Source organism: Pristiophorus japonicus, chromosome 11 (assembly GCF_044704955.1).
Source record: "Pristiophorus japonicus isolate sPriJap1 chromosome 11, sPriJap1.hap1, whole genome shotgun sequence".
Lineage (NCBI taxonomy): Eukaryota > Metazoa > Chordata > Chondrichthyes > Pristiophoridae > Pristiophorus > Pristiophorus japonicus.
Window position 1 is genome coordinate 212,105,390 of NC_091987.1, and position 72,089 is coordinate 212,177,478.

Here is a 72,089-nt window from a genome sequence, read left to right on the forward strand (position 1 = left end):
CCATTCAATAAGATCATGGCTGATCTGATCATGGACTCAGCTCCACTTACTCGCCCTCTCCCCATAACCCCTTCTCGTTTAGTGTGGTGGAATTATATTAAAAAAATAAGGCTTAGTGGTCTTTTTTTCTGTTGCTAAAATTTGTTATGGTTGATGAATTATTTTTTAAATTATAAAAGGTGACGATCGTGAATTACAATTTATTCATTTTTTTTTTTTTAAAGTTGGGACACCTGGTTTCGGGGCCGAAGCCCATGGTCCGGGACACCGACAAGGTTGGGAAACCTATGAGGGAAGACTTGGTAAATCGAGAAGTAATGTTAGCCAAGATTAGGGGGAAGAAATTGGGTGTATTTGCGCCTCTCGTCAGCCCTCCCGGGAGGCGCTAACAAGGCACAAGTGACTTTGCGACAGGGCGTGGTGCCGCTAACGCTATGGCATTGCACCCCGATCTCCTGTGGCCGGCAATCGTGACATCATCGCCATGTGCACTGCCCCAGACCCTAAACTAGGTTTCATCCCCTCAAGCTGCGCCGGGCGATGACAGTGACAGCTTCAGGATCGCGCAGCTGGCAACCGGCCACTACCGGGGCAAAAATGTCAAGGGGAGGTGGCCGGCTGCCGGCTGAAAAAAACCTTGTTTCGCTTTATCCGCAAGGTCGGTGCTGCAATGGCTCAGCCTGGCACTCTGCTCGAGTGTCGAGCTGATCGCACGACACCCACCCCCCACCCCCCACCCCCCCACCTCCGCTTCCCGGTGGGTCCAGGTAGGTGGGTTCCTCGTATGCAGAGCGGGCCCTTCCATTTAATTCAAGGGAAGAGCCCCTCGTACGTGGTCGTGCTGCTGAGCCGTGCCCCTCGCTCCCGCCCCAGGAAGGAAGTGCAGTGCTGGATTTGGCCCTCCTGATTTAGCGCTCCACTTCCTTTCGGGGGAGGTAACCCCAACTTATCGCGAGGGGCAACACTCCCGCGCCTGCCGCAAAGTCTCACCCCTCGCAAGTGTTACCTCTAGGCCTAGAACTTGAAATGTTGTGGCTAATTGGACGGCGGGTGGTGGGGTGGGGAATAACGAGCAAGGGAAAGCAGCCCACATTTTGGAGGTATTGGGAAAGAATGAGCTTGAAAAAAGCCATAGTACTAAACCCTGATTTCAGCACAGAGTGATACGGTGAGGAGGACTGTGTTGGATGCTGATTTTGCAGTTTAGGAGGAATAAGTGAGTAAAGTTTGGAAGAGCATTGTACATAACAGTACTGCTGAAATGGAATCAGAGTGGATTAAATGCATCTTTTATGCCTCCAATTAATCCGAGATGCCAGAACATCAGTAAAGTAACCAGTGTCTTTAAATAATTCCCAAGAGGTGGTACATTATCATCGTGTGCACAATCCCTGAGCCATGGCTGGTAACGTTACATCCTCACTTTATGTACTTCATGCAGGAGGTCAGAATTTCCAATCCATGCAGCTCTCGGAGTTCAGTCTTATGCCTGAGTACAGCAAGAGAAATGTTAGACGCTGGCCCGCAGGAGAGAAACCCATTCATCATTTTCAATGGTAGCTGTATTTCTTCAGAATTTAATATTTAAGAAAAAAAAATCAGAGATCTTTGAGGTTTTTCGCTCTTTAAGATGGTGCGCAATTCAAGCGATGCAGATCCAAATAGCTCTGCTAGTTTCAGTGCTCTCTGGCCAGGGGAAGTGGAGATATGCACACATATGGATAGGGTAGGAGGAGGCTCGTGTGATGCAAAAACACCGCACAGCCCAAATGCCGGTTTCTGTGCTGTAAACTCAATGTAATGTTTGCAATGATAGAATTATAGAATGGTCACAGCACAGGAGGCCGCCATTTGACCCATCGAGCCCATGCCGGCTCTCTGTAAAGAGCACTGCCCCACTTTTTCCCCGTAGGCAAGTAATTTTTTTTCCTTTCGGTATTTATCCAATTCCCTTTTGAAAGCCACAACTGAATCTGCCTCCACCACCCTTTCAGGCCGTGAATTCCAGATCCTAACCACTCGCTGCATTAAAAAGTTTTTCCTCATATCACCTTTGCTTCTTCTGCTAATCCTCTGCTAATTATTGGGTACGGTAGCACAGTGGTTATGTTCAACAAAAACAAATAATGCTGGAAATACTCAGCAGGTCAGGCAGCATCGGTGGAGAGAGAAAGTGTCAACGTTTCAGGTCGATGACCCTTCGTCGTGATGTTCCACTCACTGCTGTCAAAAGGCTAGTTAAATGTTCATGTTCAAGATCTCTGCTAACATTGAATGTGAAAATTAAATGATTTCCCTGGCAACTTTTTAAAGTCGCAACCCACCAGTTTCACTTATACAGGCTGAACCTCCCTTATCCAGAACTCCCTTATCCGGAACCACCCCTCGTCCAGAACCATTCCCGTCTACCAGGTGGCGCATGCGCAGAACTCCGCCATGAATAAATTGAAGTCCTTCCTCGCTGCCAACTCCCGCAATCGCTGGCCTGACACCGCGATCCACCGCTCCCCCGTCCTCCTCCAACCCCCCCCCCACCCATAATCTCTCTGCCGCACTCCCAGCCCCAAGCCAGCCAGCCCCGATATCCCCTTGCTCAGTATCTGTACCATCCAATTTAACGTGACCTCCCCTCGTCCGGAAAAACCCTTTATCCAGAACAGGCCAGGTCCCGAGAGTTCCAGATGAGGGAGCTTCAACCTGTACTGCAGGATGTGTGAAACTACAGACGTGATGTTGAGAGCTGACATTGGGCCTTACCTGGGTTCGGCCAAGCAGAGTTTACCCAGAGCAATCGCTGCGTTCTGTTGGAGGCCGCTTTCCTTGGCGTCACCACCAGCATGCTTCAACAACGTTCTGACGATGTCGGACTTGAGCAGAGACGTGGCAGCTCCGGGGATCTCGAAGCAGTGCGAGAGGCAAAGGGCGGTGTTCCCCACCACCAGCTCATCATCCGAGGACAGCAGCATCCTCAGGCCACTGAACTCTGGGAATGGGACAAAGGAAAGAGAGACACGCAATTAAAAAAGGTGGGCGGGGTTTCTTTAAAAAAAGTACCAACAAATTGGTAAGGAAAAATAAAAAGCAGTTTCCCCATCAGCACCAGTCCTGGGTTAATTTATCTAAAACGGGCGCAGCAGATGGGGAGATTTAAAGTCAGCTGTGGAAGCCAGGACAGGGAGAGCTGCCGAAATATCACAGCTCTGGAGCAGCAGAGCAACAGTTTTCAGAACTGCACTGTTTGAAGTGCGGAACAACAGAGAGAACATGGAAAACAGTCAACACGAAGGTCAGAATTACGGGGCTGGACTTTTGGCTCGTTGCCGCCTCTGTTTTCACCCAAAAAACGGTAATGGCGGTGGTAAGCATTTTCACTAAAACAGATTATCTGGCCATTATCATACTGCTGTTTGTGAGAGCTTGCTGTGCACAAAGTGGCTGCTGTGTTTCCCACATTACAACAGTGACTACACTTCAAAAGTACTTCTTTTCTGTAAAGCACTTTGAGACATCCGGTGGTCGTGAAAGGCGCTATATAAATGCAAATCTTTCTTTCGTTCTTTCTATTTCCACCCACTCAGCCCCAGATGCCTTGTTCAAGCTCAGTGACAAAATCATTTAAAAGATTTTAAAAAAGACAGACTTGGATTTATATAGCTCCTTTCATGACCACCCGACGTCTCAAAGCGCTTTACAGCCAATGAAGTACTTCTTGATGTGTCGGCACTGTTGTAATGTGGGAAACGTGGCAGCCAATTTGCGCACAGCAAGCTCCCACAAACAGCAATGTGATAATGACCAGATAATCTGTTTTTTTGTTCTGTTGATTGAGGGATAAATATTGGCCAGTACACCGGGAATAACTCCCCTGCTCCTCTTCGAAATAGTACCATGGGATTTTTTATGTCCACCTGAGAGAGAAGTCAGGGCCTCGGTTTAACGTCTCATCCGAAAGATGGCACCTCCGACAGTGCAGCACTCCCTCAGCACTGCCCTGTAGTGTCAGCCTAGATTTATGTGCTCGAGTAACTGGACTGGGACTTGAACCTACAACCTTGTGACTCAGAGGAGACTGTGCTACCCACTGAGACACAGCTGACATACAAAGATTGCTCACACGGGAAGCTAATCATCACCTACTTTTATCACATTTGACAATCTCCCCTCGAGCCAGCTCGCTGCTTCCACTGCAGATTGCCAAGGTCTTCGCAGCATATCGTGTCGTTGTCTTCCCACCCGCCTGAATCACAAACAAGTCAAACTGTGGATGTGCACTCAGTGAGAGTCAAGCAAGCAGATGAACAAACATTTGAATAAATGTCTTTCTTTTTCTCCGCCCCAATTCCCCCTTCCCCATCGCTGTTCAAGAAAGATTGACATTAAAGATGTCCGTTCTCCCTGAGCTATGATCCCACGGGCACTAGCAGCTCTTTGGTATCTTGCCCAAGTGATTAATATTTAAGTGTGAGCCTGGTTAGTGTCAGCTGGCTATTGAACTGCAGAGGCATCACCGCCAAATATTTCACTTGATTCACTTGGGAGTTTGGCGTTATGCTGCCTGATTGGAGGCTCGTTGCTGTTCTCACCCGATGTCCACACACAATACATCCCCAGCTGGGGGTCACTGGACAGTAATAGAGGGGCAGAGACCACGGCGTTAACTCAGCAGAAAGATCGACACTGATACCTGATTCATTTACTTCTCTTTTAAAGTATTATTGACTTCCTTTTTCATTTAAACTCATCTCCCATTGCCAGGAAAAAACCATGCCCAGCTGAAGAAAAATAAGTAATTGAGACGGAGTAGGAGCTAAAGTCTTTTGTATAGAATCAAGCAATGAAACAGAACAGAAAGAGGCCAGCGCCTCTTTGGTAGAGTTATCCAATTAATCCCACTTTCCCCATATCCCTGTTAATGCTTTCCCATCAAGTATTCTCCAATTCTCTTTTCTCTTTCGGATGAGACGTTAAACCGAGGCCCCGTAAAAGATCCCACGGCACTATTTCGAAGAAGAGCAGGGCAGTTATCCCCGGTGTCCTGGCCAATATTTATCCCTCAACCAACATAACAAAAAAACAGATTATATGGTTATTATCACATTGCTGTTTTGTGGGAGTTGCTTGCGCGCAAGTTGGCTGCTGTATTTCCCACATTACAATAGTAACGACATTGTACATTCATTGGCTATAAAGTGCTAGGGGACGTCTGGTGGTTGTGAAAGGCGCTATTTAAATGCAAGTCTTTTCTTTTTGTTTTGAAAGTTACAAATGAATCTGCTTCCACCACCCTTTCAGGCAGCGCATTCCAGATCACAACAAATTGCTGCGTTAAAAAATGTTTCCTCTTGCGCCTCTGGATCTGTGCTGTCTGGTTACCAACACTTCTGCTGCTGGAAACAGTTTCTGCTTACTTACTCCATCAAAACCGTATGGCGTGTATATTTAAAAAGCTGATTTGTACCATGTACTAAAGTTTCTATGTGTATTAGTGTTTCGCACCTTTATAAATCGGAGCATTTTCTTCACCACTCCGGCTTTCACTACCATTTCCACTGCCTCGTCAGACTGAGGGAGCACGTGACTCAAAAACCCTGTAGCTCTCTGAAAAATAACAGAAATTACCAACTCACAAAGCAGCAAGAAGTGTGAAGCAGATGATTCATTAGCGAAACATTGGGCCAATCACTTAAAACACCCATACTGACCCTCTCGTTGTGAATTCTTGTTAGCGTGGCCACTCCCAATTAGTGAATGAAGCACTGCAGTAATTAGACCAGGGGTGGGGACAGTACTTACTGTGAGAATGCCACCATCTGTACTGCCAAGCAGGGAGATGCACCTTTCTGTAATAGCTGGAGCTTTGAGCTGAAACACACAGATAGAAAATAAGGAAGGGAAAGCTAGACACCACGAATGGGTGATTTATTTACAACATTGACCCAATTTCCAAAAGTGTTTATACAGATCCCTTTACTCCTTCCATCCCTTCGAGTACTGCACTCACATTCCAAATATAAGTGAGTGCTTTAAATAGAATCACAGAGTGATTACAGCACAGAAAGAGGCCCATCGAGTCCATGCCGGCTCTCTGCAAGAGCACTTCAGCTAGTCCCATTTCCCTGCCCTTTCTCCGTAAACCTGCAATTTATTTTCCTTCAGGCATTTATCTAATTCCCTTTTGAAAGCCACGATTTAATCTGCCTCCACCACCCTTTCAGGCAGCGCAGTCCAGATCCTAACGACTTGCTGTTTCCCTCATGTCATTTTTGGATCATCTGCCAAGCACCTTAAATCTATGACCTCTGGCTCTCGACCTTTCCACCAATGGGATCAGTTTCTCTCAATCTACTCTGTCCAGACCCCTCATGATTTTGAACACCTCGCTCAAATCTCCTCTCAACCTTCTCTGCTCCAAGGAGAAACAACCACAGCTTCTCCAGCCTATCCGCGTAACTGAACTCCCTCATCCCTGGAACCATTCTTGTAAATCTTTTCCGCACCCTCTCTAAGGCCTTCACACCCTTCCCCCGCGGTGCCCAGAATTGGACACAATACTCCAGTTGTGGCCGGAACAGTGTTTTATAAAGGTTTATCGTAACTTCCTTGCTTTTGTACTCTATGCCGGATGCTTTTTTAACCACTTTCTCAATCTGCCCTGCTACCTTCAGCAATTTGTGCACATATACCCCCAGGTCTCCCTGTTCATGTACCCCCTTTAGGATTGTACGCTTTAGTTTATATTGCCTTTCCTTGTTCTTCCTACCCAATCACTTTGTGATTTTACACAATTTTAAAATTTAAATTCAAGGATGCACTGAAGAGGACTCAATGGTGATATATTAAAGGGTTTTTCATTCAGTGCTAATTATGCCAAAAGTAGAGCCTGCTGCCAAAATAATCACTCTGTAATAAGTGGTGTATAGCTGGCAGCATTGCTGCAGGACAGTCTTGCCTAATAGTTTTAAAGAAGTAATCACCCCCTCTGCTCCAAATAAACCAGGGCGGGTTCAGCATCCACTTCCCAGTTTATGCTGGTTTGGCTCGGCTCAGCGGGCCAAAGTGTCTCAACAACAACAACTTGTATTTATATAACGCCTTTAACATAGTAAAACATCCCAAGGCCCTTCACAGGAGTGTTATAAGACAAAACAAATACATTTGACATCGAGCCGCATAAGTTGAAATTAGGTTAGCTGACCAAAAGCTTGGTCAAAGAGATACGTCTTAAGGAGCGTCTTAAAGCAGGAAAGAGAGCTAGCGAGGCGGGGAGGTTTAGGCAGGGAGTTTCAGAGCTTGGGGCCAAGGGGACAGAAGACACGGCCACCAATAGTTGAGCAATTATAATCAGGGATGCTCAAGAGGGCAGAATTAGAAGAGTGCAGATATCTCGGGGGGGGGTTTGTGAGGCTGGAGGAGATTACAGAGATCGGGAGGGTCGAGGCCATGGAGGGATTCGTAAACAAGGATGATCATTTTGAAATTGAGGTGCTGCTTAACCGGGAGCCAATGTAGGTCAGCGGGCACAGGAGTGATGGCTGAGTGGGAATTGGTGTGAGTTAGGACAGGGGCTGCCGAGTTTTGGATGGCCTCAAGTTTATGTAGGGTAGAATGTGGCAGGCCAGCCAAGAGTGTGTGGGAGTATTCAAGACTCGAGGTAATAAAGGTATTGATGAGGGTTTCAGCAGCAGATGAGCTGAGGCTGAGGCAGGGGCGGAGACAGACGACGTTACGGAGGTGGAAATAGGTGGTTTCACTTATGCCGCGGATATGTGGCTGGAAGCTCATTTCAGGGTCAAATATGACACCTAGGTTGCGAACAGTCTGGTTCATCCTCAGACAGATGCTAGGGAGAGGGGTGGAGTCGGTGGCTAGAGAAAGCAGTTTGTGGTAGGGACCAAAAACAATGGCTTCGGTCTTCCCAATATTTAACTGGAGAAAATTTCTCAAGGACAGGGAGTTTCTCATTCCTGATTGCTGTCCAATGAGTCTTGCGGCATCTGTGAACATCTGCTGAAGACTGGATCAGGATCGATCAAGATGCCCTATGTGGGTGATTAGCCTGCCAAGACTAACTATCCAGACACACACATGAATCAAGTAGAAAGCCGAACACTCGGATTAAAAACGGTTCTTAATTCATTTCTTGTAAACCTGGGGGTGGGGAGGTGATTACATTATTTTCTTTTACGCAGCGAGTTATGATGATCGGGAACGCGTTGCCTGAAAAGGCGGTGGAAGCAGATTCAATAGTAACTTTCAAAAGGGAATTGGATATATACACGAAGGGGAAAATGTACAGGGCTATGGGGAAAGAGCAGGGGAGTGGGACTAATTGGATAGCTCTTTCCAAGAGCTGGCACAGGCACGATGGGCCGAATGACTTCCTTCTGTGCTGTATCATTCTATGATTCTTGGAATTATACTTAAGCATAAGGCAGTGCCTTCAGAGAAAAAGCGGTCAAACGTTTTAAAGACAGTAACTAAAGATGATCTCTTGCTGTCCTTGTTCATAATTTCGTACCTGGATGGCGCGGCATCGTTCTATGGATAGGTTGACCATCAGGCCGAGGAGAGTGTACAGGATGTCCCTGTACTCCGCCTCGATGGCAGATGACATACCCTCGTCCTGTGCGAATGGAGAGACATTGTGATTAAAAGTTGGGTGAACATTGAGACGCAACAGCCTCTAGTCTATACCTAAAACACAAGCTTAGATGTAATACCATCGCCATGTGAAACCTCAGATGACGTTGTGTAGTCGGTTAAATTAAAAAGAAATATTAAGATAGTTTGGACTGAGTAAAGACCACTTTGACCATCCGGCCTACTCCTTCCACTATCTCCATCGTGGATTTTCAACCCATCCACCCAATCCATGATTTCTGAACTTTCTTCCAAATCTTATAGGAATCAAACAGATTTTATTAGTATTTCTTCAACCCTCAATCCCTTTTCTGTAACCCACCGCTGCTGTGGCTCATCATCATCATCATAGGCGGTCCCTCATATCGAAACATAGAAACTTAGAAAATAGGTGCAGGAGTAGGCCATTTGGCCCTTCGAGTCTGCACCACCATTCAATATGATCAGTACCCCTTTCCTGCTTTCTCTCCATACCCCTTGATCCCTTTAGCCGTAAGAGCCTCATCTAACTCCCTTTTGAATATATCTAACGAACTGGCCTCAACAACTCTCTGCGGTAGAGAATTCCACAGGTTCACAATTCTCTGAGTGAAGAAGTTTCTCCTCATCTCGATCCTAAATGGTTTACCCCTTTTCCTTACACTGTGACCCCTGGTTATGGACTTCCCCAACATCGGGAACATTCTTCCTGCATCTAACCTGTCCAGTCCCGTCAGAATTTTATATGTTTCTATGAGATCCCCTCTCATTCTTCTAAATTCCAGTGAAAATAAGCCTAGTCAATGATGACTTGCTTCCACGCCAAAAAGGGATGAGTTCACAGGTGTTTCAATGAAAGATCTAATATTCCAGATCCTGAACTACATCCTGAAGAATGGAAGATGCCTGTGAGTGGATTTTTTTAACGTGTGGTGGCTGTTGCACACCAGCCACCACACGGGCTTGACAGAGCTAGGTCTTGGTCCAGTGGCAAGGATTAACCAAGACGACTGGAAACTAGCTCTGCTGCACGGACCTAGTGCACACACATATCGCAGTGTGGGCTGGCCCGTGCTGCCCCTCGGCCCCCGCCTCTTCTGGGCCCCCGCCTCTTCTGGGCCCCGAACTCTTGCCTCTCCTGGGCCCCAATAACATCCCTCTACGAACTCATGCCGCTCCTTCGCCCCGACCTCGCCGCTCCAGCTGCACCGGCCATCAGCAACCTAGATTTGGGTGACGTCAAATCCAGTCGCCCTCCCGCAGCCACATTGTCCACATGCCCGACACAAGGCTCCCAAAGCAAGTGCTCTACTCGGAACTCCTACACGGCAGGCGATCCCCAGGTGGACAGAGGAAACATTTCAAGGACACCCTCAAAGCCTCCCTGATAATGTGCAACATCCCCACCGACACCTGGGGGTCCCTGGCCAAAGACCGTACTAAGTGGAGGAAGAGCACCCCACAGCTGTGGCACAGCTAAAAGTTAGCAGCAGGAGAACGGGACATGGGCTGAAACGGATGAAAATGTAAAAGTGATGCCAGGAAATCCCTCTTGAGGAAGAGAGTGATCAACACCGACGTCTAGACGAAGTGATGGAAGCATGATCCCCTGGAATCATCAACGAGGCTTTTGGATGATGCAATTAGAGGGGAAAATGTCTTGTGGGTGGGTGAGCTAAGATGACCAATGTCCCCTTTAAGCTGCGCAGCCACGCAGCGCAGACAGTTTTTAAAGAGACGAACCGAGCGTGCACAATATTTTGAATGGGCCGCATAGCCCATTAAAGGGGCTGCGCGGCCCCCCGAAAAATCACAACGAACACTGAAGGTGACCCTCTTCATTCATATTGATCTTGTGTGCTTGTGCTCCAATAAGCTATCCCACCTCAACCCACAACCCGTTTGTGCTCCAACAGGATAATTTCACCGTTTCTTTGCTCAAATTAAACATTTATAGCCCAAACACAAAGGAAAGAAATTGCATTGATATAGCCTCGTTGATACATCCTCAGAACTGCCCAAAATGCTTCACAGCCAATAAAGTACTTTTTGAAGAGTAGTTACGGTTGTAAAATTTTCAAAAGCAGCAGCCAATTTGCAAAAAAAAGTCGCACACACAGCAACCGAGATAAATGACAAGATATTCTGTTTTATCGTGGTGTTGGTTGAAGGACAAATGTCGGCCAGGACAACAGGGAGGAGACTGGGCCTCGGTTTAATGTCTCATCTGAAAGACGGTACCTCCGACAGTGCAACACTCGCTCGCTTCTCAACTGTGTCAAACTCGATTATGGCCTAGAAATTGAGGCACGCATCATGTGCCTAATGAGGCTGGCATCAGAACCATGGCAAATTGGTCCGTCGGCCTCATTGGGATAGTACCCCAGAGCTGCAAGCGGCAGTGGTGGCTTCAGAGGCAAGGTGGGTGGGTGGTGAAAGCAGCACGATCAGGTGCTGGGATACTGGTCGAGGTCCTCGGAGGATTCCAGGGAGAGAGAAAATTGAGCAGGTGGCAGGCAGATCCACATGAAGGTGGGTTTAAAAAAACTTGAACAGCCTCCAGTTAAAGTCCCATTAAAGACCGCTGGTTCGATTGCTCCGTACCCAGAAAACTGACTGAAAGATTGTAAAATTAATCTGTGACAGACCGCAATATGCAGCGTGTTAGGCTAATTGCTTATGTAAATCGGGGGGGGGGGGGGGGCCTCACACCAATTTCAGGCGGATACCCTGGACAACTGCAGGGTGCCCTAACCAACATGGTTCCGGTGCAGAATGAGCATGCCATATTGGGCCCTGCAATGCCCGTTTTTCGGCCGAATAAAGCGGGCACTGCGTAATCAAACCATCTGACTTAGAGACAAGAGAACACCACTGAGCCAAGGCTGACACTTGTCACCCAAGTGCCAGCCGTGGCTCAGTGAGTAGCACACTCGCCTCTGACTCATGAAGGTTGTGGGTTCAAGTCCCACTCCGAGAACTTGAGAACATAAATCTAGGCTGACACTCCCCAGTACAGTACTGAGGGAGTGCTGCACTGTCAGAGGTGCCGTCTTTCGGATGAGATGGTAAACCGAGACCCCATCTGACCTCTAAGGGCATAAATGCAAGTCTTTCTGTCTCTCAGATGGACGTAAAAGATCCCATGCCACTATTTTGAAGAGCAGCAGGAGAGTTATCCCCGGTGTCCTGGCCAATATTTATCCCTCAATTAACATAACAAAAACAGATTATCTGGTCATTATCACATTGCTATGTGTGGGAGCTTGCTGTGCGCAAGTTGGGTGGTGCGTTTCCCACATTACATCAGTGACTACACTCCAAAAGTACTTCATTTTAGTAAAGCGCTTTGAAACGTCCGGTGGTCGTGAAAGTCGCTATATAAATGCAAGTTTTTCTTTCTAATTCCTATAAACTATGCAGCAATCTGTCTTACAATTGATATTATTCCAACAAGGTTAATAATGAAAGCCAGTTACAAATAAAGTCCATATGAATAGGTCACATTTCTGACTGTTTTCCATATGATGAAAAATACACAAACGTAAGTTATAAATCTTAACTGTCGATACCTAATAATAAAAGTTGTCATAAAAGAGGTACTCACTAAATAGGAATCAGCATCATTAGTTAATATCTTAAATAGGCAGGAAATTGCGAACAAGATAAAAGTAAAAGCGCCATTATGGAAACTCAAGTTTTTCCACAATCTTAGGAAACTTACGATAGCAATTAGGCACGATTCCCAGAATTCTTCTCTTCCTGCTATTTGCCCATAAATTGTTTTATCAGATGCCAAGCTCCCTATGACTGAAATGCACTGTGGAAAGATCTGCTTATTCAACAACTTCAAGTTTTTCTGTAACAAAAATAAAACGTGCATTAGAACCAGTAAAGTGAATAGTTGGAGCATGTTTGATTATACGTGTTATTGTCATGAAAACAGTTACGCTTTTAAATGCTTAGAAAAAAATTGCCTGAAACACCTTTTTTTTCAATATGTAATTTAGCACCAAATGTCAGGCATGGCTCAGTGGGTAGCACCCTCGTCTCTGAGTCAGAAAGTTGTGAGTACAAAAAATCTAGGCTGACACTCCAGTGCAGTACTGAGGGAGCGCTGCACTGTCGGAGGTGCCGTCTTTTAGATGAGATGTTAAACAGAGGCCCCGTCTGCCCCTCTCAGGTGGACGTAAAAGATATTTTGAAGAAGAGGAGGGGAGTTATCCCCGGTGTCCTGGCCAATATTTATCTCACAATCAACATGACAAAAAAAAAAGATTATCTGGTCATTATCATATTGCTGTTTGTGGGAGCTTGCTTGTGTGCAAATTGGCTACCGCGTTTCCCACATTACAACAGTGACTACACTCCAAAAGTACCTCATTGGCTGTAAAGCACTTTGAGACTTCCGGTGGTCGTGAAAGGCGCTATATAAATCAGTCTTTTCTTTCAAATCTCGATGTATAAAGGTGATGTTAAAATACACAAATACACACAAAGTTAAGTGATTGGTGAATATGTGGGAAGCCTCAGTACTAATTCCTTACCAGGAGGATTTCAAATGATGGCAACACACGGAATGCAAATTCATTTTGACAATGCTTTTTAAACCTAGTGGGAGAAAAAAAGCGAAGGTGTTATTGCCGTGGAAACACTTATGCTTTTAAATGCTTAGAAAATAAATTTCATATATATATATGCCTGAAACACCTGTCGTTTCAATATAGGATTCTAGGTCCAGCTATAGGCTTTTGATGGTCCCAATTTATCAGCCAAAGCACAGTGTTTAAGAATCATGATTGACATCACTTCGAAAGAAGCATCAGATTGATTTTTACATTCAATTCAATCAAGAGCCTTTTAGCTGTCTACCATTGAGACACTCAGATTAAGCCTGGCCTGGCCTGGCCAATACTCGTCCCACCTCCCCTTGACTTGTGGACCCCAGTAGAGTTAGGTTTCACCTGTCTCGGTGCCTCCTTTCGCAGATTGCTCGGCTGTGCGGGGCTTAGCGAGCTGTGTGTCTGCACTGTGCTATTCTTTCCTGGCTCTCCAGCAAAATGAGGAAAGGGAATGCTACTGAGAACTAAGGTTATCCAAATGTCCATGCAGCAAGTGAAAGGACCTTAAAACAATGGAACGATTGTTCTTGTAGCTTATTCCCTTCTACCTGTGAGGAAATGGCTAGCCTGGACTTGATCACTGCCAACAGTGGCGAGACTGAAATACGGTCCCAGTACTGAACTTTTACAGCTCGAGCCCAACTCATTTGTGGATGTCAACAACTCAATACTAATTATAATTTGAATCTGCTTTGGTTTCAACAAACCAGTAAAGGTGCTGCAGTTTAAATAATATAAACAATGCTAACAAATTCAAGTAATGCAAAATAAACTCTATGTTTGGCCAATTAAAAACAAAAGGAAGGAAATGAATGAATACCACAAACACTCTCAATACTATTTCCCAATTCCTTTGCTACTTATCTTTCTCATGATAGTCACACCTCGACTGGCCAGACCAATCAAAATCATTCACTAATATCTACAAGGTACTTGTAAGTTATTCTTGAGGACTTTCTTTGAATCATACTCAATCGGAAAACAAGAACTAACAATCGAGAGATCTTCACTGTATATTATGAAATCTTTTCGTGGCATTGCTCTTGGTGAGTCTGGTATATAGAACCTTGGTTAGACCACATTTGGAGTACGGTGCACAGTCCTGGTCTCCCTATTATAAAAAGGATACAGAGGTACTGGAGAAGGTACAGAAAAGAGTTACAAGGGTGATGCCAGAACTGAGAGGTTATACCCATCAGGAAAGATTGAACAGGCTTGGGGTTCGTTTCTCGAGAAAAAAGGAGGCTGAAGGGTGTCCTGATAGAGGTCTTTAAGATTATGGAAGGGTTTGATAGGGAGACAGAGGAGGGAGCAGCAACGTCGGAGCAGGAGGCCTATAAAAGGCACAGCAGTCGGGGAGGCCAACTGGTCAGCTGCAGCAGGGAGAGAAGGCAAAAAAGTAGAAAGAAATCGAAGGGTGACGTCACAGCCAAGGGGGTAAGTGATTGGTAAGTAGTTTTTCTTTTTCTTTTCCTTTATCAGCAGATAACCTTTATCATTATTGTTGCCAAATTAAGTTAGTCTAGGGGTTAAGTCATGTCAGGAGAGCTCGGAAACGTGTCATACTCCTCCTGTGCTAGGTGGGAACTCAGAGACGCTTCCAGTGTCCCTGACGACTACATGTGCGGGAAGTGTATCCTGCTGCAGCTCCTGACAGACCGCATTGCGGCACTGGAGCTGCGCATGGATTCACTCTGGAGCATCCGCGATGCTGAGGATGCCGTGAATAGCACGTTTAGTGAGTTGGTCATACCGCAGGTAAAGGTTACACAGACAGATAGGGCATGGGTGACCAGCAGGAAGAGCAGTTAAAGGAAGGTAGTGCAGGGATCCCCTGCGGTCATCCCCCTCCAAAACAGATACACCGCTGTGGGTACTGTTGGGGGGGGGGGGGGGGGGGGGAATGACTCATCAGTGGAGAGCAGCAGCATCCAAGTTCATGGCACTGTGGGTGGCTCTGCTGCACAGGAGGGCAGGAAAAAGAGTGGGAGAGCTATAGTGGTAGGGGATTCTATTGCAAGGGGAATATAGATAGATGTTTCTGCGACCGCAATCGAGACTCCAGGATGGTATGTTGCATCCCTGGTGCAAGGGTCAAGGATGTCTCGGAGCGGCTGCAGGATATTTTGGAGGGGGAGGGTGAACAGCCAGTTGTCGTGGTGCATATAGGTACCAACGATATAAGTAAAAAACGGGATGAGGTCCTACAAGCTGAATTTAGGGAGCTAGGAGCTAAATTAAAAAGTAGGACCGCCAAAGTAGTAATCTCAGGATAGTCAGAGTAGCAATTGCAGGATAGCTAAGATGAATACGTGGCTTGAGGAGTGGTGCAGAAGGGAGGGATTCAAATTCCTGGGTATCGGAACTGGTTCTGGGGGAGGTGGGACCAGTACAAACTGGACGGTCTGCACCTGGGCAGGACCGCAACCAATGTCCGAGGGGGAATGTTTGCTAGTACTGTTGGGGAGGCGTTATACTAATATGGCAGGGGGATGGGAACCTATGCAGGGAAACAGAGGGAAGTAGAATGGGGGCAGAGGCAAAAGATAGAAAGAAGATAAGTAGAAGTGGACGGCAGAGAAACCCAAGGCAAAAAACAAAAAGGGCCACATTACAGCAATATTCTAAAGGGGCAAAGTGTGTTAAAAAGACAAGCCTGAAGGCTCTGTGCCTCAATGCAAGGAGTATTCGTAATAAGGTGGACGAATTAACTTCGCAGGCAGCAATTAACGAATATGATATAATTGGCATCTCGGAGACATGGCTCCAGGGTGACCAAGGCTGGGAGCTCAACATCCAGGGGTATTCAACATTCAGGAAGGATAGACAGAAAGGAAAAGGAGGTGGGGTAGCATTGCTGGTTAAAGAGGAAATGAACACAATAGGAAGGAAGGACATTATAGCTTGGATGATGTGGAATCTGTATGGGTAGACCTGCGGAATACCAAAGGGCAGAAAACGCTAGTAGGAGTTGTGTACAGACCACCAAACAGTAGTAGTGAGGTTGGGGACGGCATCGAACAAGAAATTAGGGATGCGTGCAATAAAGGTACAGCAGTTATCATGGGCAACTTTAATTTACATATAGATTGGGCTAACCAAACTGGCAGCAATACGGTGGAGGAGGATTTCCTGGACTGTATTAGGGATGGTTTTCCAGACCAGTACGTCAAGGAACCAAGTAGAGGGCTGGCCATCCTAGACTGAGAAAGGACTAATTAGTTGTGCGAGGCCCCTTGGGGAAGAGTGACCATAATATGGTAGAATTCTTTATTAAGATAGAGAGTGACACAATTAATTCAGAGACTAGGGCCCTGAACTTGAGGAAAGGTAACTTTGATGGTATGAGATGTGAATTGGCTAGAATAGACTAGCGAATGATACTTAAAGGGTTGACGGTGGATAGCCAATGGCAAACATTTAAAAATCACATGGATGAACTTCAGCAATTGTATATCCCTGTCTGGAATAAAAATAAAACGGGGAAGGTGGCTCAACCGTGGCTAACAAGGGAAATTAAGGATAGTGTTAAATCCAAGGAAGAGGCATATAAATTGGCCAGAAAAAGCAGCAAACCTGAGGAATGGAAGAAATCTAGAATCCAGCAGAGGAGGAAAAAGTGTTTAATTAGGAGGGGGAAAATAAGAGTATGAGAGGAAGCTTGATGTGAACATAAAAACTGATTGCAAAACTTCTATAGATATGTGAAGAGAAAAAGATTAGTGAAGACAAACGTAGGTCCCTTGCAGTCAGATTCAGGTGAATTGATAATGGGGAACAAAGAAATGGCAGACCAGTTGAACAAATATTTTGGTTCTGTCTTCACGAAGGAAGACACAAATAACCTGCTGGAAATACTAGGGAACTGAGGGTCTAGTGAGAAGGAGGAACTGAAGGAAATCCTTATTAGGCGGGAAATTGTGTTAGCGAAATTGATGGGATTGAAGGCCGATAAATCCCCAGGGCCTGATAGTCTGCATCCCAGAGTACTTAAGGAAGTGGCCCTAGAAATAGTGGATACATTGGTGATCATTTTCCAACAGACTATCGACTCTGAATCAGTTCCTATGGACTGGAGGGTAGTTAATGTAACACCACTTTTTAAAAAAGGAGGGAGAGAGAAAACGGGGAATTATAGACCGGTTAGCCTGACATCAGTAATGGGGAAAATGTTGGAATCAATTATTAAAGATGAAATAGCAGCGCATTTGGAAAGCAGTGACAGGATCGGTCCAAATCAGCATGGATTTATGAAAGGGAAATCATGCTTGACAAATCTTTTAGAATTTTTTGAGGATGTAACTAGTAGAGTGGACAAGGGAGAACCAGTGGATGTGGTGTATTGGAACTTTCAAAAGGCTTTCAACAAGGTCCCACACAAGAGATTGGTGTGCAAAACTAAAGCACATGGTATTGGGGGTAATGTACCGACGTGGATGGCGAACTGGTTGGCAGACAGGAAGCAGAGAGTCGGGATTAACGGGTCCTTTTCATAATGGCAGGCAGTGACTAGTGGGCTGCCGCAGGGCTCAGTGCTGGGTCCCCAGCTATTTACAATATATATCAATGATTTAGATGAAGGAATTGAGTGTAATATCTCCAAGTTTGCAGATGACACTAAGCCGGGTGGCGGTGTGAGCTATGAGGAGGATGCTAAAAGGCTGCAGGGTGACTAGGACAAGTTAGGGCGAGTGGGCAAATGCATGGCAGATGCAGTATAATGTGGATAAATGTGAGGTTATCCACTTTGGTGGCAAAAACACAAAGGCAGAATATTATCTGAATGGCGGCAGATTAGGAAACGGGGAGGTGCAACGAGACCTGGGTGTCATGGTACATCAGTCATTGAAAGCTGGCATGTCGGTACAGCAGGCGGTGAAGAAGGCAAGTGGGATGTTGGCCCTCATAGCTAGGGGATGTGAGTATAGGAACAAGGAGGTCTTACTGCAGTTGTACAGGGCCTTGGTGAGGCCTCACCTGGAATATTGTGTTCAGTTTTGGTCTCCTAATCTGAGGAAGGACGTTCTTGCTATTGAGGGAGTGCAGCAAAGATTCACCAGACTGATTCCTGGGATGGCAGGACTGACATATGAGGAGAGACTGGATTGACTGGGCCTGTATTCACTGGAGTTCAGAAGGTTGAGAGGGGATCTCATAGAAACATGCAAAATTCTAACGGGACTGGACAGGTTAGATACAGGAAGAATGTTCCCAATGTTGGAGAAATCCAGAACCAGGGGACACAGTCTTAGGATAAGGGGTAAGCCATTTAGGACTGAGATGAGTAGAAACTTCTTCACTCAGAGAGTTGTTAACCTGTGGAATTCTCTATCGCAGAGAGTTGTTGATGCCAGTTCATTGGACATATTCAAGAGGGAGTTAGATGTGGCCCTTACGGCTAAAGGGATCAAGGGGTATGGAGAGAAAGCAGGAAAGGGATACTGAGGTGAATGATCAGCCATGATCTTATTGAATGGTGGTGCAGGCTCGAAGGGCCGAATGGCGTACTCCTGCATCTATTTTCTATGTTTCTATGTTGAGGAGATGTTTCTACTTGTGGAGGAGACCAGAACCAGGTCCCATAAATATAAGATAGTCACTAATAAATCCAATAAAGAATTCAAGAGAAACCACAAGGAATAGTTGAGGTGAATAGCACAGATGCATTTAAGGGGAAGCTAGATAAGCACACGAGGGAGAAAGCAATAGAAGGATATACTGATGAAGAGGGGTGGGAGGAGGCTCGTGTGGAGCATGAACTCCAGCATGGACCTGTGGGGCCGAATGGCCTGTTTCTGTGCTGTGAATACAATGTAATTCTATGTAAATTGTGGACCTTCCATGGCATTGCTCATGGCGAGTCTGGGATATGCTGTTTAAAGTGGACCTCAAGTAGACACACCAACCAGCAGCAATGGGCGATCTGCTGATGGGCACTGCGAAGTGGCAGGGACTGGTTGAAGGACCAATGATCTCTGCTGCTTCTGACTGGCCAAAAGGACTCAATGGCAGTACATTGTAAATGCAAACGCAAGGGCTTTTAATAATATAGATAGGGCAATAAACAGAACAAGATGGATGTAATGTTTTTGAAGGGGAATAAAAGAAAAGATTACTTCTTCTCTGGCACGAGGTTGGTGAGGATCCCCATGGCATCACCAGCGGTTGCATCAGTGCAATTCACGAATCCCAACAGGATCTGGATCAACCTACACAAAATTACAATTAACATAGCCAGTCAGTCAGGAAAGAACTCACATTTATATAAATCCTTATCACAATCCCAGAGCATCCCTAAGCATTTTTAAAAGCAATGGATAACTTTTGAAGTGCAGATACACTTATATATTACACCGACACCATTAAGCTGACTGATGAGGACTGAGGGGAGACCTTATTGAAGTGTATAAAATTATAAGGGGCCTGGATAGAGTGGATAGGAAGGACCTATTTCCCTTGGCAGATGGGTCAACAACCAGGGGGCATAGATTTAAAGTAATTGGTGGGAGGTTTAGCGGGGACTTGAGGGGAAATTCCTTCACCCAGAGGGTGGTGGGGGTCTGGAACTCACTGACTGAAAGGCTGGTAGAGGCAGAAAACCTCACATTTAATAAGTACTTGGATGTGTACTTGAAGTGCCGTAACCTACAGGGTTACGGATTTAGAGCTGGAAAGTGGGATTCGGCTGGATAGCTCTTTGTCGGCCGGCACGGACACGATGGGCCGAAATAGTCTCCTTTGTGCTGTAAATTTCTATGATTCTATAATAGTGTCGCTACAAGCTATGGCGAAGTGATCTTGTTAACTGACTTGCTACAACAAAATTTCAATTATTTTCCGCATTAATTAAAGCTTACTACCTTTCAAAATAGTCCCAATAGTGATAGGAGGGAACTGTAAAGCGATTCGTTTTTATTTGAAGTACTCCTGTGTCATGGAAGCAAATGATAAACTCATTATCATCAAAATATCAATGAAGTTTGCAGCATGAATCCTCCGGAGAAGCAGCTTTCTCCTCTGCTAGGCCACCCGAAGAAAATGAAAACAGGACTTCCTTGGAGCAACTCCATTGGAGAAAAGAAAGGGGTTTGAGACCCAGGAATCTATATTGTCAGACTGGTTGTTCCATTTTTTTCCAAAGCCGCTGTATTTGCCTCATGGGTTCTTTGCTTAAGAATTCATAGCAACACATTGCTATTAATAACAAAGGTTTAACAATCAAACCACACATTACCAGTTCATCCACAAGGCTCACAACTGCGTACCTCATCGTGGATGACCTAGATCCAAGTGACTGGGGTTTTATTGAGTCTTGTGAACATCACATGACTGGCTGAGCCACTCACAATGCAACAGCTCTAAAAACCCATACATTACAGCCATCATCCCATGATGGCATCTTCCTTCAGGTGTTAAATGAGCCAGATCCCCATACCCAGCACTTTTGTCTCCTGTTGCAAGGCATGCTAGATTCGGTCAATTTTTCACTCCCATTTCAATGGCAAGATCTCTACTACCGATAAAACTCCATCAAAAATCTTTGAATGCTAAAAGGATCAGAATTAAGATGGTAGCTCAACCAACTTCACCCATATAGTAAGTCTTTAATTGTACTGCACTTGGAAACTGAGGATACCAGGACAACTGAAAGCATCAATCTGCCTTTCTTTAATTTCCCCATACATTACTGATGTGTCAATTATCCCTTCACGTATTTATGATGTTTTCTGCTGCAATGCTTTCTCATTAAAAACATCATAGGAGGAGTAAAAGAAAGACTTGGATTTATATAGCACCTTTCACGACCAGCAAATGCCTCAAAGCGCTTTACAGCCAATGAAGTACTTTTGAAGTGCAGTCATTGTTGTAATGTGGGAAACACGGCAGCCAATTTGTGCACAAGCAAGCTCCCACAATCAGCAATGCGATAATGACCAGATAATCTGCTTTTTTGTTATGCTGATTGACGACACCGGGGATAACTCCCCTGATCTTCTTCAAAATAGGATCTTTTACATCCACTTGAGAGGGCAGACGGGGCCTCGGTTTAACGTACCATCCGAAAGACGACAACTCCGACAGTGCAGTGCTCCCTCAGCACTGATGGAATAGGCCATAAGGCCCCTTGAGCCATTCAATTATCATGACTGATCTTCGGGCTCAACTCCACTTTCCTGTCCAATCCCCATAGCCTTGGATTCCCTTAAATAGTCCAAAAATCTATTGATCTCAGTCTTAACTATACTCAACGACTGGGCATCCTCAGCCCTCTGGAGTAGAGAATTCCAAAGATTCACCATCCTTTGAGTGAAGAAATTTCTCCTCATCTCAGTCCTAAATGGCCGATCCCCTTATCCTGCGGAGTGTTAATTGTTACTCGAACTGACCTCACATAGAGACAAGTTCACCATCCCGCCCTTTTCCAACCTCAAAAGAAAACTCTATTTGCCCTTTTACATCGGCAATAAGAGGGGATTACCTGGTTAAATTCAGATTGCACAGCAGTAAGCCTCTGCCATATTCGGACAGTAAGTAAATGGATAGTAGAGCCAGGCACTCCTTGTAGATTTCACTCTCCTTACATGACAACAGATCCAGTAACTTTTCACTAGTATCACAAGAAGTGATAAGTAATCGCTGGTTTTCCTCTATAAATAAAAGATTACGGATTAAAGATGCAAACAAAGTTTACCAGTCTTTTTATCAATCCAGATTGAAATCTTTAAAATGAATGCCATTTATTTTGCATTACTTGTGTAATCTTTCCGTAAAAGGCTACCATCCTGGTTTCATTCTCACGTCTTGTTAACTGGAAGAACCAATTCATAATCTCACCCCGCCCCCCAGACCACTATTTCAATTTGCCATTTATTACATAATATGAGAACAAACAAGGAGAGGAAAGGCTATTCAACCCATTGAAACTCATTCCTTTTGTACCCCAACAGTGTCAGCTGTGGCTCAGTGGGTAGCACATTCACCTCTGAATCAGAAGGTTGTGGGTTCAATTCCCACTCCAGAGACTTGAGCACATAAATATAGGCCGATACTCCAGTGCAGTGCTGAGAGAACGCTGCCCTCTCGGAGGTGCCGTCTTTCGGATGAGACGTTAAACTGAGGCCCCATCTGCCCTCTCAGGTGGACGGAAAAGATCCCATGGCACTATTTCGAAGAAGAGCAGGGGAGTTATCCCCAGTGTCCTGGCCAATATTTATCCCTCAATCAACATAACAAAAACAGATTATCTGGTCATTATCACATTGCTATTTGTGGGGATTTGCTGTGCACAAATTGGCTGCCGTGTTTTCCACATTACAAAAGTGACTACGCTCCAAAAGTACTTTGTTGGCTGGAAAGCGCTTTGAGACTTCTGGTAGTCGTGAAAGGTGCTATATAAATGCAAGTCTTTATTTCTTTTAATTCTTCCAGTCTGGCATCCAACTGCTTGTTGAATGCCTTTCGATCTACGTCCTTATCTGGCAGATTATTCCAAATATCTAACAGCTACTAAGGAAAGGAATTCTCAGTTTTAAATTTTCTTCTACTGTCCTCTGGCCCTAATTTGTGGACTTATTTTCAAGTAATTATTCTGGGTTTACTTTATCTGCACCAGTTAATAGTTTATATACCGAGGTCCCCGCCTTAGACGCCTTCTCTTAGAGACTGTGCAGCTTAAGGTCTTCGACTCTTCAGGACATCATCTTGCAGTTTGTAATCAAAAACATTGACAATAATCAAGGGAATAATGGAGGCATGTGAAAAAGGAAAGGCAGTAATCATGGGGGATTTTAACCGACATATCAAGTGGTCAAATCAAATCGCACGGGGTAGGAGCAATTCATAGAATGCATACGGGATTGTTTCTTAGAACAGTATGTTACAAAACCTACAGGGGAGCAAGCTATCTTAGATCTGATCCTGTGTAATGAGACAAGAATAATAAACGATCTCCTAGTAAAAGATCCTCTCGGAATGAGTAATCACAGTATGGTTGAATTTGTAATACAGATTGAGGGTGAGGAAGTAGTGTCTCAAACGAGCATACTATGCTTAAAACAAAGGGGACTACAGTGGGATGAGGGCAGAGTTGGCTAAAGTAGACTGGAAACACAGACTAAACGGTGGCACAATTGAGGAACAGTGGAGGAATTTTAAGGAGCTCTTTCATAGTTCTCAACAAAAATATATTCCAGTGAAAAAGAAGGGCGGTAAGAGAAGGGATAACCAGCCGTGGATAACCAAGGAAATAAAGGAGAGTATCAAATTAAAAACCAATACGAGTAAGGTGGCCAAGGTTAGTGGGAAACTAGAAGATTGGGAAAATTTTAAACGACAGCAAAGAATGACTAAGAAAGCAATAAAGAAAGGAAAGATAGATTACGAAAGTAAACTTGTGCAAAACATAAAAAGATAGTAAAAGCTTTTACCGATATATAAAACGGAAAAGAGTGACTAAAATAAATGTTGGTCCCTTAGAAGATGAAAAGGGGGATTTAACAATGGGAAATGGCTGAGACCGCAAACAATTATTGTGGAAGACACAAAAATCATGCCAAAAATTGCTGGTCACGGGAATGTGGGAAGGGAGGACCTTGAGACAATCACTATCACTAGGGGGGTAGTGCTGGACAGGCTAATGGATCTCAAGGTAGACAAGTCCCCTGGTCCTGATGAAATGCATCCCAGGGTATTAAAAGAGATGGCGGCAGTGATAGCAGATGCATTCGTTATAATCTACCAAAATTCTCTGGACTCTGGAGGTACCATCGGTTTGGAAAGCAGCTAATGTAACGCCTCTGTTTAAAAAAGGGGGCAGACAAAAGGCAGGTAACTATAGGCCGGTTAGTTTAACATCTGTAGTGGGGAAAATGCTTGAAGCTATCATTAAGGAAGAAATAGCGGGACATCTAGATAGGAATAGTGCAATCAAGCAGACGCAACATGGATTCATGAAGGGGAAATCATGTTTAACTAATTTACGGGAATTCTTTGAGGATATAACGAGCATGGTGGATAGAGGTGTACCGATGGATGTGGTGCATTTACATTTCCAAAAGGCATTCGATAAGGTGTCACACAAAAGGTTACTGCAGAAGATAAAGGTACACGGAGTCAGAGGAAATGTATTAGCATGGATCAAGAATTGGCTGGCGAACAGAAAGCAGAGAGTCGGGATAAATGGGTCCTTTTCGGGTTGGAAATCGGTGGTTAGTGGTGTGCCACAAGGATCAATGCTGGGACCACAACTGTTTACAATATACATAGATGACCTGGAAGAGGGGACAGAGTGTAGTGTAACAAATTTTGCAGATGCCATAAAGATTAGTGGGAAAGCGGGTTGTGTGGAGGACACAGAGAGGCTGCAAAGAGATTTAGATAGATTAAGCGAATGGGCTAAGGTTTGGCAGATGGAATACAATGTCGGAAAATGTGAGGTCATCCACCTTGGAAAAAAAAACAGTAAAAGGGAATATTATTTGAATGGGGAGAAATTACAACATGCTGCGGTGCAGAGGGACCTGGGGGCCCTTGTGCATGAATCCCAAAAAGTTAGTTTGCAGGTGCAGCAGGTAATCAGGAAGGCGAATGGAATGTTGGCCTTCATTGCGAGAGGGATGGAGTACAAAAGCAGGGAGGTCCTGCTGCAACTATACAGGGTATTGGTGAGGCCGCACCTGGAGTACTGTGTGCAGTTTTGGTCACCTTAATTAAGGAAGGAGATACGAGCGTTGGAGGGGGGTACAGAGACGATTCACTAGGCTGATTCCGGAGATGAGGGGGTTACCTTATGATGATAGATTGAGTAGACTGGGTCTTTACTCGTTGGAGTTCAGAAGGATGAGGGGTGATCTTATAGAAACATTTAAAATAATGAAAGGGATAGACAAGATAGAGGCAGAGAGGTTGTTTCCATTGGTCGGGGAGACTAGAACTAGGGGGCACAGCCTCAAAATACGGGGGAGCCAATTTAAAACCGAGTTGAGAAGGAATTTCTTCTCCCAGAGGGTTATGAATCTGTGGAATTCTCTGCCCATGGAAGCAGCTGAGGCTAGCTCATTGAATGTATTCAAATCACAAATAGATTTTTAACCAATAAGGGAATTAAGGTTATGGGGAGCGGGCGGGTAAGTGGAGCTGAGTCCACGGCCAGATCAGCCATGATCTTGTTGAGTGGCGGAGCAGGCTCGAGGGGCTAGATGGCCTGCTCCTGTTCCTAGTTCTTATGCTCTTATGTTCTTATGTTTTTCTTCATTTTCTCTCCTCTCCTAGATGCACTGACTTGACAGATTAAAATTAATCAGTTACAAAAGGTGCCCTATTAACTCCACAAATATAGGTCCATCATATTACCATTTCCACGAGAGACTGCCTGCCACAGCATGAGGACAGAACCACACAGCTCCGCCTCCCACGGTTCCTTCACTGAGCTGGTAAGACTCCTGTTGAAGGCATGAATGATAGAAAAATATGTATTTTTGGCTCGTGCAAAATTATACAAATAAAAAAAAACTCAGGATTACATAGAATATACAGCACAGAAACAGGCCATTTTGGCCAACCAGTCATTGCCGCCGTTTATGCTCCACTCGAGCCTCCTCCCGTCTTTCCTCATCTAACTCCATCGGCATCACCTTTTATTCCCTTCGCTCTCTTAAATGTTCAAAACCTAGTAAAAACAGTGGTTACTCAAGTAGTTTTCAAAAGGACAACATTGATTCAATTAAATAAAAGAAAATGCCACATACTTTTATACATTATTACAGAAACGACTGCAATTTGTGTCAATTTCTTTCACTATTTGCTATGTTAAGTGCACATCGGAAAAGAGATTAACTAATGCGTTATTGTCATTGTTATTGAATATATATATTTAAGGTGGAGACAGACAGATTTTTGAACGATAAGAGAGTCAAGGGTTAAGGGGAGCGGGCAGGGAAGTAGAGTTGAGGTCAAGATCAGATCAGCCATGAGCTTATTGAATGGCGGAGCAGGCTCGAGGGACCAAATGGCCTACTCCTGCTCCTATTTCCTATGTTCTTATTTATGCATGTCAGGTCGTGCGCACTTCATGCTCATCTCAGCATCAGCTCTTGAATCTATATTGTATGGATGCTTGCTGCAATAAAGGCGAGTCTAGAATCATAGAATGGTTACAGCACAGGAGGCCATTCGACCGATCAAGCCTGTGTCGCTCTCTGCAAGAACTAGTCCCACTCCCCCACCCTTTCCCTCAGGTACTTATCCAAATCCCTTTTGAAAGCAGTGACTAAGTCTGCCTCTGTCATGTATCCTACATGGCTACTGTTGGTACTGTCACAAGGTGTGCCACCAGAGGGCACAGCGGTGGGAGACTTGTGGGTTGCCTGTGCAGGTGTGCCTGGCCGAGTGTAGGGGGTGGGCCACCAGGTGTGATCCTCACTCTGGAGTTAACAAATAAAGGACCACGGTCACTACAGTTCAAGTACAACACATTGCCTTGTGGAGTCATTATTAGAGCATCTAAGGACACAATAGCCTCCACCACCCTTTCAGGCAGTGCATTTCAGATACTAACCACTCACCGTGTAAAAAAGTTTTTCTTATGTCGCCTTTTGCCAATTACCTTAACTCCGTCTCCTCTGGTTCTCGACCCTTCTGCCAATGGGAACAGTTTCTCTCTGTCTACACTGTCCAGACCCCTCGTGATGCTGGAGGCTGATGTACCAGTTATACTGCGGCTGCTGTGAAGCCCAGCTAGTGTGTGTGGCCCACCGCCTCGAGGTGGTCGCACTATGCTTGCCAGAACATGTCCAGCTGTCAGATAAGCACTTCTTCCACTGGTACAAATCAGAACGCCCGTCACCATCACACCACGCCTGAGCTGTCAGTGATTTACACTCGCACCAAATAGCAGGTTCCCTAGGGACTACGGCATCTGGTCAAGTGCCAGCTATAAAGGTTAATAGATGCAAAATTAATTTCAATGCATCTCTATGTTGTTCTTAATTTCCAAGGTTGGTCTCCGTGTCAGTGCTACCTGATACTGGTACTGACAACAGCCACAGTGCCTTACCTTCTTATAATCTCATTGTCATTGATAACACTGAATCCACCGCTTGTTCTGAATAAAGTCTGTTCAGTGCCTGCAACAACAGATAAAAGGCATATTCATGACCAAGTTTAAAAATAAACGAATGCCCATCATCCTTTATTACAGATGGTAATGTGTCAGCTTCCAAAAGCAAGAAATGCTGGATACAACAGACAGCCATCACCATTTGAAAACAAAAGATGAATTAATGTTTCAAGTTTATCAAGGACCAGAAACTAAGAGATAAGCCAGCCCATTTTCTAGAACTAAACAAAACAAAGGGAGGGGGGAGAAATCACCAACCTCCTACCTCAAATAAACAATTAAAGACTATATTAGCCTGCGAGTAGGTTTTAAAAAATCTGTAGGGACCAATTTTCTGACCCTCTCCGCTCCGTCTTTCAATTAAAAAAGGAGGGAAGAGAGAAAATGGGTAATTATAGACAGGTTAGCCTGACATCAGTAGTGGGGAAAATGTTGGAATCAATTATTAAAGATGAAATAGCAGCACATTTGGAAAGCAGTGACAGGATCGGTCCAAGTCAGCATGGATTTATGAAAGGGAAATCATACTTGCCAAATCTTCTAGAATTTTTTGAGGATGTAACTAGTCGAGTGGACAAGGGAGAACCAGGGGATGTGGTGTATTTGGACTTTCAAAAGGCTTTTGACAAGGTCCCACACAAGAGATTGGTGTGCAAAATTAAAGCACATGGTATTGGGGGTAATGTACTGACGTGTTTAGAGAACTGGTTGGCAGACAGGAAGCAGATAGTCGGGATTAACGGGTCCTTTTCATAATGGCAGGCAGTGACTAGTGGGGTGCCACAGGGCTCAGTGCTGGGACCCCAGCTATTTACAATATACATCAATGATTTGGATGAAGGAATTGAGTGTAATATCTCCAAGTTTGCAGATGACACTAAGCTGGGTGGCAGTGTGAGCTGTGAGGAGGATGCTAAGAGGCTGCAGGGTGACTTGGACAGGTTAGGTGAGTGGGCAAATGCATGGCAGATGCAGTATAATGTGGATAAATTTGAAGTTATCCTATTTGGTGGCAAAAACACGAAGGCAGAATATTATCTGAATGGTGGCAGATTAGGAAAAGGGGAGCTGCAACGAGACCTGGGTGTCATGGTACATCAGTCATTGAAAGTGGGCATGCAGGTTCAGCAGGCAGTGAAGAAGACAAATGGTATATTGGCCTTCATAGCTAGGGGATTAGGGGATTTGAGTATAGGAGCAGGATGGTCTTACTGCAGTTGTACAGGGCATTGGTGAGGCCTCACCTGGAATATTGTGCTCAGTTTTGGTCTCCCAATCTAAGGACGTTCTTGCTATTGAGAGAGTGCAGCAAAGGTTCACCAGACTGATTCCCGGGATGGCAGGACTGACATATGAGGAGAGACTGGATCCACTGGGCCTGTATTCACTAGAAGGATGAGAGGGGATCTCATAGAAACATATAAAATTCTGACGGGACTGGACAGGTTAGATGCAGGAAGAATGTTCCCAAGGTTGGGGAAGTCCAGAACCAGGGGACACAGTCTAAGGATAAGGGGTAAGCCATTTAGGACTGAGATGAGGAGAAACTTCTTCACTCAGAGAGCTGTTAACCTGTGGAATTCTCTACCGCAGAGAGTTGTTGATGCCAGTTCATTGGATATATTCAAGAGGAAGTTAGATACGGTCCTTATGGCTAAAGGGATCAAGGGGTATGGAGAGAAAGCAGGAAAGGGGTACTGAGGGAATGATCAGCCATGATCTTATTGAATGGCGGTGCAGGCTCGAAGGGCCGAATGGCCTACTCCGGCACCTATTTTCTATGTTTCTATGATTAGGCACTTTACAGCCTTCCGGACTCAACATAGAGTTCAACAATTTCAGATCACAACTACCTTTCCCATTTTTTCAGGCAGCGGGTGCTGGTAATGATTCTGCTGGTTTATTTAATCACTCTTACCTTCCGCTCGATCACAGACCTCAACATCTTTCAGTTCTTTCGAAAGATCACAGGCCTGAAACGTTAACTCTCGTTTCTCTTTCCACAAATGCTGCCTGACCTGCTGAGTATTTCCAGCATTTTCTTTTTTCTATAGCGCCAATTGTACCACTCACTCAGCCCCACAGATAGCATTTATCCGATATTAGCACAACCACAGTGGGACATCATCTCGAAAATGAGTGCCTCTCGGTCGCTCTGTGACAGTACAGGGCATCAGGGCATCGACTTACACTCCTTCATCAGCTCAGTCAGAATCCTCACACCACCAATGTAGAAGAGAGGGATCTTATTGGGGCTGGACAGTTTCTTCAGCACTTCATGGGCTGTTGTAGTATTCACATTGCCCCGTTCAAACTCCTCCACGACTTCTTTCTCCTGTTCTTCCTTTTTTTGGGCCAGATCCAGTAAATTTATATATTCTAAATTTAAAGATAGATTTTTCTGTCAGTGGCTGGAAAACGACGTGTATTTATAAAGTAAATAAAAACTGAAAATGCTGCAAATCTCAGCAGGTGAGGCAGCATCTGTGAAGAGAGAAACAGAGTTAACGTTTTAGGTCTGTGATCCTTCGCCAGTTCTGATGAAGGGTCACAGACCTGAAACGTTAACTCTGTTTCTTTCCACAGATACTGTCTCACCTGCTGAGATTTCCAGCATTTTATGTTTTAATTTCAGATTCCAGCATCCGCAGTATTTTGCTTTTGTTTGTGTATTTAGCATAACAAAACGTCCCAAAGCACTTCACAGGATCGTTATAAAAAAATTAATTTGACACCGAGCCATATAGGATGTTAGGGCAGATTGTGGTCAAAGAGGTAGGTTTTAAGGAGCGTCTTAAAGGAGGAAAGAGAAGTGCAGTGGCAGAGAGATTTAGGGAGGGAATGCCAGAGCGTAGGACCCTAGAAAAGATATTATAAACTACAGTACATAATAAATCAAAGCAGATTTTGAATATAACTACGAAGATTGTGTATATGATTTTTCCAATGGTTCAGTGGATAAATTCTGTGGATAAATCATGGGTTGTAATGACCCAGAAAGACCAAAAAAGTCCCAGGCTTAATTTCTGTTCTCTTCTAAGTGGCAGGCAACTTGGGCTCAACGCTCCATGTGCCAGAGAACAGAAACACACAGCCAGTCATGGTTCTTGCTCCAGATTGCTACGCTGTGGTCCTTACTGAAAAGGATGCCTGTTTTGGAAGCGGGTGAGGCCGAGATAACACCTGTACTCAAAACATCCCCACTGACACGCCTATGCCTGGGTTCATGAATTAAAAATGAATGTGGCAGGAGTCACTGGATAATGATCAGGAGCAGGAACCCTGCTGACCTTTCTCACCCCTATTCTCGGGGCACGAAGCCCAAATATAGCATCCCAAGTGCTGTCCTGGCTGAGAACAACCAACTCTGAATAAAGACCAAACCTAGGATGTTACTACCCACTAAGCTATCAACTATTAGGGATGGGCAATAAGTGCCAGCCTTGCTAGCAATTCCCACATCCCATGAATGATTTTTTTTAAATCAAGGGAGCTATCTGACCAGGAGATAATAGGTAAACATAAGAACATAAGAAATAGGAGTAGGCCATTTGGCCCCTCGAGCCTGCTCCACCATTCAATAAGATCATAGCTGGTCTGATCATGGACTCAGCTCCACTTCCCTGCCCGCTCCCCATAACCATTTATTCCCTTATCGCTCAAATATCTCTGCTTATATACTCTCTTCCCCTTGCAATAAAGACTAACATTCCATTTGCCTTCCTGATTACTTGCTCTACCTGCATGCTAACTTTTTGTGTTTCATGCACAAGGAGCCCCAGGTCTCTCTGTATTGCAGCACTTTGCAAGGGGTCACAGTCTAAGGATAAAGGGTAAGCCATTTAGGACCGAGATGAGGAGAAACATCTTCACTCAGAGAGTTGTTAACCTGTGGAATTCTCTACCGCAGAAAGTTGTTGAGGCCAATTCGTTAGATTATATTCAAAAGGGAGTTAGATATGGCCCTTACAGCTAAAGGTATCAAGGGGTATGGAGAGAAAGCAGGAAAGGGGTACTGAGGTTGAATGATCAGCCATGATCTTATTGAATGGTGGTGCAGGCTCAAAGGGCCGAATGGCCTACTCCGGCACCTAATTTCTATGTTTCTATGTTTCATCAGCAAACTTGGCTACATTACACTCGGTTCCTTCATCCAAGTCATGAATATAGATTGTAAATAGTTGAGAACCCACCACCGATCCCTGCGACATGGGGTAATTTAGTACACACAAATAAGCACGCACACATATTCTTAGGGGGAGAAATTTGCATTGTTTGCACCTCCCGTTGGGACGCAAACGATTTCTCGCCCGGGGCACGGGGCCGCTTCTGCCGCCCGCAAAATTGCCCGGGAGTTAGTGGAGGCACAAACCGGCAGTGCCCCGCTCCTGCCAGTAGCGCTCTAGGCGGCTGTGCCGGCGATGTATGCGCTAGCCTCGCGGGTCGCGAACCGGGCCGCACTCCGCTTGTGGGGCAAAAAGTAACGGGGAGGCGACCTCAGCCAATTATTCTTTTAATTGTCAATTTACCGGTCCGGCCTTTCGTTAAAATTTACACGGGGTCCGTGCCGTGATGGTGCAGCCCGGCACTCCCGCTTCTGTGCCAGGCTGCGGCCACGGCACCCCGCTCCCCGGTGGCATAGTGGTGGCCCCCTCGCCCCACTGCAGAGCTCTCAGCGTGTCCTCTCCTTTAACGGAAGCGGAGGGCTATGCGCTCGTGGCCGTAGCGCTGGAAAATTCACACGTTTACCGCCCGGGTCCCGTCCCCGGGAGGAATTGGAGCACTCGACATTGCGCTCTGCCTCCTCTCGGGGACGGTAACCCCAATTCCGTGGCTGGGGTGGGACTTCCACGCCTGGCGCAGGAAGTCTCGCCTCGCCTCGGTTACCTCCCCCGGGACGTTACCGGATTTCGGCTCCCTTCTATTTTGGACTGCACGAGTGCTTAGTGTTTCTTAAAGCCAACAAACATTTCTCATACCATCAACCAACTTCTCTCGGTTTGGATCAATTGTCAAAATCTTCTGGTAGCACTGTCGAGCCTGCGGGGCAGGGAAACATTTACCCATCAGATCACAGCATTTCCCATAGCAACACTGACCTTCTGAAGACACAATGGGAACTCAGGATTGATTACACTGCAATGGATCGAATATAACAATTCAGCAAAAGTCAGCAACTGTGGCAGTAACACTTATACAGTCAACTGAACCCCCAAAATGAGAATACAGCCTCGAAATCGCCTCGTTTTATAAATATACACACCAGCCGACCTCGCTTGGTAGTACTCACGTCAAATGATATGCTGTTTTATAAGGACAGGAGCATAATATTATGGCGAGTACAATGTATCACTCTGCTGCTAAGGTGCAGATATGCCCCTTAAGGACACGAATTCTAGCTGCTGTTGAGTAAACATGGAGTGAGGTCAGAGTTCAATTCCTCTTCAGCCTGCAGGCTTGTTTTCTTTTTTAAGTTGTGATTGGTAAGGCCACTTACAATATTATTATAGAAATAGATATAGATCCATATTATGGCATTAGTGAAGAGAGTTTTATTTAAGTCTATAAAGAATTTTGAGAGAACTTTTATAAACTGTACTTTTGAATAGTAATTTGTTTGCCCACAGCCGAGTTACAGGTTTGATTTAATCTCATTGAAACATGCAAGATTCTGAGGGGGATTGACAGGGTAGATGCGGATAGGTTGTTTCCCCTGGCTGGAGAGTCTGGAACTAAGGGGTATAGTCTCAGGATAAGGGGTAGGCCATTTAGGACGAAGATGAAGAGAAATTTCTTCACTCAGAGGGTTGTGAATCTTTGGAATTCACTACCTCAGAGAGCTGTGGACGCTCAGTCGCTGAGTGTATTCAAGGCTGAGATCGATAGATTTTTGGACTCGAAGGGAATCAAAGGATATGGGGATTGGGCGGGAAAGTGGAGTTGAGGTCAAGGGTCAGCCATGATCTTACTGAATGGAGGAGCAGGCTTGAGGGGCCGTATTGCCTCCCGCTGCTTCTAATTCCGATGTTATGTTCTTGATTTATACTTCAGCTAAAAAGCACAAAAATCCTTTTTTCTATCTTACACTTCAGCAATATACTATGGTCACACTTGACAGAAAAACGATTGGAAAACTTAATGAATGGAGTTTTGAAAAAACAGACAGCTGTGGAATACCTTAAACTGGAAATTATATTCAAACAAATGTGATTGGTTAACTGACTTTAATCTATTGAAAACCTAAACATCTGTATAGTCTTTGCTTATCTGGGGTTGATTAAAGGAATGAAATGAGAAATGGAGGTAGAGATTTATCTGTAGCATGGTCTCCTTTGCTTTTAATTTAATTTAAATTCAGTAAAGATTGAAGATTGTCTTGCAGGCTAAAAGTAAAATGTCTAACCTGAAAGCCACTTTAGCAATTTAAAGCAACTAGATTTTTTATCCCAGACTTACCGCATTCAAAAGGTAATTAGATAAGTTCTTGAAGGAGAAGTTGTTGCTGGCATATGGGGAAAGAGCGGGGGAATGGGACTAAGTGCACTGCTCTTCGAAGAGAGCTGGCCTAGACTCGATGGGTCAAATGGCCACCTTCTGTGCTGTTCGATTCTATGATTCTATAAATACCAATAGAAAGCTGTGATTATAAATGTAAACTATTGAAACAGTCTTACCTCCTTGTACTTCTTTAAGCCTAGGTTAGCCTTTCCCATGTGGACGTGTGCCTTTATACAATTCTCATTGCACTGAAGACATAAAATAAAGAGTAGCATGTTAAATGGCCAAAAGTAATGTATCAGTAGCCTAACTAGGTCAGTTTGACTGCTGCAGCTTGGAGGCTCACTTTAGGACTCGAGTACAAAATTTATACTGACACGTCGGTTTAGTACGGTCAGTGATGCCACCCTCTGGCTGATACTCTAAACTGAGGCCTCATTGGGCTGTTCAAATGGTACAGGTGGGCATTAAAGATCCCGTGGTAATTTCTGAAAGACGACGAGGGGGTCAATATTCCGCCCTCAATTAACGGCACCAAAAATACAGAAGAACTGGTCGCTCATCTCACTGTTGTTTCTGGGACTCTGCCCATGTGAAACCTGACTGTTGCAGTTAGCTACAGACCAGCAAATGCAATTCAAAGTAATTATTGTACGTAAACCGCTTTTGGATGTTTTGGAGATACAGAACATAATGCTATATAAATGCTAATTTATTCATCAGCTTGGAGCTGCAAGAAGCTCTCCTGAATAACCAATCAGCTCAACGTGGGGATCAAAGATACTGTGTAAACTCAGGGGTAAGTGGAACATCACTGTGGAAAGCCCAGATTCTGCAAGTGAGGTAGATTTAATAACTTATAAGTGATATAGTCCAAAGAGAGTTAAAAGCTTGCTTTGTTCATAAAATAGGTTCCATATTCCTCACTGGCGGTATTGTTTATAACTATATAAGAAATAGGAGCAGGAGTAGACCATACGGCCCCTCGAGCCAGCTCCGTCATTTAATAAGATCATGGCTGATCTTCGACCTCAACTCCACTTTCCTGCCCGGTGCCCATATCCCTTATGTCATGTATCCTATATGGTTACTGCTTGTACTATTACAAGGTGTGCCACCAGAGGGCACTGCAGTGGGAGACTTGTAGGTTACCTGTACAGGTGTGCCAGGCCGAGTATAAAAGGCAGGTCACCGTGTGTGATCCTCACTCTGGAGTTACATTAAATGGGCTAAGGTCACTACAGTTCAAGCACAACACATTGTCTCGTGGAGTCATTATCAGAGCATCTGAAGACATAACATCTTAGTGTCCCAAAAAAATCTAATTTCCCTTTTAATTCACCTTATTTTGATTTACGCCAGAATGAATGCTTCAAGAGAATGCAACCTTTAACCTTGATGTAATAAAACAAAGGTTATTAATTCTGACTAAATGAAATCTTAAACCTTGATATAATAAAACTGACTAACTATAAGATTAATGGATCCATACCCACCCCAACTTACTGGCAGCCTTCTTCAAAATATCTTTTAAAATTATGAAACAAAAATGCACTATGACTACTTGTAAAGTTGAAACAGTAACTAAGCGTTTAATTCCATACTATGAATGTATATTTTCCATTCTATTATTTCAATACCCGGTCAACTCATCTTTATAACATGGTGCTGTTGTAAGTTGTATTTCCAGCTGAGCTTAATTTGTTTAGCGATTAAGGACATTTTCAAGATGGCAGCCAAGTGTATGCACAACAGTAATATAACCGAACTATTCCACAACAGGCCAACTAGGCAACCATGAATACAAAGTCCTCTGCACTCTGGGAATTCATGATGGCAGTAATATTGTAAAATGAGGCTTAGATTACAAGCATCACTTTTCAATTCAAATCCGCCCCTGTGATACCAAAGGTGATACGAGGTTATGAAAGAAAGTGCAATTAGCCATTTAGAAACTTGCCCTTTGGATCCAAAGGCTGTTCTTACGAAGGGTAATTAACTCATTATAGATTTTTTACAATATATGCGTATTTATACTTTCATTGTGCTAGCCAATATTTATCCCTTAATCAGCATCACTAAAACAGATTATCTGGTCATTATCACAGTTTGTGGGAGCTTGCTGTGTGCAAATTGGCTGCCGTGTTTTCTACATTATTACTGCGACTACACTTCAAAAAGTACTTCATTGGATGTAAAGTGCTTTGGGACGTCCAATGGTCGTGAAATGGCATCATAGAAATGCAAATCTTTCTTTTCTTTCATTGTAGTTAGTATTTACCAATATTTTGTGCTTCATATATTCCCATTTCATTGTAAATAGTTGCTTGAGCCTGCAAATCTGCGATGTGATTAATGACCCTGAAATTCCGATGTCCCGGGTCCGTACGAAGTTTCTACGGACCCGGGAAGGCATCGAAAAACCAGTTTTCAGCGCATAATGTGCATGCACTAAAAACCGGCTTTTTCGATCTATTCAGCTGGAGCCTGACAGCTCTTGCCCGTGCGTTGAGTTCTCACGCAGAAATCCGAGTTTTAGAGATCTTCTGCCCAGCAATAGGGCGCGAAAGTTCTGCGCGAGATAAAGCAGGCATACAGCCTGCATTCTGTGCGCATCTACCTGAAGCTTTGCTTCAAACAGCTCAATAGCCTTCAGCATAAACAGCAGTCAGTCGATGCTGAGGAGTTCTGTAGAGTAAAAGCTTAACACAAACTAAATAACAGCAGGAAATGGAAACAAGCAGCTTCCTCTCAAAGTAATGAGAGATTCAAATCTTCCAACTTTTATAACATTTGCGGGACCGTGTTGTCTATTGCAGCTTGGAAAGTCAGACACTCAACACCTAACTCAGTAACTGTGTTGAGATAGAATGCTTTCCAAGGGTAATGCAGAATGTAGAGGATGGATTCTCGAGAATAATAGTGCAAAGGCTTTCCAGCAATTGTAGTGAGTCCCAAAATATGGCCAAACGTTTCCACAAACAATCTCAGTTGAACAGCTTACTTTCAACCACGTACTTCCACCTTGGTAAATGGGTCCCGACAAACTACACCTTTTACATAGAGGCTCAGCTTCTCGAGAATGGGTGGCAGGGCAGGAGTTTTGGAATTTAGAACAAGTGCTGTCATCCCATCCTAATTCCGTCATTTGTATGCTGCTGCACGAGGAGACGAGGAAAGCAGTTGCTTCTTCAGTGTGTTCTGTCATACATCAGCCCAGCCAACAATTCCTGTCCCCGACAACTTACACCCTCCCCCAAACCAGAAATTTTGTGGCCATCAATCTTACAAACATTTTCTCCTCCTTTCATTTGTACATGCAGTTTAGAAGTCGCTACTTTTTATTTGCTGGCCATGTTATTACACATTGCACAACAACGACCCGTTCAGAAATGCAAGACATTTTTAAAGACTTTATATTGCTTTAATTAACTTTTAAAACTGTTAAAATGTTTAAAATAAATTCGACAATCTTTAAACTATTCTAAAAGATTAAAAATCATTCAAAAATCTCACCTTTCAAAGCTCTGTAGTCATCTCTAAACCAGATACAGCACTGAAGGTAAAATAAAACGGGGGCGCGGCCGATGTAAATGAGCTCCTTTTGACAGCTCCTGTGGGAGGGGACAGACTCCGAAAGAAGCCACAGGCTTCGCACGGGCTGCGTTCCCAGGCAGCGTGACGTCATACGCTGCCCGGGAATCTTCATCACAGGAGGGAAAGGTAAGTGCGCATTTTTTTCCTTTATTTTACCGGATTGCCCGCAGGAATGGTGTTACCGGAATTTCAGGGCCATTCTCGACCAATCCAAAGCATGTGCGATTGCATAGCATCAATAACAACAACTTGCATTTAAATAGCACCTTTAATAGAGCAAAACATCCCAGGGCGCTTCACAGGAGCAATTATCGAACAAAAGTTAACCCAGCAAGATTACTGAAGGTAGTGCACGTGTCAACCCCTGAACTCACATCGCTTGGGAAGAGCAAGGCTGCTGAAAAAGGATTCCCAATTGTTGGGTTCAACATACATTGAGAATTGCTGCAATATTGTTGAGAGAAAATATAGTTCCAGAAAAACCTGGAATAGTTAGCCAATGTCCACACACACACACGCACACACACATTAGAACCACAAAGAGCCATGTATGATACCCTTTGATTTAACTGTTCTCACCTTCAGGGCCCACTCACAATCAGTGATTGCCTCTTTGTATTTTCCTAGCTTGATGTAAGCCTGAAAATAAAAACAAACGCAGACATTTAGCGACCATAAAGGTTATTGAAGCAAATGATGGCAGATGGTTCAAATCCCTGGGGACACGTCAACAATTAGGAAAACCAAGAGTAGGAAAGCCATGCAGAACTTTTTAATTAAAAATAATAGAACTGTGAAATAAGTTACCAGGAAATGCCATTGAAGTGGATAGTTTAAATAGATTCAAGAAAGAATTGGCAGCATTTCTGGAGAGTGAAGGATGGAGGGATGTGCTGAATCGAGACGAGCCTTGGTGGGCCTTACTTCCTGTTTGTAATTATTCTAACCTTCCAGGTAATCTGCATTCTCCTCAAAAGAAAAAAGACTTGCATTTATATAGCGCCTTTCACGACCACCAGATGTCTCAAAGCGCTTTACAGCCAATGAAGTCCTTTTGGAGTGTAGTCACTGTTGTAATGTTGGAAACACAGCAGCCAATTTGCGCACAGCAAACTCCCTCAGACAGTAATGTAGTAATGATCAGATAATCTGTTTTTGTTATGTTGATTGAGGGATAAATATTGGCCCCAGGACACCGGGGATAACTCCCCCTGCTCTTATTCAAAATAGTGTCATGGGATCTTTTACGTCCACCTGAGAGAGCAGACAGGGCCGTTCATCCGATAGCCGGCACCTCCGACAGTGCAGCGCTCCCTCAGCACTGCACTGGAGTGTCAGCCTAGAGTTACGTGCTCAAGTCCCTGGAGTGGGACTTGAACCCACAACCTTCTGACTCAGAGGCGAGTGTGGTACCCACCGAGACACGGCACACACTCGGGCTGATTTAAAGAAAAACTCAAGTTATACTCCTGTCAACAGTAGATAATCTTCTTATATTCCTTCAGTTTTAACTACTATTCGGATGGGCGGAATCGTGGAACGCATGCAACATAGAGAGCCAACACCTCCTCACTGACCCAATGGCAGAGGTCCCTGGCTTCGACCTCCCTCGGAGACAGTGGGCAGCTGACCTGCATTGCCTCCCTGTTAAGCAACGCCTCGATTTCAAAATTCTCATCCTTGTTTATGAATCCCTCCACGGCCTCGCCCCTCTCTATCTCTGTAATCTCCTTCAGCTCCACAACCCCCTCCCCCCCGCCCCCGCTGCACCCCTGCCCCCCACCACCCTGAGATGTCTGCACTCAAGTTCTGCCCTCTTGAACATCCCTGATTATAATCGCTCAAGCAACAGTGGCCGTCCTTACTGTTGACGAGGCCCTAAGCTTTGGAACTCCCTCCGTAACCCTCTCCGCCTCTCTTTCCTCCTTTAAGACGCGCCTTAAAACCTCGCTCTTTGATCCAAGCTTTTGGTCATCTGCCGTAATTTCTTCTTATGTGGCTAGGTGTCAAATTTTTTTTTTGTCTTATAACATTCCTGTGAAGCGCCTTGGGACGTTTTATTATGTTAAAGGCGCTATATAAATACAAGTTGTTGTTGTTCTCGGCCATAAGTGGCTTCTCCCTGGTGGGAGAAAATACCAATCTCCCAAAAAAATACCAATCTCTCAAAAACTTTCCTCCAACATTCATCTTATTGAACTGTTTTTATAAAGAAACAATTCCAAAGAACGTCTAACAATTAATGGTTACACATACCTGCGCTCGATTGGTGTATAGGGCCTGAAAATCTCGCAGCTTTTCCAAGCCATCCGTATAGTGCTGCACAGCAGTTACGTAGTCCCCCTTGTCAAATGCTGCATTCCCCTTCTCTTTTAACGCTACGGGAGAAAACATTAATGTTCAAAACAGGAAAGTAGAATGAAAATGAATACATATTACCAAATGAGGAGAAATATGTTTACGCAGCAAGTTACGATCTGGAATACACTGCCTGAAAGAATGGTGGAAGCTTCACATTAAATCTCTCCTCGCCTTCACAAGCCTCCTTAAATCATACTACTTCATGCAGGCCTTTAGTAGCCTCTCGCTCTTACTTAATATTTATCCTCTCCTCCCTTTTAAGAAACACATTGGGACATTTGACAATATTAAAGCTGCTATATAAGTATGTTGTTATCGTGCACAGTGGATAGGACTCTCACCCAAGTCAGAAGGTTGTGGGTTCAAGTCTCACTCCAGAGACTTGAGCAGAAAAATCTAGGCTGAGGGAGCGCTGCACTGTCAAGAGTGTGACATCTTTCAGATAAGACGTTAAACCGAGGCCCCTTTTGCCCTCTCAGGTGGATATAAAAAATCCCATGGCACTATTTCTAACAGAAGGGGAATTATCTCCAGTGTCCTAGCCAATATTTATCCCTCAACCAACATCACTAAAACAGATTAACTGGTCATTATCACGCTGTTGTTTGTGGGAGCTTGCTGTGCGCACATTAGCTGCCACATTTCACACACTACAACAGTGACTACACTTCAAAAGTACTTCATTGGCTATAAAGTGTTTTGGGACGTCCTGAGGTCGTGTAAGGTGCTATATAAATGCAAGCCTTTCTTTTTTTTCTTTAGGGAATGATACAAAGCTATCTCCAACTTCGAAGCTGCAGTCTGAAGAACCAGAAGTGAAAGTTAGCCGTGAACCAAGTGTATTCAGTTGCTGGGCAGTAAACGCTATTGAATGGAACACTTTTTAAACTTGTGGTTGGGCTTTTATGAGAGCACTAAGAAGCTGCACGATTAAAATTATGATTTATTATTATAATATGGGGCTAGAGTTGAGGTAGAAGATCAGCCATGACCTTATTGAATGGCGAAGCAGGCTCAAGTGCCATATGGCCTACCCCTGCTCCTAGTTCTTATGATAGATTTTTGTTGGGTAAGAGCATCAAAGAATATGGAGCAAAGGCAGGTAAATGGAGTTGAGGTACAGATCAAACACAATCTAAATGGCGGAGCAGGCTCGAGGGACCATATGGCCTACTCCTGCTCCTATTAACAGTTGCAGCAATTGCTTACCATTGGCCAGCTTTTGACTTTCTTTCCTTCTCTTTCCTCTCTCCTCTGCGTCCCTCTCAAGAATTGTATAGAAATTCTCTAAAAACATGCCACAAATAAACAGATATTCAGCAGGGTGAAAAAACGTCACAAACCTAAACTCTCTCTCTTACTATGTTGTAAGTGTCAATTTTTTTATGGTGAATTTTTGTGTTAAGGGATGTTAATGCTGGGGAATGGAACATTTTAATTTGGGCACAGCATCAACATCAAGCATCCCAGGTTAGATACAGCCCAACAATGTGCCTCAACACCTACCTCAGAAAACACCCCCAACGCACCAGCCACCCCATAACTGAGCACAATTTCCAATCTGGTGCTGAATTCATCATAGACAGTCCCTCGGAATCGAGGAAGACTTGCTTCCACTCTTAAAATGAGTCCTTAGGTGGCTGAACAGTCCAGTACGAGAACCACAGTCCCTGTCACAGGTGGGACAGACAGTGGTTGAGGGAAGGGGTAGCACAGGTTTGCCGCACGCTCCTTCCGCTTGATTTCTGCACGTTCTCGGCGATGAGACTCGAGGTGCTCAGCGCCCTCCCGGATGCACTTCATCCACTTATGGCAGTCTTTGGCCAGGGACTCCCAGGTGTCGGTACTGAATTAGGCGCATTTTCAGTGGTGCGATACCTGATTGAGACTCCCTTAAACTCATTCCAGCAGGGGGGAAAACCAATACAAATGCCACCAGAGATTCAAGCTCAAGTCTTGCACCTGGAGTCCAGTACACCCGGAGCTCGGCACACCAGTAGCTACCTTGGAACAGATCACTTGTAATTTATTATTTTAATGTAGTTTGGCCTGAAAAACGTATATAAACCCGTGTCACAAATTATCTTATTTTTTTTAATGTATCTTACCTTGACTCATGTCCATGGTCTCCTTTCCCTGCAAGAAATAGATTTTTTAAAAGTCAGTTACCATCACCAGATGGGCACTCTGAGGAATCACACAGAATAACAGCTCCCAGATACTGATTGTAACTCAGTAATATAATTGAGGGGTTCAGACATGGGGGAGAGTTCTAACCATCCTCTGAGCCCTGCTGGACCCCAAATGAGCCATAATGAATCCAAGGTAAATACAGCTGGAATAAATACAGAAAATGCTGGAAACACTCAACAGGTCAGGGAGCATCAGTGGAGAGAGAAACAGAGTTAATGTTTCAAGTCAGAACTGGAAAAAGTTAGAGATGTAATAGATTTCAAGCAAGTGCAGGGATGGATGGAGGAAAGAACAAAAGGGAAGGTCTGCGATAGAGACCAAGGCAGGAGTGATTAAATGGCAAAAGGGATGATGATGCAAGGTAAAAGGAGATGGTAATGCAACAAGTAAAGAAACAAAAAGGTGGGTCTAGAGGAGGTGTAAATGAGTCGAGTCTCATCGCCGAGAGCATGCAGAAAACAAGCGCAGGCAGCGGAAAGAGCGTGCGGCAAACCAGTCCCGCCCACCCCTTCCCTCAACGACTATCTGCCCCACCTGTGACAGAGTCTGTGGTTCTCACATTGGAATGTACAGCCACCTAGGAACTCATGTTAAGAATGGAAGCAGGTCCTCCTCGATTTCGACGGACTGCCAATGAAATGGGAATAGCAGAATCTTCAGCAATAGCTGCCTTCCGAAAAAATAGAGGCAGAGGTTATGATCTGAAATGATTGAACTCAGTGTTGTGTCCGGAAGGCTGTAAAGTGTTTAATCGAAAGATGAGGTGCTGTTCCTGGAGCTTACGTTGAGCTTCATTGGAACAGTGCAGGAGGCTGAGGACAGGGAGGTCAGAGTGGGAGTGGGGTGGAGAATTAAAATGACAGGCAACTGGAAGCTCGGGGTCACGTTTACGGACTGAATGGAGGTGTTCCGCAAAGCAGTTGCAGTGGGTATCAACGTGCAGGCATCCAACATTACATGTGGTTTAAATGGATTACCGTGCTTAGCAATACTGGAACACTAAAAGCATACTGAGAAAACGTTCCTTTCCCCAGAGCCCTGTTCAATTTAATAAAAAGACAAAACACCTTTTGTTACGTAATACTTGTAAAATTTGCCTTTTCCCGACACAGCCCAACACCTCAAACTATTTCACAGCTAAGCATGCTAAAACACAACCTGCCCTGCTACCTACAATGATTTGTGCCCACATATACCTCCAGGTCTCTCTGTTCCTGCGCCCACTTTAGGATTGTACTCTTTAGTTTATTTTGCCTCTCCTCGTTCTTCCCATCAAATTTTATCACTTTGCACTTTTCATTACTTTTCTTGACTTGCCTCATCTTGGATTTTCAAAAGGCTTTTGACAAGGTCCCACACAAGAGATTAGTGGCAAAATTAAAACACATGGTACTGGGGGTAATGTACTGACGTGGATAGAGAACTGGTTGGCAGTCAGGAAGCAGAGAGTCGGGATAAACGGGTCCTTTTCAGAATGGCGGGCAGTGACTTGTGGGGTGCCGTAGGGCTCAGTGCTGCGACCCCAGCTCTTTACAATACACATTAATGACTTGGATGAAGGAATTGAGTGTAATATCTCCAAGTTTGCAGATGACACTAAATTGGGTGGCGGTGTGAGCTGTGAGGAGGACGCTAAGCGGCTGCAGGTGACTTGGACAGGATAGGTGAATGGGCAAATCATGGCAGATGCAGTATAATGTGGATAAATGTGAGGTTATCCACTTTGGGGGCAAAAACACAAAGGCAGAATATTATCTGAATGGCGGCAGATTAGGAAAAGGGGAGGTGCAATGAGACTTGGGTGTCATGGTACATCAGTCATTGAAAGTTGACATGCAGGTACAGCAGGCGGTGAAGAAGGCAAATGGTATGTTGGCCTTCATAGCCAGGGGATTTGAGTATGGGGGCAGGGAGGTCTTACTGCAGTTGTACAGGGCCTTGGTGAGGCCTCACTTGGAATACTGTGTTCAGTTTTGGTCTCCTAATCTGAGGAAGGAAATTCTTGCTATTGAGGGAGTGCAGCGAAGGTTCACCAGACTGATTCCCAGGATGGCAGGACTGACATATGAGGTGAGACTGGATCGACTGGGCCTTTATTCACTGGAGTTTAGAAGGATGAGAGGGGATCTCATAGAAACATATAAAATTCTGACGGGACTGGACAGGTTAGATGCAGGAAGAATGTTCTCAATGTTGGGGAAATCCAGAACCAGGGGATGCAGTCTAAGGATAAGGGGTAAGCTATTTAGGACTAAGATGAGGAGAAACTTCTTCACTCAGAGAGTTGTTAACCTGTGGAATTCTCTACCGCAGAGAGTTGTTGATGCCAGTTCATTGGATATATTCAAGAGGGAGTTAGATACGGCCATTACGGCTAAAGGGATCAAGAGGTATGGAGAGAAAGCAGGAAAGGGGTACTGAGGTGAATGATCAGCCATGATCTTATTGAATGGTGGTGCAGGCTCGAAGGGCCGAATGGCCTACTCCTGCACCTATTTTCTATGTTTCTATCTTCTCTCCTACTCGATTCAACCTGTGTATTGTCCTGCACAATGAACCTTGACCCTTCTCAGTTTAGAACAAAAGGCTATAAAATGCTGAAATAACACGGCAGGTCAGTCGGCATCTATAAAAGAGAAGAAACAAGTTGTGCCATCTTCTGATGAAGGGGTACCCACCCAAGACACCATAACCTGTCTTTTCTCTGTACAGATGCTGATCCAATGAGAGGTGATCTCACTGAAACATCGAAGATTCTGAGGAGGATTCACAGGGTAGATGCTGGGAGGATGTTTCCTCTGGCTGGAGAGCCCAAAACTGGGGAGCATAGTCTCAGAATAGGGGGTCGGCCATTTAGGACTGAAATGAGGAAAAATGTTGTCACTCAGAGGGTTCTGAATCTTTGAAATTCTCCACCCCAAAGGACTGTGGATACTAAGTCGTTGAGTATATTCAAGCCTGAGGTTATAATAATGATAATAATTCTGCTGTTGCCATTCATAGCTTATTTTGTTTCTTTACTTGTCCCATTACCACCCCCTTGTGCCCTACACCATCATTTGATGGATTGAGAAGACTGGGTCTTTACTCGTTGGAGTTCAGAAGGATGAGGGGGGATCTTATAGAAACATTTAAAATAATGAAAGGGATAGACAAGATAGAGGCAGAGAGGTTGTTTCCACTGGTCGGGGAGACTAGAACTAGGGGGCACAACCTCAAAATACGGGGGAGCCAATTTAAAACCAAGTTGAGAAGGAATTTCTTCTCCCAGAGGGTTGTGAATCTGTGGAATTCTCTGCCCAAGGAAGCAGTTGAGGCTAGCTCATTGAATGTATTCAAGTCACAGATAGATAGATTTTTAACCAATAAGGGAATTAAGGGTTACGGGGAGCGGGCGGGTAAGTGGAGCTGAGTCCACGGCCAGATCAGCCATGATCTTGTTGAATGGCAGAGCAGGCTCGAGGGGCTAGATGGCCTACTCCTGTTCCCAATTCTTATGTTCTTATGTTTTTGTCATTCAAGTCTGAGATTGATAAATTTTGGGAGTCCAGGGGAATCAAGGGATATGGGGATAGTGTGGGGAAAGTGGAGTTGAGGTCGAAGATCAGTCATGATCTTATTGAATGGCAGAGCAAGATCGAGGGGCCGAATGGCCTACTCCTGCTCCTAATTCTTATCCCACGCCATTAATCTTCTTGGAGCGAGACTGCCAATTAGGGAAGCAATCTCCTATGTCACAAACCTATTGCCCAGCCAACATACTAGAGGCTTTCTGTCTTGGAACCACAGTGCCAGAAGGGAAGGGCCATCGTTTATTGGCATAATGATCGATCTGACTGAAAACTCACATGTTGTCCCGGCAGATTGGGAGGCTGGGGTGGTTGACCGCGCGAAGGATTCGTGTTGATCAGTGTGCGGTTCAGGTTTGTTCTGCATCCTTCCACTGTCTCGGCTCCTCCGCAGCCTTTTTCCAACTTCTCGTCTGCTTTCTGAAAAGCTTTGTCTCGCACCGCAGGGTCGTTAGACTTAATTCCTGCCACCAGATCCGCTAAACGAGGAGATTCAAATGGAAAAGCACTGAGTTTTAAAGAGGCTTCAACTCCTTGTACTCTATACAGGGGTAGCGAAATTGGTGGCCGGAAGAAAAAAAGACCTTTCGACCCAATAAACCTGTCCCTTCCTTAATCTCAATCCCACGTTCTCACTATATTTTCACTTCACAAACGCATCTAATTGTCTCTTCAACCCATCTGTATTGTATTGATTTGTTGTGAAGTGCCTTGGGACGTTTTACTACATTAAAGGCTCTTATATAAATAAAAGTTATTATTATTACCCATTGTAATGTATTTACTTCATGGATTCTTTGCTTAAGAATTCATAGAAACACATTGCTTTTAAGAACTAGTTGGTTTATTCGCAATGGTTTAACAATCACACTACACATTACCAGTTCATCCACCAGGCTCACGACCACCTGCCTCATCATGGATCTCCTGAACCCAACTGGCTGGGGTTTTATTGAGTCTTGTAAACATCATGTGATTGGCTAAGCTACTCCCAACTCAACAGCTCGACAACTATTTTGGTAGAACATAAAATCAAGTGGCCTCTTTTGGCAAGGGCACCAGAACACACAAATTAACAAATAAAACTTGAATGGAAACTTTATAAACAGTCAAATTAAAATTTGGTTGCCCGTGGGGTGATGATGCACTCCAGTCCCTCTGGTGTCCACCTCTCGTTGAAGGCCGCGAGCGTCCCGGTGGACACCGCGTGCTACATCTCCAGGGACACTCCATTACAAAGACCTACTTTCACGATCGTGATATCAGTCTCCTCTGCACCTGCCTCCGCCCATCTGCTCCTGAAACCCTTGTCCATGATTTTGTTAACTCCAGGCTCGACAGTTCTTTGAGCCAGTGTCAATTTGTATCTGATTATGCACCTGTGAAGCAGCGAGAGATGTTTTACCACATTAAAGACGCTATATAAATGCAAGTTGTTGCTGCTGTTATCCATTACCCTCTGGGTGAAAGGTTATCCTTAATTTGCCTTCTAATTCTGAACTTCCACCAAGGGTATTTGAACCCTTTATCACAATTTCCCTGGATCAACCTCATCAATTCCCACTATTAATATTGAAAATTTCAATTTTGTCACATTGAGGGCTCCCCTTTTCTAAAGAAAACAAGCCGAACGTCCTTACACTTTCCTTATGCCTGAAACACATCAAATCACATGGATTACCCTTTCATATGTAATAATATCTTACCAGCTGTTAAGTAACCGCACAGTTCCCCCGATGGGAGTCTAATCAACGCCTGGATTTTTGTGCTCAAGTCTCTGGAATGGGACTCGAACCCACAACCTTCTGCCTCAGACGTGAGAGTGCTACCAACTGACCCATCGCGGACACCTTGGCAGAAGATGGCACACTTTTTCTCACACACATATACACAATGCACACTATATATAAATCTAATATAAAATTACATTTGCACATGTTTTCAAATCCATCCATGACCTCACCTCGCCCCTCCCTATCTCTGTAATCTCCTCCAGCCTCACAACCCTCCCAGATTTCTGCACTCCTCCAACTCTGGCCTCTTCCGCATCCGTGATTTTCATCGCTCCATCACATCAGCTACCCGGGCCCTAAGCTCTGCAATTCCTTCCTTAAACCTCTCCACCTCTGTCTCCTCCTTTAAGACGCTCCTTAAAACCTACCTCTATGACTAAGCTTTTGGTCATCTGTCCTAATATCTCCTTATGTGGCTCGATGTCAAATTTTGATTGAACAAGAAAGACTTGCATTTATATAGCGCTGTTCACGACCTCGGGACGTCTCAAAGGGCTTTACAGCCAATTAAATACTTTTGAAGTGCAGACACTGTGGTAATGTAGGAAGTGAGGAAGCCAATTTGTGCACAGCAAGCTCCCACAAACAGCAATGTGATAATGACCAGATGGTCTGTTTTAGTGATGTTGATTGAGGGTTAAATATTGTCCAGGACACCGGGGATAACTCCCCTGCTCTTCTTCGGATTAGTTCCTTGGGATCTTTTACGTCCACTTGAGAGAGCAGACGGAACCTCGGTTTAACATCTCATCCGAAAGACGGCATCTCCGACAGTGCAGCATTCCCTCAGCACTGCACTGGGAGTGTCAGCCTAGATTTATGTACTCAAGTCTCTGGAATAAGACTTGAACCCACAACCTTATGACTCAGAGGTGAGAGTGCTACCCACTGACCCACAGCTGAACAATGGTTTCAGTCTTCCCAATCTTTAATCTGTATCTAATTCGTATCTTTAAATCCTGGAACTCCCTCCCGACCTTCACCACACGGACTGCAGCGGTTCAAAAAGGCAGCTCACCGCCATCTTCTCCAAGGGTAATTAGGGATGGGCAATAAATGCTGGCCTTGCCAGCGATGCCCACATCACATGAATGAATTTTTTAAAAACATGCACTATATATAAACTCTAATACAGAATCACATATGCACATTATACATAATCTCGAATATAGAATTATACACACTATATATAAGCTACACTATAGAAGTAAATATCCACAATATGTGCAATATATAGAAACACATACACATTATATACAAGCTCTAACCTAGAATTATATATGCACACTATATATAAATTAACTATGCAACCAAATATAAATCTACTATAGAATTAATTATGCACACTATATATGAGCTATACTATAGAATTACAAATGCACAATATATGCAATATGTAGAATCATAATGCACACTATATTTATATATATATATATATATGCTCTAATATCATCATCATCATCATCATAGGCAGTCCCTCGAAATCGAGGAAGACTTGCTTCCACTCTAAAAGTGAGTTCTCAGGTGATTGAACAGTCCAATACGGGAATTGCAGGCTCTGTCACAGGTGGGACAGACAGTGGTTGAAGGAAAGGGTAGGTGAGGAGTCTGGTTTGCCGCACGCTCTTTCCGCTGCCTGCACTTGCGTTCTGCATGCTCTTGGCGACGAGACTCGAGGTGCTCAGCGCCCTTCCCGGATGCTCTTCCTCCACTTGGGGCGGTCTTTGGCCAGGGACTCCCAGGTGTCGGTGGGGATGTTTTATCAGGGAGGCTTTGAGGGTGTCCTCGAAACGTTTCCTCTGCTCGCCTGGGGATCGTTGCCGTGTCGGAGTTCCGAGTACTTTGAGAATCTCGAATATATCATCATCAGGGGCAACCCCTCGAAACGAGATGACTTGCTTCCACGCCCAAAAGGGATGAGTTCACAGGTGTTTCAATGAAGGACCTAATATTCCAGATCCTGAACTGCATGTTGAAGGGTGGAAGATGCCGGTGCGTGGATTTTTTTATCGTGAGGTGGCCGTTGCACACCAGCCACCACACGGGCTTGACAGAGCTAGGTCTTGAATATATAATTATATATGCACACTACATATAAATCTAATGTAGAGTTAATTATTCAGAGTATATATGAGCTATACTATAGAATTATAGATGCAGAATATATGCAATATATAGAATCACACTGTATACGGACTCTAATGTGCATTATTGAGTATCCAGCCCTTTGCTCTGACCGTCCCCCCCTCTATCCATCCCCGGACCCCTCCATCCATCCCTCCATCCCCGGGGCCCCTTCATCGCCGGGGGCTCCCTCCCTCCATCCATCCCTCCATCCCTCCATCCATCCCCGGGCCCCTCCATCCATCCCTCCATCCCCGGGCCCCTCCATCGCCGGGGGCCCTCCCTCCATCCTTCCATCCCTCCATCCCCGGGCCCCTCCATCCCTCCATCCCCGGGGCCCCCCTCCCTCCATCCCCGGGCCCCTCCATCCATCCCTCCATCCCCGGGCCCCTCCATCGCCGGGGGCCCTCCCTCCATCCTTCCATCCATCCATCCCCGGGCCCCTCCATCCCTCCATCCCCGGGGCCCCCTCCCTCCATCCCCGGGCCCGTCCGTCCGTCCCCTCCTTCCATCCCCCCCATCCCCGGGACCGCGTCCCCGCCCCCACTTACTGATCTCCTCCACCTCCCGCAGGAACCGCTCCAGCTCCGGCTCCATGCCGCCGCCGCCGCCGCCTTCCTGCCCCTCCGGGCCCCACCAATAGCCCGCGCCCTTGCTGCGCAGCCCGGCAGCAAAGCGAGCGCCCATTGGGTGGCCTGTCGCTGGGCAGCGGGCACGCCGTTGCCATGGGTGACCGACAGGCCCTGTTCAACATTTCCAGCCTCAGCAATGTGCAAATGAACACTAACAGGCATCTTTATCAATACAGAGACATATACATAGAAAGTAAAAGATGAATAATGTTTTTTCAGGTTTATCCTAAAAGGTTTATAAATATACAAGTGGTTTCTTTCAGGTTTATCCCTAAAACAAAGACTTGCATTTCTATAGCGCCTTTCACAACCTCAGGATGTCGCAAAGCGCTTTACAGTAAATGAAGTACTATTTAGAAGTGCAGTCACTGTTGTAATGTCGGAAACGCGGAAACCAATTTGCGCACAGCAAGCTCCCACAAACAGCCGTGTGATAATGACCAGATAAACTGTTTTTGGTGATGTTGGTTGAGAGATAAATATTGGCCCCAGAACACCCGGGAGAATTTCTCTGCTTCTTCTTCAAAATAGTGCCATGGGATCTTTTACATCCATCTGAGTGAGCAGACGCGGCCTTGATTTAACGTCTCATCCAAAAGACGGTACCTCCGACGGCAGAGGCACCCTCAGTAGAGCACTGGAGTTTCAGCCTCGACTTTGTGTTCAAGTCTCTGGGGTGGGACTTGAACCCATAACCTTCTGACTCAAGAGGCAAGGATGCTCCCAACTGAGCCACTAGCTGACAAAAGATATATAATGTTTTCTTTAATGTTTATCCCTGAAAGATAGATAAATATATAAAAACCCCATGTATATAATGATAATAATGGTAATAATTGCACTGTTGCCACTCATAGCTTCTTCTGCTTCTTTACTTGTCCCATTACCACCCCCTTTTGCCTTGCACGATCATCCCTTTTGTCATTCAAGGCTAAGGTTGATCGAGTTTTGGACTTCTCCATTCTTCATGGTGAGCCTCGACCATGAGTGTTGGTTGGCAATACAACTGTACAAGGATGTCCTGATCAAACCTATTGGGTTCCCACCTCAGAGTCCACACACTCAGACATTCCACCAGAGATCATTAGATAGCAATCAAGAACAGGAACCCTGGTTGAATTTAAACCCCTCTTGAGACCAGGGTCAGGGAAGGCAATTGTAGTGCCCCCAATTAGATCAGCAATTTCAACACAGGAAATCAGGAATTGAACCTGGGACCATTCCTGGTCTGTATCACTTAGCATCACACTGTGCTTACCCCATTCAGCCATGTATTACAAGAACTTGATTAAATCTGTTTGTCTTCCAAAACATGTTTGAGAAATGCAATAAATGTTGCAGTTTGGGATTACTGCTGCTCTGGAGATGATTGAATGTTCTTTATTTGGATATTAGAGATTGCCGATTTATAAATTGTAACCTACAGGCAAAAATAATGAAAACCATATTTAATATTAGAATCGTTCACAATAGACTAAAAGAAAATGACAGATTTAATATCACAGTGCATCAGAAATCGCTATTATAACAAAAATTACTTTGCCGCATGGTTGCACGTAGCTGAAATCTCGACCTGGGTCCTAAATCTTAAATCAGCCAACTTTCAGCGTTGATTGAGCATCCTGATCCTAAGTGGCGTCCCTCCATCCCAGCTCCACACAAGGGATAACTCCCCTGCTCTTCTTCAAAATAGTGCCGTGGGATCTTTTAGGTCCACCTGAGAGCAGACAGGGCCTCGGTTTAGCGTCACACCCGAAAGAAGGCACCTCTGACAGTGCGGCACTCCCTCAGCACTGCACTGGAGTGTCAGCCTGGATTCTTGTGCTGAAGTCTCTGGAATGGGACTTGAGCCCATAGCCTTCTGACGCGGAGGCAAGAGTGTTGCCCACTGAGCCATGGCCGACAATGTGAAAGAGGGGCAGAAAAGGCCCAAAGATGTGACAACCGCTTCTCTACACAATTGTTACGTCAGCGTCATGGTGCCTTGGCTTGGTAGGTGAGGAAGACAAACAACAAAACTACAAGGCCCAATTATATATTGTTCCTGGTACAAATACAATCTCAGCACATGTTCCCAAAAGGAGACCTTGGCCTTGAGATAATGATTCATTATCATTACCTTGCTCAGGATTGAACTTCATGGTTTGGTTACAAAACATCCTCCATAATCCAGGCCGCTTTGCATACAATCCATTTCGGAAGTCTGTCATACTGACATAGAAATGTAGAAAATAGGTGCAGGAGCAGGCAATTCGGTCTTCGAGCCTGCACCGCCATTCAATATGATCATGGCTGATCATTCAATCTCAGTACCCCACACCAGCCTTCTCTCCATACCCCCGATCCCTTTAGCCGTAAGGGCCACATCTAACTCCCTTTTGAGTATGTCCAACGAACTGGACTCAACAACTTTCTGTGGCAGAGAATTCCACAGGTTCACAACTGTCTAAATCAATTTAATACCCCCAAGGTGCAGAGTCTACCATCTCAACTGGAGTGAGCAGAGCCCAGGCTACTAGATTAGGGAAAAATCTGGAGTCAACTCATTCGCCTGTTGCTGTTATGCACCTCCTAGCAGTTGGCTCAAAGAAATATTGTTGTGACCTTGATGTAGTCTGGTCAAATATCCCCATGGTTGCAGGATGTGTGCATCCTGGTTCACAACTCTCTGGGTGAAAAAGTTTCTCCTCATCTCGGTCCTATATGGCTTACCACTTATCCTTAGACTGTGTCTCCTGGTTCTGGACTTCCCCAACATCGGGAACATTCTTCCTGCATCTAACCTGTCCAATCCCGTCAGAATTTTATACGCTTCTATGAGATCCCCTCTCATTCTTCTAAATTCCAGTGAGTATAAGCCTAGCGGATCCAGTCTTTCTTCATACATCAGTCCTGCCATCCCGGGCACCAGTCTGGTGAACCTTCACTGCACTCCCTCAATACCAAGCACATCCTTCCTCAGATTAGGAGACCAAAACTGCACACAATACTCAAGGTGTGGTCTCACCAAGGCCCTGTACAACTGCAGCAAGACCTCCCTGCTTCTATACTCAAATCCCCTCGCTATGAAGGCCAGCATGTCATTTGCTTTCTTTACTGCCTGCTGTATCTGCATGCCTACCTTCAATGACTGATGTATCATGACACCCAGGTCTCATTGCACCTCCCCTTTTACTAATCTGTCACCATTCAGATAATAATCTGCCTTTAGTGTTTCTGCCACCAAAGTGGATAACCTAACATTTATCCACATTATACTACATCTGCCATGCATTTGCCCATTCATCTAACCTGTCCAAGTCTTCCTGTAGCCTCTTAGCATTCTCCTCGCAGCTCGCACTGCCACCCAGCTTAGTGTCATCTGCAAACTTGGAGAAATTACACTCAATTCCTTCGTCTAAATCATTAATGTATATTGTAAATAGCTGGGGTCCCAGCACTGAATCCTGCGGCACCCCACTAATCACTGCCTGCCATTCTGAAAAGGACCCATTTATTCCCACTCTTTGCTTCCTGTCTGCCAACCAGTTCTCTATCCACATCAATACATTACCCCCAATACCATGTGCCTTAATTTTGCACACTAATCTCTTGTGTGGGACCTTGTCAAAAGCCTTTGGAAAGTCCAAATACACCACATCTACTGGTTCTCCCTTATCCACTCTACTAGTTACATCCTCAAAAAACTCTAGAAGATTTGTCAAGCATGATTTCCCTTTCATAAATCCATGCTGACTTGGACCGATCCTGTCACTGCTTTCCAAGTGCGATGCTATTTCATCTTTAATAATTGACTCCAGCATTTTCCCTACCACTGATGTCAGGCTAACCAGTCTATAATTCCCTGTTTTCTCTCTCCCTCCTTTTTTAAAAAGTGGGGTTACATTAACTACCCTCCAATCCATAGGAACTGATCCAGAGTCCATGGAATGTTGGAAAATTACCACCAATACATCTACTATTTCTAGGGCCACTTCCTTAAGTACTCTGGGATGCAGCCTATCAGGTCCTTGGGATATATCTGCCTTCAGTCCCTTCAATTTCCCTAACACCATTTCCTGACTAATAAGGATTTCCCTCAGTTCCTCCTTCTCACTAGACTCTTGGTCACCTAGTATTTTCGGAAGGTTATTTGTGTCTTCCTTAGTGAAGACAGAACCAAAGTATTCGTTCAATTGGTCTGCCATTTCCTTGTTCCCCATTATGAATTCACCTGATTCTGACTGCAAAGGACTTACATTGGTCTTCACTAATCTTTTTCTTTTCACATATCTATAGAAGCTTTTGCAGTCAGTTTTTATGTTCCCTGCAAGCTTACTCTCATACTCTATTTTCCCCCCTCCTAATTAAATGCTTAGTCCTCCTCTGCTGAATTCTAAATTTCTCCCAGCAGGATGCATGGTATGGTTTCTAACTATGCGGAATATCATTCAACTTAAGAAAAAAATATTGCTCCTGTGACTGATTTAAAATAGAACTACTGCAGATGAATCAAAGCGATGTGGCTAGCAAATATCAATTCAAGCCTGCCATTGCAGTGCATTGATAGTCTGACGGTATCCCTATCCCAGAGGGATATTCAAAGTATGATAAAGAATATATTAGCCACTTTACACAGTAATAGCACTTTCAGAATATTACGTGGTGCCAAATATAATTGGAATGTTTAGCAATAGTTCGCTCTGTAGTTCTTCTGGATTTTCAATATTCTCTTGGCGGTAATAAATTATTTACACACAATTTCTCATCACTTTAATAATCCATACTTGAGTGAGATTTAACATTTTAACATAATGCAGCTTACATAAATGAAAAGCTGAAACTATAAGTTTGGATGAGTTTTATTTCTTCTTTCCAGTGAACAAACTGGATAGTTTGAGGACCAACAGGTAAATATCGTTTCTTAGCTCTTCTAATAGCTGGAATATATAATCAGACCTCCCGATATTTCCCTTCAGCAATCGGTTTTGTTGGCCAACCAACATTGAGGAAACGTCAAGTAATAAAATTCACCGTTTACAGCTTTTAAGGTTTCAAAACTGCCAAAATTCATTTATTTCTTAATGCAGTGAAACATTTAAATCATTCAGCAAACAAATTGTTGTCTTGCCTATTAAGATGAATGAGATTTTAGATAGGGGGATTTGCCTGAAACCTCCTGAAATCTCTATTCCTCTGACTCTACCCTCTTGTGTATCCTCAACTTGCCTCACCATTGTCAATTGTGCCTCCACCTAGGCCCCAGACTCTGAAATTCCCTCCCTAAACCTCTCGACCTGTCTCTCCTCCTCCTGTAAACCCACCATTTTTAATCAAACTTTCAGTCACATCCTAATATCCCCAGCTTTACTTTGGTGTCCATTTTATTTTTTACTTCTGCCTCCATGAAGAACTTTGGGCCATTTTACTACATTAGGATCAAGACAGAGGCTGGGTATTGTGTGGTGAGTGTCTCATCTCCTGACTCCCCAAAGCCTTGCCACCATCTACAAGGCACAAGTCAGGAGGATGGAACACTCTCCACTTGCCTGGATTGAGTGCAGCTCCAACAACACTCAAGAAGCTTGACACTATCCAGGACAAAGCAGCCCGCTTGATTGACACCCCATCCACCACCTTCAACATTCACTCCCTCCACCACCGGCGCACCGTGGCTGCAGTGTGCACCATCTACAAGATGCACTGTAGCAACTCATCAAGGCTTCTTCGGCAGCAGCTCCCAAACCCACGACCTCTACCACCTAGAAGGACAAGGGCAGCAGGCGCATGGGAACACCACCACTCCAAGTTCCCTCTAAGTCACACACCACCTTGACTTGGAATTATATCGCTGTTCCTTCATCGTCTGGGTCAAAATCCTGGAACTCCCTCCCTAACAGCACTGTGGGAGCACCTTCACCACATGGACTGCAGCGCTTCAAGACGACAGCTCACCACCACCTTCTCAAGGGAAATAAGTGATGGGCATTCGTGGGATGTGGGTGTCACTGACCTTGTCAGCGACGCCCATATCCCGTGAGTGAATAAATAAAAAAATTAAAGGCACTATATAAATGCAAGTAATTGTTACATCTATTTTATGAATCAAAAAAAATTCTGCATTTGGAAGAAAAATTTTGAATATAAATTTCCTGATGTGTGTGAGGACCTGAGTAACACGGGCACTAGAGGAACAATATAGATTACACCTTTTAGAAATGTGATTTATAACCATCTATACAAGCCTCAACTAATAACAGATATTTTACTGACCTTCAATCTCTAATCAAAGTCTGAACACGGTAGTTTATTCTGTGAAGCCTTGGGTTCTTGGAGAAGCTAACTGATTAAGAACATAAGAATATAAGAAATAGGAGCTGGAGTTGGCCATTCGGCCTCTCGAGCCTGCTCCACCATTCACAATGAGATCATGGCTTATCATCGAACTCAACTCCACTTTCCTGCACTATCCCCAAATCCCTTGATTCTCTTAATATCCAAAAATCTATCGATCTCCGCCTTGAATGTACTCAATGACTGAGCTTCTACAGCCCTCTGGGGTAGAGAATTCTGAAGATTCACCACTCAGTAAAGAAATTTCTCCTCATCTCAGTTCAAAATGGCCGATCACTTATTCTGAGACTGTGACCCCTGGTTCAAGGCACCCCAGCCAGGGGAAAACATCCTCCCGGCATCTACCCTGTCAAGTCCTGTAAGAATTTTGTATGTTTCAATGAGATCACCTCTCATTCTTCTAAACTCTAGAGAATATGGGCCTAGTCTTTCAATCTCTCCGAGAGGTGCGTGGAGAGGCGCGAGTCCGGGGTCGGCGAGAGGCCTATAAAAGGCCCAACTCGGCAGCAGTCGGGAGCAGCGTGAGGAGGTGCGTGGAGAGGCGTGCCGGTACAGCTACAGGGAGAAGGCAAAAAAGTACTAGAAAGAAACAGAAAGGTGACGTCACAGCCAAGGGGGTAAGTGATTGGCTGGTGATTGGTGAGTAGTTTTTCTTTTTTCTCTTCTATAACAGTGAGTAAACTTTAGCATTGTTGTTGCCAATTTAAGTGTATCAAAGGGTTAAGTCATGGCAGGAGAGCTCGGTCACGTGATATGCTCCTCCTGTACCATGTGGGAACTCAGGGATACTTCCGGTGTCCCTGACGACTACGTGTGCGGGAAGTGCATCCGCCTCCAGCTCCTGACGGTCCGCGTTGTGGAATTGGAGCTGAGGGTGGATTCACTCTGGAGCATCCACGATGCTGAGAATGACGTGAGTAGCACATGTAGCGAGTTGGTCTTACCGCAGGTGAAGGGTCCATAGCCAGCTAGGGAATGGAAGACCAGCAGGAAGAGCAGTGCAAGGAAGGTAGGGCAGGGGTCCCCTGCGGTCATACCCCTGCAAAACACCGTTTTGAGTACTGTTGAGGGGGATAACTCATCAGGGGAGGGCAGCAGCAGCCAAGTTCATGGCACCATGGCTGGCTCTGCTTCACAGGAGGTCAGGAAAAAGAGTGGGAGAGCGATAGGGGAATCGATTGTAAGGGGAATAGACAGGCATTTCTGCGGCCGCAACCGAGACTCCAGGATGGTATGTTGCCTCCCTGGTGCAAGGGTCAAGGATATCTCGGAGCGGGTGCAGGACATTCTGAAAAGGGAGGGTGAACAACCAGTTGTCGTGGTGCACATTGGTACCAACGATATAGGTAAAAAAAAAAAGGGATGAGGTCCTACAAGACGAATTTAAGGAGCTAGGAGCTAAATTAAAACGTAGGACCTCAAAAGTAGTAATCTCAGGATTGCTACCAGTGCCACGTGCGAGTCAGAGTAGGAATCGCAGGATAGCTCAGATGAATACGTGGCTTGAGCAGTGGTGCAGCAGGGAGGGATTCAAATTCCTGGGGCATTGGAACCGGTTCTGGGGGAGGTGGGACCAGTACAAACCGGACGGTCTGCATCTGGGCAGGACCGGAACCAATGTCCTAGGGGGGAGTGTTTGCTAGTGCTGTTGGGGAGGAGTTAAACTAATATGGCAGGGGGATGGGAACCAATGCAGGGAGACAGAGGGAAACAAAAAGGAGACAAAAGCAAAAGACAGAAAGGAGATGAGTGAAAGTGGAGGGCAGAGAAACCCAAGGCAAAAAACAAAAAGGGCCACTGAATATAAAGGGGCTGCAGGAGGGGTCAAACCTAAAAATCACGGTTTAAAAACTAGTATTAAAACACTCTACCTAAACGCACGCAGCATTCGAAATAAAGTAAATGAGTTGACGGCACGAATCATTACAAATGGGTATGATTTGGTGACCATTACAGAAACGTGGTTGCAGGGTGGCCAAGACTGGGAATTAAACATACAGGGATATCTGACGATTCGGAAAGATAGACAAGAAGGGAAAGGAGGTGGGGTAGCTCTGTTAATAAAGGATGATATCAGGGCAGTTGTGAGAGACAATATTGGCTCTAATGAACAAAATGTTGAATCATTGTGGGTGGAGATTAGAGATAGTAAGGGGAAAAAGTCACTGGTGGGTGTAGTTTATAGGCCCCCAAATAATAACTTCACGGTGGGGCGGGCAATAATCAAGGGAATAATGGAGGCATGTGAAAAAGGAATGGCAGTAATCATGGGGGATTTTAACCTACATATCGATTGGTCAAATCAAATCGCACGGGGTAGCCTGGAGGAGAAATTCATAGAATGCATACGGGATTGTTTCTTAGAACAGTATGTTACAGAACCTACAAGGGAGCAAGCTATCTTAGATCTGGTCCTGTGTAATGAGACAGGAATAATAAACGATCTCCGAGTAAAAGATCCTCTCGGAATGAGTGATTACAGTATGGTTGAATTTGTAATACAGATTGAGGATGAGGAAGTAGTGTCTCAAACGAGTGTACTATGCTTAAACAAAGGGGACTACAGTGGGATGAGGGCAGAGTTGGCTAAAGTAGACTGGAAACACAGACTAAACGGTGGCACAATTGAGGAACATAGAAACATAGAAACATAGAAAATAGGTGCAGGAGTAGGCCATTCGGCCCTTCTAGCCTGCACCGCCATTCAATGAGTTCATGGCTGAACATTCAACTTCAGTACCCCATTCCTGCTTTCTCGCCATACCCCTTGATCCCCCTAGCAGTAAGGACCTCATCTAACTCCTTTTTGAATATATTTAGTGAATTGGCCTCAACAACTTTCTGTGGTAGAGAATTCCACAGGTTCACCACTCTCTGGGTGAAGAAGTTCCTCCGCATCTCGGTCCTAAATGGCTTACCCCTTATCCTTAGACTGTGACCCCTGGTTCTGGACTTCCCCAACATTGGGAACATTCTTCCTGCATCTAACCTGTCTAACCCCGTCAGAATTTTATATGTTTCTATGAGGTCCCCTCTCATTCTTCTGAACTCCAGTGAATACAAGCCCAGTTGATCCAGTCTTTCTTGATAGGTCAGTCCCGCCATCCCGGGAATCAGTCTGGTGAACCTTCGCTGCACTCCCTCAATAGCAAGAATGTCCTTCCTCAGGTTAGGAGACCAAAACTGTACACAATACTCCAGGTGTGGCCTCACCAATGCCCTGTACAACTGTAGCAACACCTCCCTGCCCCTGTACTCAAATCCCCTTGCTATGAAGGCCAACATGCCATTTGCTTTCTTAACCGCCTGCTGCACCTGCATGCCAACCTTCAATGACTGATGTACCATGACACCCAGGTCTCTTTGCACCTCCCCTTTTCCTAATCTGTCACCATTCAGATAATAGTCTGTCTCTCTGTTTTTACCACCAAAGTGGATAACCTCACATTTATCCACATTATACTTCATCTGCCATGCATTTGCCCACTCACCTAACCTATCCAAGTCGCTCTGCAGCCTCACAGCATCCTCCTCGCAGCTCACACTGCCACCCAACAGTGGAGGACTTTTAAGGAGCTCTTTCATAGTGCTCAACAAAAATATATTCCAGTGAAAAAGAAGGATGGTAAGAGAAGGGATAACCAGCCGTGGATAACCAAGGAAATAAAGGAGAGTATCAAATTAAAAACCAATGCGTATAAGGTGGCCAAGGTTAGTGGGAAACTAGATTAGGAACATTTTAAACGACAGCAAAGAATGACTAAGAAAGCAATAAAGAAAGGAAAGATAGATTACGAAGGTAAACTTGCGCAAAACATAAAAACAGATAGTAAAAGCTTTTACAGATTTATAAAACGGAAAAGAGTGACTAAAGTAAATGTTGGTCCTTTAGAAAATGAGAAGGGGAATTTAATAATGGGAAATGTGGAAATGGCTGAGACCTTAAACAATTATTTTGCTTCGGTCTTCACAGTGGAAGACACAAAAACCATGCCAAAAATTGCTGGTCACAGGAATGTGGGCAGGGAGGACCTTGAGACAATCACTATCACTCGTGGGGTAGTGCTGGACAGGCTAATGGGACTCCAGGTAGACAAGTCCCCTGGTCCTGATGAAATGCATCCCAGGGTATTAAAAGAGATGACAGATGTTATAGCAGATTCATTCGTTATAATCTACCAAAATTCTCTGGAATCTGGGGAGGTATCAGCGATTGGAAAGCAGCTAATGTAACGCCTCTGTTTAAAAAAAGAGGGCAGACAAAAGGCAGGTAACTATAGACCGGTTAGTTTAACCTGCAGTGGGGAAAATGCTTGAAACTATCATTAAGGAAGAAATAGCGGGACATCTAGATAGGAATAGTGCAATCAAGCAGACGCAGCATGGATTCATGAAGGCGAAATCATGTTTAACTAATTTACTGGAATTCTTTGAGGATATAACGAGCATGGTGGATAGAGGTGTACCGATGGATGTGGTGTATTTAGATTTTCAAAAGGCATTCGATAAGGTGCCACACAAAAGGTTACTGCAGAAGGTAAAGGTACGCGGAGTCAGAGGAAATGTATTAGCATGGATAGAGAATTGGCTGGTGAACAGAAAGCAGAGAGTCGGGATAAATGGGTCCTTTTCGGGTTGGAAATCGGTGGTTAGTGGTGTGCCACAGGGATCGGTGCTGGGACCACAACTGTTTACAATATACATAGATGACCTGGAAGAGGGGACAGAGTGTAGTGTAACAAAATTTGCAGATGACACAAAGATTAGTGGGAAAGCGGGTTGTGTGGAGGACACAGAGAGGCTGCAAAGAGATTTAGATAGGTTAAGCGAATGGGCTAAGGTTTGGCAGATGGAATACAATGTTGGAAAATGTGAGGTCATCCACCTTGGGGAAAAAAACAGTAAAAGGGAATATTATTTGAATGGGGAGAAATTACAACATGCTGCGGTGCAGAGGGACCTGGAGGTCCTTGTGCATGAATCCCAAAAAGTTAGTTTGCAGGTGCAGCAGGTAATCAGGAAGGCGAATGGAATGTTGGCCTTCATTGCGAGAGGGATGGAGTACAAAAGCAAGGAGGTCCTGCTGCAACTGTATAGGGTATTGGTGAGGCCGCACCTGGAGTACTGCGTGCAGTTTTGGTCACCTTACTTAAGGAAGGATATACTAGCTTTGGAGGGGGTACAGAGATTATTCACTTGGCTGATTCCGGAGATGAGGGGGTTAACTTATTGTGATAGATTGAGTAGACTGGGTCTTTACTCGTTGGAGTTCAGAAGGATGAGGGGTGATCTTATGGAAACATTTAAGATAATGAAAGGGATAGACAAGATAGAGGCAGAGAGGTTGTTTCCACTGGTCGGAGAGACTAGAACTAGGGGGCATAGCCTCAAAATATGGGGGAGCCAATTTAAAACCGAGTTGAGAAGGAATTTCTTCTCCCAGAGGGTTGTGAATCTGTGGAATTCTCTGCCCAAGGAAGTAGTTGAGGCTAGCTCATTGAATGTATTCAAGTCACAGATAGATAGATTTTTAACCAATAAGGGAATTAAGGGTTATGGGGAGCGGGCGGGTAAGTGGAGCTGAGTCCACGGCCAGATCAGCCATGATCTTGTTGAATGGCAGAGCAGGGTCGAGGGACTAGATGGCCTACTCCTGTTCCTAATTCTTCTGTTCTTATGTTCTCAGGGAGGGGGGAGAGGGGAGAGGGGGAGGGGGAGGGGGGAGAGGGGAGAGGGGGAGGGGGGAGGAGGGAGAGGGGAGCGGAGAGAGGGGGGGGGGATGGGGGGAGAGGCGAGAGGGGAGAGGCGAGAGGCGAGAGGCGAGAGGGGAGAGAGGGAGAGAGGGAGAGGGGAGGGGGGAGGGGGGAGGGGGGAGAGGGGAGGGGGGGTGAGGGGAGAGGAGAGAGGGGGGAGGGGGGGAGGGGAGTGGGGGGAGGGGGGGAGGGGAGTGGGGGGAGTGGGGGGAGGGGAGTGGGGGGAGTGGGGGGAGGGGGGAGAGGGGAAGGGGAGGGGGAAGAGGGAGAGGGGAACGGAGAGAGGGGGGAGGGGGGAGGGAGGAGGGAGGGGGGGGAGACGGGAGGGGGGGGAGACGGGAGGGGGGGAGACGGAAGTGGGGGAGACGGAAGTGGGGGAGACGGGAGTGGGGGAGACGGGAGTGGGGGAGACGGGAGTGGGGGAGACGGGAGGGGGGGAGACGGGAGGGGGGGAGTGGGGGAGAGGGGAGGGGGAGAGGGGGGAGAGGCGAGAGGCGAGAGGCGAGAGGCGAGAGGCGAGAGGCGAGAGGCGAGAGGCGAGAGGGGAGAGGCGAGAGGGGAGAGAGGGGGAGGGGGGAGTGGGGGAGTGGGGGAGGGGGGAGTGGGAGGGGGGAGGGGGGAGGGGGGAAGAGGGGGAGGAGAGAAAGGGGGGAGAGGTAGAATCACACCTACGGACAAGCAAGTTGAACAGTAATGCAATATGATCGCACCTGAATTAATCGCAAGCTTTATTCCTGTCTGAAATTTGTTTTTTTTTTTAAACGCTGTTTTTTTTTTAAATTGTACACATATTGGAGGGATAGTAGATGAAACAACAAATGTAATTGTAAAAGAATATCTGCACATCAAATTATGCCCAAAATAAAAATCTCAGTGCAATCACTTTAATACAAAGCCTAAGGGATAGAATTAAAAATGTGATACATGTTTGGAATTAGAAGGAAATAAGTAGAAGGGATTGCAGAATGCTACCTGTGAATGACAAGCAAATAAATTGTTAATTTATCAAGCTGGCTTTGCCTCAAGAGAAATGCCACTGACTTGAACTAGCTAGCCAGCAAACTGAATGGAAATACTTTGCAGATTCATTTACTTCACACCATTGCCATGCCCAAAAAATGCACCTTGGAAAAAAAATCCACAAATAATAATTCCCAGTATCAAAAAAAGAAAGACTGACTTGGATTTATATAGCGCCTTTCACTGGACGTCTCAAAGCGCTTTTTACAGCCAATGAAGTACTTTTTGAAGTGTAGTTATACTGTTGTAATGTGGGAAACGCGGCAGCCAATTTGCACACAGCAAGCTCCCACAAACAGCACTGTGATAATGACCAGACAATCTGGTTTGTTATGTTGATTGAGGGATAAATATTGGCCAGAGATACACTGGGGATAATTCCCCTGCTCTTTTTCGAAATAGTGCCATGGGATCTTTTATGTCCACCTGAGAGGGCAGACGGGACCTCGGTTTAATGTCTCATCTGAAGGACGGCACTTCCGACAGTGCGGCACTCCCTCAGCACTGTGCTGGAGTGTCAGCCTAGATTGTTGTGAGCTTCGGTCCCTGGAGTGGGACTTGAACCCACAATCTTCTGACTCAGAGGCGAGAGGGCTGCCCACTGAGCCACGGCTGACACTTCAGAATAAAAAAAGAATAGGCACAAAGGGGGCACCTCGACACACGCAGCTTACTTGAATTTGTACTTGCTGCATTCATCACCATTCTTGTGAGTGACTCTCTGTGGTTGGCAGCTTCCCTCCTCGAAATACTGCTGGTACTTTGTACTTTAATCCCTCCAATTCTCTCATGGAGCAGATTCCTTATAGAGATAAGAATCAACAGGAACTAGGCGACCTCTAATACCCTTTCCAAGTGGTCATTCTTCATGTGTGAGCCCAATATTACCAAGCTAATACCTCTCCCTAACGCTAACCTCAGCAGCCCTGCAACCCTCAGAGAGCTCTGCGTTCCTCCAATTCTGCCCTCTTGTGCATCCCCAAAATCCTTCCCCTCCTCCATTGGCCTTCGGCTGACTCGGTCTTAAGCTCTGGAATACCTTCGCTAAAGCTCTCCATCTCTCTGACCTCCTTTAAGAGGTCCCTTAAAACCTACCTCTTTGACCAAGCTTTTGGGTCACCTGTCCTAATATCTCCTTACATGGCTCAGTGTCAAACTTTGTCTGATAACGCTCCTTGGGATCTTTTGCTATGTTAAAGACGCTATATAAATGGAAGTTGTTGTTGATATGCAGTGGTTCTGGCCCCTCAATGCAAAACTGTTGCTGGACTACAAATCCAGAGGCCTGGACTAATGATCCGGAGACACGTGTTCAAATCCCACCAGGGTAGCTGGGGAATTTAAATTCAGTTAATTAAATACATTTGGAATGAAAAAGCTAGTATCACTAATGGTGACCATGAAACTGCTAGATTGTCGTAAAATCCCATCTTGTTCACGGGCATCTTTTAGGGAAGGAAATCTGCCGTCCTTACCCGGCCTGGCCTATATGTGACTCCAGACCCACAGCAATGTGGTTGACTCTTAACTGCCCTCTGAAATGGCCCAGCGAGACACTCCGTTGTACCAAACCGCGACAACAAAGTCAGCATTGTGGGAGTACATTCACCACAAGGACTGCAACGGTTCAATAAGGCTGCTCACTACCACTTTCTCAAGGGCAAATAGGGATGGGCAATAAATGCCGGCCTTGCCAGCGATGCCCACGTCCCAGTAACGAATACACAAAAACTCTCCTGGCCTCAGTGCAACAACTAACAGCTCCCACTTTCATATCAAACAGCCCCTTTCTGTTCTATTTATACATTCCAGAGGTAAATCCAGGTCAAGCTAATCACACAAAATCATTCATTTTTAATTAAATTCAATCAGCTTTAACATTATATTTTTATAATCCAATTCCGGGAGTTTTGTGGTTCATATTCAGGTTAGAAATTAAAAATGTATAATACTTTAAATAGTTTATTACTGTCACATTGAAAGATTGATCTTACACAAATTAGCATAGCCTTGTCACCCCTCTGTAACTCATTAATTCAAGTTTAGGATAAACCTAGCTCTTCCTTTTATCAGGCACTATCTTTGAGAGTGCTTTTTAGCTTAATTCTATACCTTAGATATTTTGAGGTTACAATTCAGACACTAACACTTCTCACCAGAGGTTGTGACCTTTCTGAGGATGGTTCTATTGGCACCAGATATCCTTGGGCCTGATAGCATCCTTATCTGACATCCACACGTGCTCCGGGGGGGCAGGGGCGAGGAGGGAGGGGGGGGGGGCGCGGTGAGGTCAGTCACTGGATAGCAATCATGAATGGGAACCCAGGATAGGGAAGTGGAGAAAAATGGGAAAAGATACTCGAATATTATTTCCTTGTTGGTGTGTGTTGGAGAACAAGTTCTCTTGGCCTCGGATCGGTACACGCATCCTTGAGTCAATAGGTTGTGGGTTCAAGCTCTACTTGTTGGTATCAGCCGTGACTCAGTGGGCAGCACACTCGCCTCTGAGTCACTCCAGGGACTTGAGCACATAAATCCACACTGCACTTTCGGAGATGCAGTCTTTTGGATGAGACGTTAAAACCGTCTGCTCCCATGGCACGATTTCGAAGAAGAGCAGAGGTATTATCCCCGGTGTCCTGGGGCCAATATTTATACCTCAATCAACATCACTAAAACAGATCATCTGGTCATTATCACCTGGCTGTTTGCGGGAGCTTGGTGTGCGTAACTTGGCTGCCGTGTTTCCCACATTGCAACAGTGACTACACTCCAAAAGTACTTCATTGGCTGTTATGCCCTTTGAGACGTGCGGTGGTCGTGAAAGGCACTATATAAATGCAAGTCTTTCTTTCTTTCACTCCAGGTCTTGAGCACATAACCGATCTGAAGGACTGGTGCATCACCAGCGATTCTTTCTTCAGATGGGATGTTAAACCAAGGTCTATTTGCATGCTCAGGTTGGCAATAAAGATCTGATGGCAGTACTCAAAGAAAAGTCTCGTCTTCTGCTGAACAATGTTCTCGCCTTAACCAACAAAACTGATCATTTCGTTCATGGTTATCAGTGTGAAAAGTGCTTGCCAAACTTGCCTAAATAACAGTCACTGCACTTCAAAGTCATTGTACGTGAAGCTCTTTGGAAAGTTAATGGGAGATTTAATAGAGGGGTTCAAAATTATGATGGGTTTTGATCTTCTCTCATATGGTACTGGCAAAGCAAATCTAAGTCCGATATCCAGGCTCAAGCTTCCGGTGTAACAGCGTGGATATATTGCCGGCTGCCTGCGAATTCCCTCTGAGGGCAGTGCTCGATGATGTGCTCCAGGGTCTGATTCGGAGCTCCACAGTCACATGATAGGGATGCTTCAATCTTCCACCAATTGAGAAGGTGGCAGCATCGACCGTGTTATGTATGCAAACATTGTAACTGTGTAAGACTTGCCACCAGAGGACGCAACTCTTGCAGGCCCAAGGGTCACCTGCACACCTCGTGCAAACGAGTATAAAAGGCTGTCTGCCATGCTGCTTAGGCACTCTGGAGTTGTACTAAAGCGACTAAGGTCACATCAGTTTTAGCTCACTGTACTCAGTCTTGTGGAATTCTTCCATGCTTAACAGACCGTGACCGGTTCTGAAGCTGTGATGGTTGTCCACTGTTTGCGAGAAAGGTTTGACCCTTGAGGTTGTGCTGAGTGCATCGGCGCAGTTTTCGGTGCCCGGTCTGTGCCGAATAGTGTAGTCATAAGTGGCTAACGTGAGTGCCCACCTCTGTATGCAGGCCGATGCATTTGCATTTATGGCCTTGTTGTCGGCCAAAAGGGACGTTAGGGGTTTGTGATCTGTCTCCAGCTCAAATTTCCTGCCAAACAGGTACTGGTGCATTTTCTTTACTGCATATACACATGCGAGCGCCTCCTTTTCTACCATCCCATAGCCCCTTTCTGCCTGGGACAGACTTTCTGGAGGCATAAGCTACCGGCTATAACTGACCCGTGGCATTGACATGCTGCAACACACACCCGACACCATAGGACGACGCATCGCACGTTAAAACAAGTTTCTTACATGGGTCATATAGCGTTAACAGATTGTTGGAACATAACAAATTGTGTGCTCTATTAAAAGCCCTTTCCTGGCTGTCCCCCCAGACCCATTCGCGACCTTTGCGTAGGAGCACGTGTAGCGGCTCTAGCAGCGTGCTCAATTTGAGAAGAAAGTTACCAAAATAGTTCAGGAGCCCCAGGAATGAACACAGCTCCATCGTGTTACGGGGTCTGGGTGCTCCCTGGATCGCTTCCGTCTTGGACGCAGTAGGGCTGATCCTATCTGCTGCTATCCTCATCCCCAGGAATTCTACCTCTGGAGCTAGGAAGATGCACTTCGCCTTTTTCAGTCGCAGCCCGACCCGGTCCAGTCTGCGTAGCACCTCCTCCAGGTTGTGGAGGTGTTCTTCAGTATCGTAACCCGTGATGAGGATGTCGTCCTGAAAAACCACCGTCCCTGGAATCGACTTAAGGAAGCTTTCCATATTTCGTTGGAAGATCACGGCGGCCGAGCGAATCCCGAACGGACATCTGTTGTACTCAAACAATCCTTGTGTGTCGTGATGGTGGTCAGCTTCTTCGACTCACTCGCCAGCTCCTGGGTCATGTAAGCTGAGGTCAGGTCCAATTTTGAAAAAAGTTTGTCACCGGATAGCGTCGCAAAGAGGTCCTCCGCTCTCGGTAGCGGGTACTGGTCTTGGAATGACACCCGATTGATGGTGGCCTTGTTATCGCCACATATCCTGACCGACCCATCCGCCTTGAGCACCGGCACAATCGGGCTCGCCCAGTCACTGAATTCGACTGGCGAGATGATGCCTTCCCTCAGCAGGCGGTCCAATTCGCCTTCTATCTTTTCCCGCATCACATACGGCACCGTGGTGTACTGGCCTGGCGTCCTGGTTTATGTGAATCACTACCTTCGCCCCCATGAAAGTGCCAATGCCGGGTTGAAATAATGAGTCAAATTTGTCCACGACCTGTGAGCATGATATTCGCTCCACAGAGGAAATTGTATTGACATCGCCCCATTTCCAGTTCATGACAGGAAGCCAACTCCTCCCCAGTAGTGCGGGACCGTCCCCCGGTGGTAACCTGTTCTCCGAATCTTTATGGGTCACGACTACCGTGGCGCTGCCTAGCACTGGAATGATCTCCTTTGTGTATGTCCGTAGCTGTGCGTCAATCGGTGATAATTTTGGCCTCCTGGCCTTGGACGCCCACAACTTTTCAAACTGTTTGATACCCATCAGGGACTGGCTGGCACCTGTGTCTAGCTCCATTGATACTGGGATGCCATTGAGGAGCGCTTTCATCATTATCGGTGGCGTCCTGGTGTATGAACTGTATACGTGCTCCACATGAAATCGCTGAACTTCAGCTTCCAGCGATTTCCCCCAGCGTTCATTTCTGCAATTTCTGCAGGTATTTTGCTCATCTCTGCAAACTCCGGCTGAGTGTGTGCCTCCACGCCTCCAACATGAGCTGCTGTTTGAAACAAAAGGTCTCTTGCCAGTCGATCGTCCCTGACTGCCCCGTTATTGTCTTTGAGTGCGCCATTAACAGGTGTTGATGGCCCCATTACTGGCCGCATTGTCCCTTGCAATGGCGTGAATCGCCATTCAGTTTGCCATTGTCTCTGTCGAACTCCCCCTCTGGGTTCGACTACATGTTGGGGCGTGCCCGACTGCCCGTGTCTGCCTGGAGAACTGTGTGCTGCTTTAACAATGTTGAATCTCTGTCCCAACCATTCCTTAACACAGTACCTCTCGTCTGTTCTGCTCGTGGCCATGCTCACGTGGTTTCAATCCCAGTTTCTCGTCGCCATTGATACATCCTTCCTATACAGTATAAATGCACACGAGGTCCATGCTTGAGAGGTCAGTCTGTGACCTATCCTTTATTCCATAGCACTCAAGTGATGGAAGTGGGTGGAGCTTCCCCTTTTATATCTGAAGGTCCAGGTTAGGAGTGTCTCCCACAAGTTCACCACCTAGTGGTCATTGTTCTCACAGTGTACAACTTAGGTCAGATTATACATGGGTTACAATGCTGGTTGAATACGTGACACCATCAAAGAAAGAAAGACTTTAAAAAGAGCGGCATTCGTGTTCTAATGCACTTTTCAGCCAACTAAGTACTTTTGAAGTGTAGCCAAATCAGGGATAAATATTGGCCAGGACACTAGAGAGAACTCCCCTGTTCTTCAAAATAGCACCATAGATTCTTCTACATCTACCTGACAAGGCAACAGGGGCCTACGTTTAACATCTCATCTGAAAGACCTCTGACAGTGCAGCACTCCCTCAGTACAGGTTGAGCGTCTGAAATCCAGAGTTCTGAAATTCAGAACGTTCCAGAATCCGGACACGGGGCCAATGCATGGCGGGGCTGTCCGGAATCCAGAAAATGCTCCGAAATCCATACACCCTGCCAAAGCGATTACCACTGCGAGCCGGGCCCTGGGAAATTCCTAAAACAAAAACTCACAGAACACTCACAGGAATACGTGGCTTGAGCAGTGGTGCAGCAGGGAGGGATTCAAATTCCTGGGGCATTGGAACCGGTTCTGGGGGAGGTGGGACCAGTACAAACCGGACGGTCTGCACCTGGGCAGGACCGGAACCAATGTCCCACGGCGGAGTGTTTGCTAGTGCTGTTGGAGAGGAGTTAAACGAATATGGCAGGGGGATGGGAACCAATGCAGGGAGACAGAGGGAAACAAAAAGGAGACAAAAGCAAAAGACAGAAAGGAGATGAGGAAAAGTGGAGGGCAGAGAAACCCAAGGCAAAGAACAAAAAGGGCCACTGTACAGCAAAATTCTAAAAGGACAAAGGGTGTTAAAAAAACAAGCCTGAAGGCTTTGTGTCTTAATGCAAGGAGTATCCGCAATAAGGTGGATGAATTAACTGTGCAAATAGATGTTAACAAATATGATGTGATTGGGATTACGGAGACGTGGTTCCAGGATGATGAGGGCTGGGAACTCAACATCCAGGGGTATTCAACATTCAGGAAAGATAGAATAAAAGGAAAAGGAGGTGGAGTAGCATTGCTGGTTAAGGAGGAAATTAAGGCAATAGTTCGGAAGGACATTAGCTTAGATGATGTGGAATCTATATGGGTAGAGCTGCAGAACACCAAAGGGCAAAAAACGTTAGTGGGAGTTGTGTACAGACCTCCAAACAGTAATAGGGATGTTGGGGAGGGCATCAAACAGGAAATTAGGGGTGCGTGCAATAAAGGTGCAGCAGTTATAATGGGTGACTTTAATATGCACATAGATTGGGTTAACCAAACTGGAAGCAATACGGTGGAGGAGGATTTCCTGGAGTGCATAAGGGATGGTTTTTTAGACCAATATGTCGAGGAACCAACTAGGGGGGAGGCCATCTTAGACTGGGTGTTGTGTAATGAGAGGGGATTAATTAGCAATTTCGTTGTGCGAGGCCCCTTGGGGAAGAGTGACCATAATATGGTGGAATTCTGCATTAGGATGGAGACCATGGTCCAGAACTTAAAGAAGGGTAACTTTGAAGGTATGAGGTGTGAATTGGCGAGGATAGATTGGCGAATGATACTGAAGGGGTTGACTGTGGATGGGCAATGGTAGACAGTTAGAGACCGCATGGATGAACTACAACAATTGTACATTCCTGTCTGGCGTAAAAATAAAAAAGGGAAGGTGGCTCAACCGTGGCTATCAAGGGAAATCAGGGATAGTATTAAAACCAAGGAAGTGACATACAAATTGGCCAGAAATAGCAGCGAACCCGGGGACTGGGAGAAATTTAGAACTCAGCAGAGGAGGACAAAGGGTTTGATTAGGGCAGGGAAAATGGAGTACGAGAAGAAGCTTGCAGGGAACATTAAGACGGATTGCAAAAGTTTCTATAGATATGTAAAGAGAAAAAGGTTAGTAAAGACAAACGTAGGTCCCCTGCAGTCAGAATCAGGGGAAGTCATAACGGGGAACAAAGAAATGGTGGACCAATCGAACAAGTACTTTGGTTCGGTATTCACTGAGGAGGACACAAACAACCTTCCGGATATAAAAGGGGTCGGAGGGTCTAGTAAGGAGGAGGAACTGAGGGAAATCCTTATTAGTCGGGAAATTGTGTTGGGGAAATTGATGGGATTGAAGGCCGATAAATCCCCAGGCCAGATGGACTGCATCCCAGAGTACTTAAGGAGGTGGCCTTGGAAATAGCAGATGCATTGACAGTCATTTTCCAACATTCCATTGACTCTGGATCAGTTCCTATGGAGTGGAGGGTAGCCAATGTAACCCCACTTTTTAAAAAAGGAGGGAGAGAGATAACAGGGAATTATAGACCGGTCAGCCTGACATCGGTAGTGGGTAAAATGATGGAATCAATTATTAAGGATGTCATAGCAGTGCATTTGGAAAGAGATAATATGATAGGTCCAAGTCAGCATGGATTTGTGAAAGGGAAATCATGCTTGACAAATCTTCTGGAATTTTTTGAGGATGTTTCCAGTAGAGTGGACAAGGGAGAACCAGTTGATGTGGTATATTTGGACTTTCAGAAGGCTTTCGACAAGGTCCCACACAAGAGATTAATGTGCAAAGTTAAAGCACATGGGATTGGGGGTAGTGTGCTGACATAGATTGAGAACTGGTTGTCAGACAGGAAGCAAAGAGTAGGAGTAAATGGGGACTTTTCAGAATGGCAGGCAGTGACTAGTGGGGTACCACAAGGTTCTGTGCTGGGGCCCCAGCTGTTTACACTGTACATTAATGATTTAGACGAGGGGATTAAATGTAGTATCTCCAAATTTGCGGATGAC

At 45.3% G+C, this 72,089-nt stretch overlaps 1 protein-coding gene across 2 annotated transcripts; it reads right to left on the reverse strand.

Annotated features, from left to right (window-relative positions):
• Positions 1-735: 735 nt before the first annotated feature.
• On the reverse strand, positions 736-50,115 carry ttc12 (tetratricopeptide repeat domain 12). 2 transcript variants are annotated; one of them, XM_070894489.1, is made up of 21 exons: positions 50,044-50,115; positions 45,855-46,054; positions 41,922-41,949; positions 41,023-41,100; positions 39,709-39,830; positions 38,032-38,091; positions 34,032-34,103; positions 32,337-32,397; positions 29,548-29,736; positions 27,295-27,364; positions 25,593-25,681; positions 21,721-21,889; positions 19,358-19,450; positions 13,167-13,230; positions 12,344-12,478; positions 8,519-8,623; positions 5,794-5,862; positions 5,497-5,598; positions 4,138-4,237; positions 2,758-2,983; positions 736-1,489 (listed from the first exon to the last, which is right to left on the reverse strand). In XM_070894489.1, exons 1-21 carry the CDS (start codon positions 50,087-50,089, stop codon positions 1,420-1,422), a joined length of 2,148 nt encoding a protein of 715 aa, XP_070750590.1. In that variant the 5' UTR covers positions 50,090-50,115; the 3' UTR covers positions 736-1,419. The 2 variants fall into 2 exon arrangements, with proteins under 2 accessions (XP_070750590.1, XP_070750591.1); XM_070894490.1 differs by lacking the exons at positions 736-1,489; positions 4,138-4,237 and having other exon boundaries at positions 2,885-2,983.
• Between the last annotated feature and the right edge of the window lie 21,974 nt (positions 50,116-72,089).

What these genes read in the sequence shown, in the direction of transcription:
- ttc12 (XM_070894489.1), bottom strand. Translation starts at nt 50,089, where the DNA reads ATGGAGCCGGAGCTGGAGCGGTTCCTGCGGGAGGTGGAGGAGATCA. An exon ending in GGCAGTCTCTCGTGGAAATG is followed by an intron (nt 21,890 to 25,592) that starts GTAATATGATGG and finishes TTTTATTTATAG; the next exon opens with AGGAAAACCAGCGATTACTT. An exon ending in GATTGTCAAATGTGATAAAA is followed by an intron (nt 2,984 to 4,137) that starts GTAGGTGATGAT and finishes TCCCATTCCCAG; the next exon opens with AGTTCAGTGGCCTGAGGATG.